The sequence below is a fragment of the Phyllobates terribilis genome, unplaced genomic scaffold, assembly GCF_046119375.1.
Source record: "Phyllobates terribilis strain yellow unplaced genomic scaffold, ASM4611937v1 Scaffold_11__3_contigs__length_659146591, whole genome shotgun sequence".
Lineage (NCBI taxonomy): Eukaryota > Metazoa > Chordata > Amphibia > Anura > Dendrobatidae > Phyllobates > Phyllobates terribilis.
The window spans coordinates 595,667,405-595,739,493 of NW_027362771.1; the positions used below are offsets into that span (position 1 = coordinate 595,667,405).

General features: G+C 47.6%; 1 protein-coding gene across 1 annotated transcript; it reads right to left on the reverse strand.

The window, feature by feature from the left end:
- Window positions 1-12,859: 12,859 nt before the first annotated feature.
- On the reverse strand, window positions 12,860-22,674 carry LOC141167075 (uncharacterized). The gene is made up of 2 exons (XM_073654415.1): window positions 22,521-22,674; window positions 12,860-16,245 (listed from the first exon to the last, which is right to left on the reverse strand). Exon 2 carries the CDS (start codon window positions 16,241-16,243, stop codon window positions 14,174-14,176), a length of 2,070 nt encoding a protein of 689 aa, XP_073510516.1. The 5' UTR covers window positions 16,244-16,245; window positions 22,521-22,674; the 3' UTR covers window positions 12,860-14,173.
- Between the last annotated feature and the right edge of the window lie 49,415 nt (window positions 22,675-72,089).

A 72,089-nucleotide genomic window follows, 5' to 3' on the forward strand; every position in this document is an offset into this window, starting at 1 on the left:
CAATAATTTTCTGGGAGGAAAGCTTCATTTTCTAGATCAATTTCAAGGGGGCCAACACTTTTTCCATGACTGTACCTGGGTTTTTTTCCAGATGCCCAAAAGAATGCTATCTTCCGGAAAGTATAGCGCCTACTGTAAAATCTGATGGAACCGGGATGTCTTTCAGGGTTTGGCCCCTTATTTCTATTGAATGTTTAATATTAATACTACAAAATAAAAGGAATTTTACATAATTATCTCTCTCAATTTTACGGTAACAGTTTGGGGAAAACACTATATCTTGTTCCAGCATGAGACAAAGTGAGCTCCATAAAGTCATGGTGCGATGAGTTTGGTCTTGAGGACCTCTGGGAGTTGCCCAGATGCCTTGACCTCAATGTCAGATCCAATATCAGCTTTTGACTCTCACAAATGCTGGCGCAAATTTCCACAGACACCCTCCAAAATATTGTGGAACGTCTTCCACATGAGGACGTCTAAATATTTAATAGCCCTCTAATCGGGAAAGGATCTAACAAACTAATAGTCAGGTGTCCACATATTTTGGCTTCATAGTGTGCGCATGCGCTAATAGGGAATATTCACAGGGTTTGTCTACTTGGGTCAATTCCTTAAAGATACCCACCTTCCTCTCGCAGGCTTGATCATGTGACCCAGCTCTGTTTAATATGCAGAAGCTTCTGGAACAAACAGTCGGCCAATGACTGCAGCTCTAACAGTCACATGGGAGTGGGAGGAGCTAAATCCTGTGAGGTAGTTAAGGATTGAAGTGACAGTTGGTGGTCAGACATTTTGAGAAGAGGAAGCCATTTTGTAGGTGAAGGAGTTACCTACCTTCCCCCCCTGACTGCTGCGCTTAAAAAAAAAAAAAGGGGACAGACACAATAAGGGGAACTGATAGTCTTCATATTAGGAAGAATTACCTCAGGGCAGAAGCAGAGCACAGCGCTGAGGAAGAAATATTCAGATTTGATGAAACCAGAGGTTACCAAGATCTGCCTGTGCCGGTACACAGCAGTCTTCAACCGGGCGTGTCATCCTGTTACCTCAGTTCCTTACCATTTGTGAATACGAATTTTCCCCATTATCCTCAGTAAAGAGACTTCTGTTTAAGTTCTTAATGCTTCTTTATAACTGGGGCTCGGGTGCACAGACTACTACCACCATCATCACCCTCTCCCTGGAGGCATTTACTGTAAAAACATTATATTGTGGAGTTTCATGTGAGAGTGTAATTTGAGAAGAGAGGACTCTTCTTCTGACAGAAAACTGGCCACAGCGAGGTACATTGTATACTGCGAGGAGTACAGCACCCTGCCATACACCACATTTGGATCTTCATACACAACAGTCCTGGAGTTGACAGAGAATGTTTGGTAAACATGAGCCCAAATTCCATCGGTGAAGACTAGACAACAGAAGTGATCATATGATAATGATCAGACATGCATTACAGCAGTGGGGGACAGGAGAGCAGCTGCAAGTATGTACCAAGGCAAAGAGGTGGATAAAGCAGCACAAAGTGCTCATGGACTGAGGCTACCACAGTTGGAATAATCCTAACCGAAGTTTTACCTCAACCAAGTAACCCTAACCGAATGTTAACCCTAACCGAGTAGCCCCAACTAAAGACTGACCCTAACCAAGTAACCATAACTGAAGATTGACCCTAACCAAGTAACCATAACCGAAGATTGACCCTAACCGAGTAACCACAACCGAAGATTGACCCTAACCGAATAACCACAACCGAAGATTGCCCTAACCAAGTTACCATAACCAAAAATTGCCCCTAACCGAATAACCACAACCGAAGATTGACCCTGAGTAACCACAACCGAAGATTGACCCTAACCGAATAACCACAACAGAAGATTGACCCTAACCGAGTAACCACAACAGAAGATTGACCCTAACCGAGTAACCACAACCGAAGATTGCCCTAAACGAGTAACCACAACCAAAGATTGCCCTAACCAAGTAACCACAACCGAAGATTGACCCTAACCGAGTAACCACAACTGAAGATTGCCCTAAACGAGTAACCACAACCGAAGATTGACCCTAACCGAGTAACCACAACCGAAGATTGCCCTAACCAAGTTACCATAACCAAAGATTGACCCTAACCGTAACCACAACCGAAGATTGACCCTAACCGAATAACCCTAAGCTAAGATTGCCTAGTTTAATGTATCTCAATCTTGGGTGCACCATATGTGTGTTCTGTTCAGAATCACACTTTCTGAAATACAGTTTTTTTTAGAATACTGTGGTTTGCAAGACCCTAATCTCTTGTGGTGTTTCTGAGCAGGAACTAGATCGCCATGTAACCCTATTTATTCCATATGGTTGTAAAATAGACATGTAAAACTGGCCATAGAGTTTACCCAAGACTTTGAGTATTTTTGGATTTTAGCATGTACCATCCTTCTTTTTAAATATATTGTCATCCATAATACTTAGAACGGTCACAAGACTTGAACCTCCTTTGGTTGTTTTGAACCAAACATATAACCCCAATTACATATAAGTTGGAGCTCTGTGTAAAATGTAATGGAAACAAGAATGCATTGATTTGGAAATCTCTTATAGCCATATATGATTCACACCAGAACATAGAACAAATAAGAAGATGGACGTTGGACATTTTTCCATTTCATTTGAAAAAATTAACTCATTTATAAATTGATGAGTGAAAAACATCTCAAAAACTTTGTGCCTGTAGACGTCACGAAAGTAAGAAGAGAATTGCTGGAGTTTTGGGTGAGAAATGTTGTCCCATTCTTGTCTGATGTAGGATTCTCGCTGCTCCAAATTTCGGGGTCTTTGCCGTATTTTCGTTTTATAACGCCCCAAATGTTTTCTGTCCTTGAAAAGTCTGGACTGCAGGCTGCCGATTCATCACCTGAACTTGTTATTTGGGAAACAATACTGCTATGGATGCAGTATGTGGTTTCGCATTGTCTTGCTGATATATACAAGGTCTTCCCTAAAATAAACAAGTCAGGATGGTTCACATGTTCTTCTAACACCTGTATTTAATGCTCAGCATTTTTAGTGCCTTTCATGTGTAAGCAGCCTCTGCCATAGACAGTAAAACAGCCTTGCACCATCAGAGATGCAGAACTATGTGTTGATAACAAGTTGGATGGTTCCTTTCCTCGATAACAAGCTGGAAGGTCCCTCTCCTCCTGATTCCACAGGACATTGCGTCTGTGGTTTCCATAAGGAATTTCACATTCTGATTCGTCCAACCTGTTTTCTATTTTTCCCCAGTCCATTATAAATGAGCTTTGGTCCAGAGAAGACTGGACTGGATTGTGTTGATATTTGGCTTCTTCTTTGCATGATAGATATTTAACTTTCATTTGTAAATTGCACAGTGAACTGTGATCATCCACATTGATTTCTGGAAGTTTTCCTGAGCTCATGTAGTGATTTGCGTGACAGAATAATGCCAGGTTTTATTGCAGTGCCACCTGAGGGCCTGTAGATCATGAGCATCCATTATTGACTGTCGGTCTTGTCCCTTGTCCCTCTGAATCTTCTGATTATAATATGTACTGTAAGTGATGGGATATTCAAAGTTTTTGCAATTTTACGTTGAGGAACATTCTTCTGAAATTGTTCCGCAACTTTTAAACTCAGTCACAGATTGGTGACATCTGACCATCTTTGCTTCTGAGAGACTCTGCCTCTCTAACATGCTCTTTTTAAATATAGTCATGTGACTTAGTTGAAACTTGACCCTCCAGTTATTTTTCATCAGAACCACTTTTCAGCCTTTTGCTCACCCAGTCCTAACTTATTTTGAGACCTGTTGCTGCCATCAATTTCTAAGTTAGTTCACTTTTTTTTAAATTAAATGGAAAAATGTCCAACGTTTAACTTCTGATCTTTGTCCTATGTTCTGCTGTGAATAAAATATGGTATCAAGAGATTTCAAAATCATTGCATTCTTTTTGTGTAATTGGGGTTGTGGATCACACACCATATTCTGCGTGTAATAAAAAATGTATAAAACCAACCAAACTTTTGGATAGTTTTATCTTTTAGCATGCTTAATGCTTCTTCCTGACACCGGCTAGAAGTTTTGTTAATGTTTTTGTGGAGGGCATGAGAGATTGCTGATCGCTATACAAGCATTTCCGGAATTCCAAAAAATTGCTAATAAAAGAGGACTTATGCCCGACCTCACTAACCTATATACTCATGTGACATAGAGAGATGTAGAAACATCAGCATCACCCATGAAGCATTACCCACACAAGTTTAGTATGGGATCGGTCTTTTGTTGCACCACTCACTGCCTAATTGCAAACCTGCTTTGGAAACCATGTTAGCACAAGGGTCTTACCTGGAAGTTTATAGAATGGGTTTCCATGGGAGTTGATTTAATCTTTTTGGATTGCCCTTCACCATAACACCCCCAAAAATTGACCGTTGGTTGGTGGACCTCTTACCTAAACATGAAGAGCCAACTGAGAGCTTGGTGATGGAGAAAGTACATTGGTTTGCTTTTCTTGATTTGGTCTTCTTAGCACAACTGAAGTGATATCTTAATAAAAAAATTTAATTTTTGAGAGAGCCCCTTTCTTTACATTATGACAGGACTAATGGAGAAGGTTTATAATGAAGAAGAAACCAAAAAGAAGATGAAGGATGAAAGGAAAATCTGAGAATGGCTTATATGTTATGATCCGCAACAAGTACTAAGGAAAGATAGGGGAAAGCTGTCCCTACAGTAAGACTAAGCTGAATTCCTATGATGTAGCGGGCTGCCTCTTCCTAGTGAACAGACCCGCCTTAGTCCTCGGCTAGTCTGAACGAAGACCTATAGCATAAGGGAAGGGGTCCCTAAAAGAGCTAAGGACTGGGACAAAAATGGGACACCTCCTAAACAGAGAAGTTGTTGCAGAACACAAAAAGACAAACTGACAAAAAGGTACTAGAGGTCCCAGAAGGACCAAGCGAACTGACAGAGAAAGGCACTGAAGCACCAGGCTAGAGAAACAGTCAAACACTGAAGTCCAGCACAGCCAAAAGGGCGGAGCTGGAATATAAAGGCAGATGGTCACGTGACCGCAAAACACAAGATGGAAAAAACAAACAGGAGGGTTCTAACACTTATTCCATACATAATGCCTAATTCAGGAAAGGACCATAAAAGTTTAAAGTTAGGTTATTTTTTTTTTATTTCCAATGTCATAAATCTTACAAATACTGTGTTTTACTCTTCCAGTTAAGCTTACACAATGTTTGCCTCCATGTGGTTCTTTTATCGGGGGATATTTACCTACTAATTTCACTAATCTTTGGCTCCATTAAGGCACTGCTCTGCTCAATGACTCTAGCTTAGCTGCATTGTTTGGTTTACATTTTCCCCCCAGGGGGCAAGAGACGATATATATTGTACAGCTGGAAGAACATAGATTTATTCACCAGTAAGAAAATGAATTATACAAACCTATACCGCAAAAAAACGATATTGACAGGTGTGAATAGGTTGTACGGAATTCTCTCACTATACATATAAAGTATGATCACAGAAATGTGGTAAAATATCACTGTACTGTTCGATGGGTTATGTAGTGAGCTGTCTTAAAATGTATGAATATGCCGGTCCTTGTAGGAGTAAGTGGTTCCCCACTTAGTGAAAGGAATACAGACAAAACACTGGCAACTGTTCAAGTGGAGCTTGAATCTTTTTTAGAGACTTGAACAGAGGTAGACAGTGGGGATGAGCAGACTTGTGGATGTTCGGGTTCATCTGGATCGACCGAACTTTACTGCAAAGTTCAGTTCTGGGACCAGAACTCTACCCAAATTTGAACCAGAACCCCAACCCCAGGAGTTAATGGGGACCTGAACTTCGAAGCTGTAAAATGGTTATAGTAAGGGCTAAGGGGCTGGCAGATGAAGCAGCGTGACTTTCTCTTCTCCCGGAACTCTGAACACTAAAATGGACTTCTGGAAGAAGTCCATGTTCAGAGTTCAGCATCGGACACCGTGTCCAGTCCTGAACTTTAAAGTTTGGGTTTGCTCATCTCTAGTAGACCGTATACATTAACTAAATTACACTGACAACACTTTGCTCATACTTCCGACAATCCGATGGCAAATACCTCAGCAGCACTTTCTTCATACTAAAACATAATCTATGTCTCCATCACAGTGTGGCGCATTCACAGTTCTGGTCATGGTCCCATCTCACATCACCTCTTTTGGTAGCAGTATACTGCAGTAGTTCTTGTGTGGCAACTTGCACAATCTTGAAGCTTTCACACTCAGTTACCACATTACAGTGACTCATACACAGATACTTTCTTCTGGCTGACTCTGATATGGTAAGCTTCTCCACGCTCAGATGTCAGCACCCAAGCATTTCTTGTGTGTCCATATTCAGAGGCAAGAATAAGCCTCTATGCTCCCCTCCATTGTGTCGTTGCTGTTATGGTGGCTAATCTTCGCCCTGTTGGTGTATTCACACTTCACTCACCGAAATAAACCTCCATGCTCCACTCTCTGGTGGCAATCCTCATCCTTGGTGTCTCACTCAGAAAGACTTATCTCTTGTAGCTGGGCAGAGTGCAGGCTGAAGCTTCTCTTTGGCCCTATCCAGTCCAGTCAGGTGGCCCACTAGTTGGCAAATGTTACTTTTCCCTATTTGCTAGCTTTTATTTTGCACCCCTCATTGTGCTACCCCCCACCCTTCCTGCCCCTGTCTATCAGCTCATCTGCAAGTCTCTCTCTAGAAAGATACATAGCAGAATCTAGCTCACTGTTCACACCCAGAGGCCATGAGCAAGCATGCCAGTGCTAACTCTACTCTCTCAGTGACTCAGCATATGACATAGCAGCTCAGTGTGTTAACTCTTTATGCCATGCATTTATCACTTCAGATTTCACTCCTGCTACTCGGTGGGAAGCTGTCTGAACAAGTTAGACCCCGGGCAATTCTCCGACACAATGTAATGATGCACACGACACCAATCCCTCACATCACACACGTGACACCTCACAGGATCTGTCACACAGTTGTTGCAGCATACATATAAGCATCTAGAATAGTATTAGTAACAGTCTTGTACAGTTCAGTATGTAGCAAGGGGGTTCATTTTCAAGAGGGTGGTGAACCCATTTTCTACCCTCTTACAAGCAGAAAAGCTTGAGGAAATATTTTTGTGTATCATCTTCCCTTCTTTTTTTTTCTTCTTTTCCTTCACTTACGCTTTCCATTTCCTCATCCCCCACCTGCTACTTTTTCCACACCCTTGTATTCTTGCTTTTTGCCATTCCGCTACTTTTCCTTTTCATCCTGTTTCTCATCAACTTTTTCTTCCTTTTACCTTTCCTGTTATTCCTTGTTGTCTTCTTTTTCTTCTTTCCATCATTCCTTTTTCTCTTATGTCTAGTCTTCCTGTCCTTTTCCTCCTCTTTCTTTTCATTTTCCCTTCTCTTCCTTTTCCTCTCCTTTTTCATTTTTTTCTTCCCCCTGCCTTTTTCTCTTCTATCCCTTTCTCATATCCTTTCATTTCCTTCTTCTAATACCTTCTCTTCTCTCTGCGTTCGATTCTCCATTCACCTCTTCTTTCTTCTCTTCGTTTCTTTCTTTTTCTTTTTACTCCCCTTCTTCCTTCTCTCTTTCTTCCTCTACCTTTAATTTTTCTTCCCTTCTTCTTTCTATTTTCCCTTCTTCTTCTTGTCCCCTTTTACCCTCTTATCTTCTTCTATTTTCTTCTCCCTTTCCTAATTTTTTTACTTTTTAAGTTTCCCTTTTCTCCAGCATCTCATCGTTCGGCTTGTTCTTCTTACCCCTTCTTCTATTTCTTATCCTTCGTATCTCTATTTTTCATGCTTTCTCCTTTTTTTTTTTTAGGACTGGACTTCTCCACAAATAAATGTTATTTTATCTTATATTACAATGTAATGACATAGCGGTCCCCCAGCATCTTCCCCTGAAGCTTTACCTAGATACAATGAATTGAATCATACTTACTATGAATTTCTTCGTATATCAAAAATGCTGTGGTGAAAAAATGAAGGTCAGGAACTCAATCTGACGGCCATAACCCGATCAACTGGAAATTGACCGGAGGCTTTGACAAAAGACAACAGATCATAGTGAACAATAGGTGTTATGGCCTTGTCGATCGAATCTATTCCCTCTTCTGAAAGAATAGGTATTTTTGTAAAGAATTTAGCATTGCTGTCAAGGTCTTTTGGACCCGATATGCAGTCTGCAAAATATCCACAAGACCGTATCCAGAAATTTGGTATAAACAGCTTATAATCTGTTGGACAGCAGCGCATAAGCGACATTTGCTTGGTATCAGTGCTGTGATTGAATAGATGTAGATAGAACTTTTATGAATTTGCACTTACTACAGTGCTATTAATATGATGACCGAAAGGACATGAAAGTGGCCGAGATGCATGTAGGGACCGAAATTGGTACCCATCCCTCATTAAAACTATTTTTTTTCCAGTATACACAGGCTTGGACTGGCCCACAGTATAACCGGAGAATCTTCTGGTAGGCCGCCCCTGTGAAGGAGTACTAATAAGTAGTGCTATTACACTTGATTCATAATTTGCAGAAAAATGTATAATCTAATCATTCATTACATTCATTAAACAAGCAAGCCAAATTAATATTACATAGATGGAAAAGTAAATTTCTGTATTGGGTCCAGGTTATTTTTGCATGTAACTGAAGAGTGGACCCCAAGAATCAATGACACTGGCAGGGCCTTTGCCAATCCAGGCCAACACTGTATATACGTGTATGTGGCACTTTGTTAGTCATTCTGTAAAGGGAATGACTGGGTAGCGGGTTTTGTCTCTAAGGATTTTGGACCACCCCGGACTGAAAAAGACTATACAGCTAAGTGAGAGCCACTCTTCATGTGGCATCTGCGCAGCTTCTGTTGAAATCTCTACTCTTGGGATATGCAGATTGCTTTGACTATGCACCTCAGCACTGAGAAATGTTACGGCATGAAAGGTTTTCAGGTTCTAGAAGTAAACAAGAATGTCCTGGTTTGACTCCATCTAGTGCCAAATCATCATCCTCCTTAAAGGGGTTGTCCACTACTTAGAAAACCTTATCTCGATCAACATAGGTCCCCCACAGCTGTAATCGCCTCCGGTGCGGGTCCCTTCGAGCAATGTTGGCACTGGCTCTCCTGGGGCTTTGCAGCCAATCAGCAGCCACTTACCTCTCACTTTCTTCTGACGAAACTGACAATCAGATGTGAGACCTGCTGCTTCTTTCTGAATTCCTACGGATGTCAGTTACGTCCGAAAGAGGTGGGAGTGATTGCCTGCAGGGCTTATGTAGCATAATAATGTCACACAAGCCCCGGGAGAGCAGGCACTAACATAGCTGGAACTTGTGCCATCACCAGAGGTGAGTATAGCTGCTTATATTTTAAATTGGAGAACTATGGTGATTGAGAAGGGGTTGTCTGAGTAATGGACATGTACATTTAACATGCTACCTAGTTTCAAGAGAATTATTTTTTTGTTGTTTTTTTTTGTTTTCAAAAGACAAATGTATAATTAATTAAGGTGTCATTAGTTTAAAGCAAATCTAGACTTGTAATTTATTAAGAAGTTCAGTCCTGGAAGGTTCAGATAGAGGTTTGGGTTGATCTAGGAGGGATGACTTGGTCTTGCTTTGTCTTCATTTCGTAGAGAACTCGAGACTAAGAAAAATCTTCCTTACGTGTGACATCCAAGGACAAATGCCATGTTTTTATTTTTTTCATCTGATTTGAACAAAACCTTCTAGAAAAAAGAAAACGTTGTGTAAACTTGGAGGTATAGGAAAGGCCCTATGCCTTTCTGGGTGCTGTTCATACCTTCGACAGCATGGAGTCATAATAATCCGTGTTCATGAGACCAATGGACCATTTCACATTTCCATATAAAGACTCTCTATCGCTAACCAACCTCTTCCTGGGCTGGTGGGAGGAGACCACGGTCTTCCAAGAGGACACCTGGTGGAGTTCCAACATTCTTGTATGCGCCAGGTTTATTGATGATGTGTTTTTGCTTTGGTCTGGGTTCGATCTTTTTTTTTTTTTTTTTTATTGAATGCCTTAATGACAATGGTATTGGTATGAGATTTATTTCAGAAATTAATGACAATGAATTAATGAATTACCATTTTTGGATCTCATCATCAGTAGAAATAAACAGGAATTTAATCACACGAACATACTGTAAACCCAGTGCCACTAATGGTCTCCTGAGGTGGGAAAGCCACCACCCAGGGACACTCCTGTCCCCCTAAAATCAATTATCTGTTATTTGAATGTGCCTATATAATTCATAGAATAGCTGTGTACTTCATGATCACAACAGTGTCCAGCAAGAACACTTTCTGCCTTTTCCCAAGAGGTGTCTTCGGACAGTCTCCCAAAGGTTTAAGAACCTAGCTAATATCTCTACGAGATCCTGGATTTCTACCAGACCCTGGATTTCAATAACTCAACCAGACGGATGCTATTTGTCTAACGTGAAATCAACCAGAACTGTGTTACTACCTTTTAGTCTGTTTCTCAGAAGATAAAAGTCCTTCGAAAGACTCTATGGTGTTACTTTTATGGTCCACATATTGGAGAAAAACGTTTTATGAGAAGGAATCCACAGGTGTTTATGTGTTAATGACTGTAGTAAGGAGATAGCAGTGTAAAACCAAAGGGAAGTTTGAGGATGACTACCTATTGTAAAAGAAAACTCAACTCGGAGGCCTTTTTGGAATGTTCCCAGTAGAAGCACATGTAGGCTGAAGTTTGTGTCTTCTTTTGGATCCATATGTGGTTCCGGCACTCTAAACAATGATAGAGAGTCAATGGATATTTCAAAAAGGTGGATGCTTTAATAGATTCTCCAAAACAAGGGTTGCTCATAGAGTTGCAACTTTTTGAAATATCCATTGACTCTCTATCATTGTTTAGAGTGCCGGAACCACAGTTGGTATCACATAGAGGAGTTGAGTTCCTGGCACCTTTCCTTTATTAGTTGAGCCTGGACTTTATATTTTTGTGCTTCTTTTGGATCCATTGAAGAAGATACGTACATAACTGGATCCAGTTATTACACTGACTCTATTAGGCACTTAAATTTTGCTACGAATCTGTGAATAATGATTATATTAATTAATCAGGTGTCTCTTAAGAGGCTCGTTGAGTATCTAAAGTGTCTGTAAAACCTATTATGGTCAAGGGGTCATTTAGCTTTTAGTATAGTCTCTGTACGGTATGTCATCGCATAAGGTCAAAACTCAAGTTATTACCCTTTTGTATCTGACTGAACTTTATCTTCTGAAGTGAGGCAAATGCATAGCTAAGTTATGCCCATGTCATGTGGTCCTTCTGTAGAAACAGGGGTATCTAAATAGCTCATTCTAACTGTAGAACTGTGCCAACTTCTTAGAGAAGGCGCCAGATCTTAGCACCCTTTACTGTGGCACCCCACACTTGTAAAGCCCTTTTATGTTACTGAACCTTTAATTTTTGTGTTATTTTGACCTCATCGCAACCCTTTTGTCTGTACCACTGTTACTCATAGGTAATCATGGGCATAAACATTGAAAATGAAAAAGTTTTAATCTATAATCCAAGTCTTTCCATAAAAATCGAAGATCCATAGAATCTAAAAAATGCAAATCCTTAAGACAATTCCATCCATTACAAACGTGATGAATACTAATCTATAATTTATTTATAGACTATCCATAGAAGAAAATTTAAGGCAACTCTATTGACTTCTATTTCAAAAACATGGATCACAGAAGTCAACAGAGTCTTAAACAAATGGGTTCTCAAGTGAATGCTATTGACGTCTGTGTGAAGAATACAGAACACAGCAATTAATGGAGTTTAAATATATGGGTCCTTAAGACGACTCTATTGACTTTTAGGTGAAGAATATAGTTCATGGAGGCCAATATGACTCCATTGATAGACTTGTCTACATTAGATTGAGGAGAAGAGATACGTAATATGGATGAATCTAAAGCTGGACACTTTATGGAAGCCAATATGACCCCACTGATAGACTTGTCTACATTAGATTGAGGAGAATAGAGATACGTAATATGGATGAATCCAAAGCTGGACACTTTATGGAAGCCAATATGACCCCACTGATAGACTTGTCTACATTAGATTGAGGAGAATAGAGATACGTAATATGGATGAATCTAAAGCTGGACACTTTACGGAAGCCAATATGACTGCATTGATAGACTTGTCTACATTAGATTGAGGAGAATAGAGATACGTAATATGGATGAATCCAAAGCTGGACACTTTATGGAAGCCAATATGACCCCACTGATAAACTTGTTTACATTAGATTGAGCAGAATAGAGATACGTAATATAGATGAATCTAAAGCTGGACACTTTATGGAAGCCAATATGACCTCACTGATAGACTTGTCTACATTAGATTGAGGAGAATAGAGATACGTAATATGGATGAATCCAAAGCTGGACACTTTACGGAAGCCAATATGACTCCATTGATAGACTTGTCTACATTAGATTGAGGAGACTAGAGATACGTAATATGGATGAATCCAAAGCTGGACACTTTACGGAAGCCAATATGACTCCATTGATAGACTTGTCTACATTAGATTGAGGAGGCTAGAGATACGTAATATGGATGAATCTAAAGCTGGACACTTTTTTTTTGTCTCATTTCTCATTATTTTTCATTGGAATAATTAGTTGTCTTACCGTAATAATACAGGAGCGTTTGCATGTAGAGGTCACCCCAAACTGTTTTCTGTATCACCAGGCCCACAACGTTTGCATGGGCCAAATAACAACCATAACTCATAATAAAATAGTTAGCTTTATTTCCTTAGCAAAAGTATTCATATGATATGTACAAAGTGGAGCAGAGAGAAAGCTCGTTTATTAGCAAGGAACACCAACAGCATCACAGAACAGGCTACAGCAGCCAAGACACTGGATGGAGAGGAGGAGAGGGGGCATGCAACCAGAGTTAGTCCAGGAGAAGAGGGGGCAACTCTGACGGGAGCGGAGGGGGAAGGGGCAATTTTCCCCATAAGTACAAGATCTAATTTTTTTTTTTACTTTTTTTTTCTGTATTGTGGGGTTAATGGGACTACAAACATTGTGCTCAATAACGAGAGACGAATTTTACCTCCCAATTTTTATGGTATGTTTTAACCCTTAGGTTGATAGCGGAACGTTGTCAGTGCATCTGTCACCTACGGACAGTGGAGACAGGTATATCCTGGGCTTAATTATCATCCCAGGTTTTGATATATTTACATAGGATTATTTTGGATCACATACCAACCTCTTAAACATCGGTATGTAACGGTGGGTAGAGTGGGACAACAGGCTGATAAATTATTTCAGCACCTGGGACAGCACCATTTGTCAAAACAGTCCTTACAATAACTGGCCTGTATCTTCTATGGAAATATGTGATGTTCACGAGGCAAAGCGAGCCTGAAGATAGCTGTCTCCACTGTGCGGAGATCACGGACCTTCTATATTTTACATATGTACCTCCTTTAGATCATCCTAAGGGTTAAACACTTCGAGTTACCTGTTCTTGGACATATTAATGAATACCAAGATTAGGAAACTTGTATAGTGCAATAGTTAACATTTTTTTTTGTTAAAATACAGATTCCATTGAACCTGGATTTGTAAGGCTGGGAAAATCCATGTTTTGACTTGGGATTGTGGAACTGACCAAAACACAAGCTCAAGTCCAGATCCTCAAGCATACCTAGATACTACCATACTACCCGATTTTAGGCATACTCGTAAGTTAATGTGTTGAGCATTGGACCAGTAAACTAGTTTGTGGGGTTATCTTTAGTAATCTAGTCTTCTAACAATACTGGAGAGCAAATGTGCTATTGCAGATTCAGTTATTACACTGACACTATTAGGCACTCAAATGGAGAGCTTGCTATATGTGGAAATAATTATTGTATGCTGAGTTGACTTAAGTTGGCCTAAATGGATCCAACTGAGATTAGTGATGGTGAATGAGTCGTACTTCCACTTATTTTCTCACTTGTATATATAATGGAACTGGACTGGATTTTCTTACTGGGTCAAATTGTTAAATTATATTTGACTGGGATTAGGTCTGGGATTATATCACTGGAACACCTCAGGATGGGTCAGCAGGATCCTTTCAATATAGTTCTCCATTTCCTCCTGCTTATCTTGGTCATCGTCAAAGTAATCGTTCGGCTGGGGGATAGGAGGTTTATAATAGTATCTCGGAGGGTTCTGGAAGGTTCTAGGCCGGATGTAGTTAGTGTAAGGGGCTGGTCGTGCACGATATCTACGTGTATATGGATCCATAGCTTTTATCCAGCTTGGTTGTGATGCCTTATTCCAGCTTGGTTCCTGCATCTTGTTCCACTTTGTGTCTGGCAGGTTGCTCCAGCTTGGCTCCGAAACTTTATTCCAATTAGCCTCTGACACCTTATTCCAGCTTGGATCTGATACCTTCCAGCTTGGCTCAGATACTTTATCCCAGCTTGGTTTTGACACTTCATTCCAACTTGACTCAGGTACCTTATTCCAGCCAGCCTTTGGATTCTCATTCCAGCTTGGTTCGGAAAACTTATTCCAGCTTGGCTCAGACACCTTATTCCAGCTTGACTCAGACACTTTATTCCAGCTTGGCTGGGACACTTTATTCCAGCTGGGCTGAGAAACTTTATTCCAGCTTGACTGGGACACCTTATTCCAGCTTGGTTCTGACACTTTATTCCAGCTTGGTGAGGATACCTTATTCCAGCTGGGCTCAGACAACTTATTCCAGTTCGGCTCCGACCCCTTATTCCAGCTTGGCTGAGATACCTTATTCCAGTTTGGCTCCGATACTCTGTTGAAGCTCGGATCAGAAATCTTATTCCAGTTGGATTTAGAAGGCTTAGTCCAAATTGGGTTTGACAACTTCTTCCAGGTAGACTCTGATAGTCTGTTCCTATTCCAGGATGGTGAAGAAGACTTTTTCCAATTCGTGTCTACTTTATTCCAACTAGACTGTTGGTCAAGCTTTCTTCTGGGGTAGTAAGCAGAGTCTGGCCATGATTGTGGGGGGTTCCTTATTCTTTCTCTTCGTCCCAGAAAATCATCTCTTGCTTTCTTCTTCTTCATCCTTCTCCTCTTCCTCTTTTCCACATCATTAATTATATCAACTACATCATCAGCTGGCAGATGTAAGCGACTAGAAAGCTCGATTAGTTTATCAATAGTTTGTGGATCTACTTCTTCTATATCATCATCATTTGACCTTTTACTTTGAGTGTTTCCCTCTTCTTCGTCCTCGAACAATGGTCGCTGACCACCAACAAAATCATCTACTGGATCATCTTGTTCATTCTCTTTTTCATCCTCCTCTTCTTCTTCATCATCATTTTCACTTCCATTTATTAAGTATTGAAGTAGAAGGTCTTGGGCAACATTTGCAAGTTTTTCATCTTCTTCCTCTTCCTGTTCTTCGGCCAACCGTTGAGAAGTGTGTGGAACAGAATTTAAAGGGCTTCTTTTTTCCTCCTCTGTTTGTTCTTCAAAGCCTAATAGTTCTCTTAGCTTTTGCAAGTCCTCCCTCTCAAGGCTGCTCTCTTGCAGGGGATCCTGTTCCTTTTTAGAAGGAGGCTCAAAAGCTTCAAGTTCCTGTAGCAATGACTTTACACTTTCCATATCTTCTCCATCATCCATCTTTTCACCTTCTTTAATTGCTTCTTCTTTGTCAGAGCTTCGTGTTCGACTCCTTACTCTTTCGGTCTGGCCTTCCTCATCCACCTTACTTATCTCTTCTTTTACAAGCTCCTGACCAGTAGGGGGTACTTTTTCGGCTACAGTAGAAGGAGTTTGCTCTCCATCATCTGGGTTCAGTGCCTTTAGGAGAACAGCGGCTAGTGCTTTGGGACTAATGTCCTTAAATAGCTCATCCTCATCATCAGAACTGGATGGAGACTTAACATCATTGGTTGATCTCTCTTGGGTGGTTTCACTTTTTACATATTGGCTTTGAACTGGTGGTTGGGCATCTTGATGGACCTCAAGTTCTGTAGGGTGTGCAACCTCACTGTGCAATGTTCGATGGGTGGTCTGGTGTCTCTGTTCTTCAGTCACAGGAATGGCATGAAAAAAGGGGGCATGCGTTAGGGTAAGGGTCAGGATGAGAAGGAAGGGGGATGCGGGGAACATTTCTGTATGAACAGAGGAAAGGCAAAGTAGGCAATGTGTTTAATTGGAAGACGGGTAACATAATTGACATAAGTATGAATATAATTAATAATTAAATCAGACAAAGGAGATGGAGCAAACGAAAAAAAAAGATGAGCATGGAAGATGGAGAGGAGGGAGAGAAAAAGAGATAGAGTGTTTATTGGTTAGTGAAGTCATCACAGAATTACACCATTTTAGCTTATTGTTGAGATCAACCTCTTCCTGGAATCATCAGTGCTGGTTTTGAAGGGAGGGAGCGTTAGAGAAGAGCAGACAGAAGAAGATGGAGGAAGACAGAATGTGTCTGCATGGGAGAGAGAGGGAGTGCGGGGGTGGGGAAAGAATAGGGAGTTCCATTGTGGAAATCCTTTAGGTCTTTCCCAAACCCCCCTTTCTAGAATCATGCAGGTGTCTCCTCCCGATACAAAATTCTGCAGGTCCCTCTCGCTCCCTCCCTTCAAGAAATACTGCAGGTCTCTGTAAGTTAACACCTTCCTCTCTCTCTATTGAAATACGTTTTACATTAGCTTCACATTAGGCTTATCATTCACCGTGCCATAGACTTGGGCTTACCTTGGAACTATGTTTTATATATACTGGCAAATTTTCTTTCTCTCGCTGTCCCTCTGTGGTCAATACATGGTTATATTTTAGCCCTATACTATACATCAGTGGTTTCTTCCGCTTATAGACATGGAGGAAGCCACCTACTCTAACATGTTCTTTCAGGGTTTCTTGTCCTTAAGAATTCAGGGAAACCCTTTTGGAACATATTGCTCTGGTATGCCTGGCTGATAGCTTGTCAGAGAATATTCGCATGTTTTTCCTTCTGGATCGGTGTCACGGACTGAGCGCTGTCTGACAATCTGGGATTCCCTGAAAGAACCTCTTCCTCCTCCCTTTCTTCCAATCCTTTTAACTGTTGATCTGACTCAACCTCTTGAGCTCCAGATTGTGCTCAGTGCCGATATAGACCTGCCATACCTTCTGTACATGTACGCCATTATAAAGCACATCTAGGGCTAATCTATTGGCCTTGGAGACAATTTATCTGCACTGTGTGCAGTTTCTATAGGAACCTTGGATGAAGATGCTGGCAGCCCGCCTCCCTTTTCTTTCCCCCATCCTCTGTACACACGGGGATGCTGCACCAGACACTGCGGAGGAATCATTATGTGTGTGAGTGGGAGGTTGTCCCCCATTCCCCAACCACCAATATCGAATCCTTGCCCACCTCTTGGAACGAAGGATTCCCCCTCTCCTACTACTCTCAATGGGGATGCCCTGCTGCCTTCAATATATGGAGGGGGAAGGAACACGTACAAACCCATTATCAGCGGGGGATTAACCATTTGCTGAGGACAGCTATGCAGATATATTTAAGGACCTAGTGAACCTTCTCTGAAATGATAACAATGTTACGCCTAATGCATGAAAATGAAATTTTTATTGACTACGTCTCACCTATTCTCCTTACTATATACAGTATATCAGTGGTGTCTTGCTGTGTGGTTGTCTTCTCGTGTCTCTTCTTACCTCATGTGGCCTTTCCTTCCTTCATACCTTGTCTGGTCTTAGATTTCCAACTACATATTTTATGTTCTGTCTTGTGAGGTCATAATCAAGTTATTTTTTTCTTTTTTGGCTGATCATATTTTCAAGTTCATACCACTCGTTGATTGCCTTATCTTTATCTCTATCTTTGTTGGCCATTTCCTGCCCATCTATGTAACTTCTCTCTCACTTCCGTCTACGTGCTCTCCGCATCCTTCCTGTCGACATCTTCTCTAGCACCTGCCACTGAACATTTTTTCCATCTTCTTCCCATTCTACATATTCCTCATCACTTGTCCATCTACGTATTCTGTATCTCCTCCATATCTGTGCGCTTCATCTTCTGTCTTTACGTCTGGTCTATTTTATCCCCGTCTACGTTTGCTCCATCTTCTGATCATCTACCTATATTACATGTTCTCCATCTTCTGCCTACTTAGATGTTCTCTAGATCTTACCCATCTATATGTTCTTTATATCATGTCCTTCTTTTTTTCTCAATCTCCAACAGATCTACATAATCTCCATCTCTTGCTCATCTATGTTCTTCATCTCCTTTTCATCTTATGTGTTCTCCATCTCCAGCCTATGTGTTCTCTAAGCCATCTACATGATTTACATCTCCTGCTCTTCTGCCTGTTCTCTGTATAATATCTATCTAGCCTACCTATATGTCCTCCATCTTGTCTATCTATATGTTTATCTCCTGTCCATCTATGTTTTCCACATCTTCAACCAATGAATGTGTTCTGCATATCTTAACTATGTAGGTATTCTCTATCATCTACCCATCTTATGTGTTCTCCTTTCTCCCATCCTACGTGTTCATCTTCTATAGCCTATGAGTTCTCTCTCTCTTGTCTATGTGATCTTCATCTCCTGACGACGTGTTCTACATTCCTTGCTTGTCTTCTTGCTTTTTATCCTATGCCCATCCTGTTTTTAATCCATTGTCCATCATACATGTTCCTAATCCCTTGCCCATCCTATGTGTTCCTCATCTACAACATTTTCCATTCCCTGCCAATTCTACCTGTTATGCATTCTCCATCCTAGATGTCCCTCAAAACCTACCCATCCTATGCATTCTTCATCCACAGCTCATCGTGGGTGTCCTCCATCTCCTACCTATCCTATACATTCTCCATCCATTGCCTATTTACATGTTCTTCATCATCTGCTTATCTTACGTGTTCTTCATCTCCTCTGTACTATGTCTTCTCCATCCCATGTCCATCCTATGTTCTCCATCCCATGTTCTCCATCTCTTGCTCATTCTATGTGTTGTTATTTTTCACTTGTTTGCTTTTACCCTGTTGCTATATGTCATCCACATTCTCCTGTGCTATAGCTACCTCTGTATTCTCCACCTCCAGTTGTGTTGGTGCCATCAACCTTTGATCCCAACATCATATTGACTTATGTGTAGGTAACCCATTACATGCTTTTCGTTTGATGCCACCACCCTATCCTTGCATTCTTCTCCATCCATTACATCTCTTTACCTTCTTCGTATTTCAGATAAATTTGCCACATTCATCATCTATTCATGGGATCTCTATCTCTTCTTTCTCTCTACACAGTGTTCACCATCAGTTGCATGTTCTATATTGATTCCTACTCTTCTCCTATCATTCTTGAATCCTTATTTTATCCATATTTGGCTACTCTATGTTCTGTGTTTCCAGCTCTTTCTGTATTCTACAGATCCAACTCTACAGCTACGTGTGCAGATATCACTGCTCTTCCCGTCCATGCACAGGAATGTAATCAACTACGAAAAACATAAGAGTCTATTAGTGTGGGTGGAAGATGTCCGCATACACCGGCTGTAGCAGTTTGCAGTCAGACGTAGTCATTATAAAACTGCACATGTCAATATTGTGTCAACAGCCTGAACCACCAAAAGCTTCACAAATGGTGCCCCCGGAATTAATCTTATACTTCTCAGAGAATATGTTTTGCTTTATTCCCTTTCCCCAATAATATATCAAACCCTTCTCCTACTCTACGTCTTTCTCCAAGTACTTCACTGCTAGGTCCATCCCTACATTCTCCATTATCTTCTCCACATTCTTTTCGTTCACCACCCTCTGTGATATCTTTTGCTATTTAACCCTTTAGCCTATCCACAGGTTTGTATAGGAATTCCACTAAGCAATTGTCATTTTCCACTGTATCGAACTCTCTCATTGCCATATTCCCCATCTCCTGGTCTCTGTGTTGTCATGTATCTTCACATCTACTCTACGTTCATCTTTTGCTCTTCGTCTATGTCCATCGTCATCTTTGAGTTACTATCTCTGATCATCTCTGTCCTTCTAGGTCCACTATAGACTCAAAGTCTGTATTGCCCTCCGAATCATTGAATCCTTTTCATCTTATGTTCTCCTCTTGTCCATGACTACTTCTCAGCTCCTCTCACTTCCGGCACTCTTTGTCGTATATTATCTTCAGCTCATCACAAGCTCACACAATCCCAGAGTTTTCTGTCCCTTTGTTTCTTCCCATATTTTCCTTCCACTCCCCAGGGTGTCCATCTTTTTTAACCTACGTCAATCTATTGTTGATATGTCTCTCTTAATTGGTTTCTACCTACTGCCCCCTTCCGAGTTGCTATTTTCTACCTGTTGCTATTCCATTTTCAGTCTTCCTTTACTTCTCTCTTGGTTTGATTAGTTGGCATCATCATTTTTTTCCCCCTAAATACAAGTGTTGAACCCATCTAATTACTTTTTATCATCTCAGATCCCATGTAATCACCTTTTATCATCTTCGATCCCATGTAATCACCTTTTATCATCTCCGATCCCATCTAATCACCTTTTATCATCTTCGATCCCATCTAATCACCTTTTATATCTCCGATCCCATCTAATCACCTTTTATCATCTCCGATCCCATCTAATCACCTTTTATCATCTCCGATCCCATCTAATCACCTTTTATCATCTTCGATCCCATCTAATCACCTTTTATCATCTTCGATCCCATGTAATCACCTTTTATGATCTCCGATCTCATGTAATCACCTTTTATCATCTCCGATCCCATCTAATCACCTTTTATCATCTCCAATCCCATCTAATCACCTTTTATCATCTTCGATCCCATGTAATCAACTTTTATCATTTCTGATCCCATCTAATCACCTTTTATCATCTCCGATCCCATCTAATCACCTTTTATCATCTCCGATCCCATCTAATCACCTTTTATCATCTTCGATCCCATGTAATCAACTTTTATCATTTCTGATCCCATCTAATCACCTTTTATCATCTCCGATCCCATCTAATCACCTTTTATCATCTTCGATCCCATCTAATCACCTTTTATCATCTCCGATCCCATGTAATCACCTTTTATCATCTTCGATCCCATGTAATCACCTTTTATCATCTTCGATCCCATCTAATCACCTTTTATCATCTCCGATCCCATCTAATCACCTTTTATCATTTCCGATGCCATCTAATCACATTTTATCATCTCCGATCCCATGTAATCACCTTTTATCATCTTCGATCCCATGTAATCACCTTTTATCATCTTCGATCCCATCTAATCACCTTTTATCATCTCCGATCCCATCTAATCACCTTTTATCATCTCCGATCCCATCTAATCACCTTTTATCATTTCCGATGCCATCTAATCACATTTTATCATCTCCGATCCCCTCGGTCTCTATTAAAAAGTCTAGACCTGATGTTCCTCTCCCCTTCGCAACGACAAATAAATCATATAATTTTTTTTACAGTTATCGACATAAGTCATGGTCGGCCGATACATTTTCACACTTGACATGCCGTGCATCAGGGAACTTTTCTAGCCCGATACTAGCACGGTTCATGCAGCTGGCAACATCTTTATCCATCAGTATGTGAATATCTCAAGAGCAAGGGGAGGCGAGGGGGTAATGTTCTCGCTATAATGAGATGTGTCAGTTCATGCGTCATTGGCCCCCTCATTCATTAGTTGCATTTAAGCCTCTCTGCTCTGATTAAAGATTTTGCGTCACTTCTATTAAACAAAAAAACAAAACTGATTTGATTTTGCTTTTCGACAACAATCACAAATAAAATCACTAAACATTAAAAGAAAATTCCTAAAAAAAATGTTACATGCACAATGTTTCCTAAAATTCTTAATAAAATTCATCTTTTTTTTCCCTGCACGTAAAACCCTCCTCTAACGGCTGGCTATCAATCAGAATTCCTTGGCAAGCTCGGCAAGCATTCGTTGCCACTGGGGAGGTCTAGTCTACACAGTACCAATTGGATATGACGAGGATTACTGTATTTTTTTTTGTGCTGTGCATCGTCTCCTCGTACTGTACACCGATCAAGATACGGAGCCGAGTTCTGGAAACTGATTCCCGGCAGGATTAACTGAGCGCAGTATAAACAAGGGGGGGGGGGGGATGCCCACGTGGGAGAGTTCGGGCAAGAGATGAAAAGTTGACTTAAGAAAAGAGGAGGCACAGCTATAGGCAAGCACATAAAAATCTACGTAGAGCCACCGATGAGGACTGTATGGCACAAGGGCTACCGGCTAGCTTTACGCTTAGTTGTTGTATGCATATATGTTTCTCTATAGCCTACGCACATATTCAGCGGGTTACGATTAAGTCACAACATGCTATACTGCCCCCCACCCCATCCACCCTGCCATTCTCATGCATTCATTTATGTCTCACTTGTTCTCGGCAGTCTCTTGTTTGGTCTCTCTCCCTCCCTCTCTGTCTCTTTGTAGTCTTCAGTGTGTTGTCTCTGTGCAGTTTCAGCACCGGGGACAGCGGCGGCCGCTTTAAATACCCACCCAGCCCCTCGTCACGTGTCCTACCCAAGCTCTAGTGGTTCTGCCCTCTCTGACGTCAATGTTCATTCATAAGAATCCTACCCTAGCCAGGGGTGAGGGGGGATCGGCACGGGGCATGCGCGGGGCTGGCAGACTGGCAAGTGAATGGATAAGGGTAGGGAGGAGGGGTGAATGAGCGAGGAAAACATGAATGAGTCAATGATGAGAGAAAGGGGAAAAAAAATCATGAATGAACGTTTCCAGATTTACTCCAGGCTGCAGGACAGCGCTGATTGGCTGGAGGAGATCCAGACACCTATGGGAGATGTACATGTATCCATTTGCTTCAATTACATCTGTTCGCCTATAGCCGCACTGAGATTCGGACAGACACACGGAGCGGGCTGTCATTTAGTGTTTAACTCTTCATCTTCCCAGCATGGACTGCTCAGGTTTTTTTTTCGTGAACGCTCTGAGCAGAGATTATGCGGTGAAATGTTTACCTGCAGTCCCATGTAAGAGCACACACGACAGACCAGCCACCAAACATATAATCTCACTGTCAGTCCTACGTCAGAGCACAGAGGACAGACGAGCCGCCGTACCAATGATCTCGCTGACCGTCCGTGCATCACCTCTGCAACGTCTCCGCAATGTGATCATCTGGCTCCGGAAAATCTCCAGACCCCAATATTATTATTCTGAATGTTCCATAGCACGAAGGAGACGGAGAGCGAGGAGACATGTCTGTGCCCCTCCCCAGCATTGAAGGCACACGCCGACCGTTCACACAGACAGAGAGATGAGAGAGATCATTAATAGATAGATAGATAGATAATAGATAGATGATAGATAATAGATGATAGATAATAGATAGATAGATAATAGATAGATAATAGATAGATGATAGATAGATAATAGATGATAGATAATAGATAGATAATAGATATATGATAGATAATAGATAGATGATAGATAGATAATAGATAGATGATAGATAATAGATATATAATAGATAATAGATAGATGATAGATAATAGATGATAGATAATAGATAGATAGATAATAGATAGATAGATAATAGATAGATAATAGATAGATAATAGATAGATGATAGATGATAGATAGATGATAGATAGATAATAGATAGATAATAGATAGATGATAGATAGATAGATGATAGATAATAGATAGATAATAGATAGATTATAGATAGATGATAGATAGATGATAGATAATAGATATATGATAGATAATAGATAGATGATACATAGATAATAGATAGATGATAGATAATAGATATATAATAGATAATAGATAGATGATAGATAATAGATAGATAGATGATAGATAATAGATAGATAGATAATAGATAGATAATAGATAGATGATAGATAATAGATAGATGATAGATAGATAATAGATAGATGATAGATAATAGATAGATGATAGATAGATGATAGATAATAGATAGATGATAGATAGATGATAGATAGATGATAGATAATAGATAGATGATAGATAGATGATAGATAATAGATAGATGATAGATAGATGATAGATAATAGATAGATGATAGATAGATGATAGATAATAGATAGATGATAGATAGATGATAGCTAATAGATAGATGATAGATAGATGATAGATAGATGATAGATAGATGATAGATACTATATCGATAGATGTGAGAATGATACATACAAAGGTTGAAAGAAGACACAAGTCCTGGAGTTCTCATAGATACATAGGATAGATAACAGCTGGATGGAGTTGTTGGTCGGATGCACCAGTGGAGTGACAGCTGTATAACCTGTAATCACACACACATATATATATATATATATATATATATATATATATATATATATATATATACAGTATATACACATGTATATGAATCACTGATCTCTTTCTCCCTCATTGTCATGAAAGGATGAGGGCCATAACGTCATCATTGCGTTTGTCTCCATTGTACGACAGCCATGAGTGAGGGCACATATACACCTGCTCACTACTGTTATACACAGGTGAGGGCACATATACACCTGCTCAGTACTGTGTTATACACAGGTGAGGGCACATATACACCTGCTCAGTACTGTGTTATACACAGGTGAGGGCACATATACACCTGCTCAGTACTATGTTATACACAGGTGAGGGCACATACACCTGCTCAGTACTGTGTTATACACAGGTGAGGGCACATATACACCTACACAGTACTGTTATACACAGGTGAGGGCACATACACCTGCTCAGTACTGTGTTATACACAGGTGAGGGCACATATACACCTGCTCAGTACTCTGTTATACACAGGTGAGGGCACATATACACCTGCACAGTACTCTGTTATACACAGGTGAGGGCACATATACACCTGCTCAGTACTCTGTTATACACAGGTGAGGGCACATATACACCTGCTCAGTACTCTGTTATACACAGGTAAGGGCACATATACACCTGCTCAGTACTCTGTTATACACAGGTGAGGGCACATACACCTGCTCAGTACTCTGTTATACACAGGTGAGGGCACATACACCAGCTCAGTACTGTTATACACAGGTGAGGGCACATATACACCTGCTCAGTACTCTGTTATACACAGGTGAGGGCACATACACCTGCTCAGTACTCTGTTATACACAGGTGAGGGCACATACACCAGCTCAGTACTGTTATACACAGGTGAGGGCACATATACACCTGCACAGTACTCTGTTATACACAGGTGAGGGCACATACACCTGCTCAGTACTGTGTTATACACAGGTGAGGGCACATACACCTGCTCAGTACTCTGTTATACACAGGTGAGGGCACATACACACCTGCTCAGTACTCTGTTATACACAGGTGAGGACACATACACCTGCTCAGTACTCTGTTATACACAGGTGAGGGCACATACACCTGCTCAGTACTCTGATATACACAGGTGAGGGCACATACACCTGCTCAGTACTGTGTTATACACAGGTGAGGGCACATACACTTGCTCAGTACTCTGTTATACACAGGTGAGGGCACATACACCTGCACAGTACTCTGTTATACACAGGTGAGGGCACATACACCTGCTCAGTACTGTTATACACAGGTGAGGGCACATATACACCTGCTCAGTACTCTGTTATACACAGGTGAGGGCACATACACCTGCTCAGTACTCGGTTATACACAGGTGAGGGCACATATACCTGCTCAGTACTCTGTTATACACAGGTGAGGGCACATATACACCTGCACAGTACTCTGTCATACACAGGTGGGGGCACATACACCTGCTCAGTCACTACTATGTTATACATAGGTGAGGGCACATATACACCTGCACAGTACTCTGTTATACACAGGTGAGGGCACATACACCTGCACAGTACTCTGTTATGCACAGGTGAGGGCACATACACCTGCTCAGTACTCTGTTATGCACAGGTGAGGGCACATACACCTGCTCAGTACTCTGTTATACACAGGTGAGGGCACATATACACCTGCTCAGTACTCTGTTATACACAGGTGAGGGCACATACACCTGCTCAGTACTCTGTTATACACGGGTGAGGGCACATACACCTGCTCAGTACTGTTATACACAGGTGAGGGCACATACACCTGCTCAGTACTCTGATATACACAGGTGAGGGCACATATACACCTGCACAGTACTCTGTTATACACAGGTGAGGGCACATACACCTGCTCAGTACTGTGTTATACACAGGTGAGGGCACATACACCTGCTCAGTACTCTGTTATACACAGGTGAGGGCACATACACACCTGCTCAGTACTCTGTTATACACAGGTGAGGACACATACACCTGCTCAGTACTCTGTTATACACAGGTGAGGGCACATACACCTGCTCAGTACTCTGTTATACACAGGTGAGGGCACATATACACCTGCACAGTACTCTGTCATACACAGGTGGGGGCACATACACCTGCTCAGTCACTACTATGTTATACATAGGTGAGGGCACATATACACCTGCACAGTACTCTGTTATACACAGGTGAGGGCACATACACCTGCACAGTACTCTGTTATGCACAGGTGAGGGCACATACACCTGCTCAGTACTCTGTTATACACAGGTGAGGGCACATATACACCTGCTCAGTACTCTGTTATACACAGGTGAGGGCACATACACCTGCTCAGTACTCTGTTATACACAGGTGAGGGCACATACACCTGCTCAGTACTGTTATACACAGGTGAGGACACATACACCTGCTCAGTACTCTGTTATACACAGGTGAGGGCACATACACCTGCTCAGTACTCTGTTATACACAGGTGAGGGCACATACACCTGCACAGTACTCTGTTATACACAGGTGAGGGCACATACACCTGCTCAGTACTGTTATACACAGGTGAGGGCACATATACACCTGCTCAGTACTCTGTTATACACAGGTGAGGGCACATACACCTGCTCAGTACTCTGTTATACACAGGTGAGGGCACATACACCTGCTCAGTACTCTGTTATACACAGGTGAGGGCACATACACCTGCTCAGTACTCTGATATACACAGGTGAGGGCACATACACCTGCTCAGTACTCTGTTATACACAGGTGAGGGCACATATACACCTGCACAGTACTCTGTCATACACAGGTGGGGGCACATACACCTGCTCAGTCACTACTATGTTATACATAGGTGAGGGCACATATACACCTGCACAGTACTCTGTTATACACAGGTGAGGGCACATACACCTGCACAGTACTCTGTTATGCACAGGTGAGGGCACATACACCTGCTCAGTACTCTGTTATACACAGGTGAGGGCACATATACACCTGCTCAGTACTCTGTTATACACAGGTGAGGGCACATACACCTGCTCAGTACTCTGTTATACACAGGTGAGGGCACATACACCTGCTCAGTACTGTTATACACAGGTGAGGGCACATACACCTGCTCAGTACTCTGATATACACAGGTGAGGGCACATACACCTGCTCAGTACTGTGTTATACACAGGTGAGGGCACATACACCTGCTCAGTACTCTGTTATACACAGGGGAGGGCACATACACCTGCACAGTACTCTGTTATACACAGGTGAGGGCACATATACACCTGCTTAGTACTCTGTTATACACAGGTGAGGGCACATACACCTGCTCAGTACTCTGTTATACACAGGTGAGGGCACATACACCTGCTCAGTACTCTGTTATACACAGGTGAGGACACATACACCTGCTCAGTACTCTGTTATACACAGGTGAGGACACATACACCTGCTCAGTACTCTGATATACACAGGTGAGGGCACATACACCTGCTCAGTACTGTTATACACAGGTGAGGGCACATACACCTGCTCAGTACTCTGTTATACACACGTGAGGGCACATACACCTGCTCAGTACTCTGTTATACACAGGTGAGGGCACATACACCTGCTCAGTACTCTGATATACACAGGTGAGGGCACATACACCTGCTCAGTACTAGGTTCCTACAGTGAGTAGGGGCAGCCATGCTGTCGCTGCCCCCGGTGTCTGTGAGTCAGGATGAGTCACTTCTGTACACTCTCCGTTCTCTCTCCCTCCTGCGCCATTCCTCCTCATCCTCCCTATCACCGGCACAATCTCCAGCTTCTTCCCCACAACTTTCTGACTTTTGCCGCCTCCTGCCCTGCGCTCTTCTCCTGCCGCAGCTCCCGGCTGTGCGGTAAGTCTGCGTCTTCTCTGTCTTCCTTCTCTCCTCCGTCTCCCACGTCTCGTGTGTCGGACACCTGTGGAGCCTCAGTCCTGCGCCGGCGGGACGTGGAGATGTGTCCGCGCGGAGTGACGGCGGCGCCGCCGCGGGCACCGAGCCCAGAGCAGGACGAGGCTCCCGGCCACACTGCCCGACCTCCCCGCTGTCCGCACGGTGCCTGCCCCGCTGCTCTGCCCCCTGCAGGTCACACAGCGCCCTGCACCCACCGTGCACCCGGCACATCTGCAGAGCATCGTCACTGGATCAGCACTGACACCATCCTGGGATGACCCCTGCAGAGCATTGCAACTACACCTAGGATTACCCCTGCAGAGCATTGCAACCACACCTAGGATTACCCCTGCAGAGCATTGCAACCACACCTAGATTTACCCATGCAGAGCATTGCAACCACACCTAGGATTACCCCTGCAGAGCATTGCAACCACACCTAGATTTACCCATGCAGAACATTGCAACCACACCTAGGATTTACCCCTGCAGAGCATTGCAACCACACCTAGATTTACCCCTGCAGAGCATTGCAACTTCACCTAGGATTACCCCTGCAAAGCATTGCAACAACACCTATACCCCTGCAGAGCATTGCAACCACACCTAGATTTACCCCTGCAGAGCATTGCAACCACACCTAGGATTACCCCTGCAGAGCATTGCAACTACACCTAGGATTACCCCTGCAGAGCATTGCAACTGCACCTAGAATTACCCCCTGCAGAGCATTGCAACTACACCTAGGATTACCCCTGCAAAGCATTCCAACCACACCTAGATTACCCTTGCAGAGCATTGTAACCACACCTAGTATTACCCCTGCAGAGCATTGCAACCACACCTAGATTTACCCATGCAGAACATTGCAACCACACCTAGGATTTACCCCTGCAGAGCATTGCAACCACACCTAGATTTACCCCTGCAGAGCATTGCAACTTCACCTAGGATTACCCCTGCAAAGCATTGCAACAACACCTATACCCCTGCAGAGCATTGCAACCACACCTAGATTTACCCCTGCAGAGCATTGCAACCACACCTAGGATTACCCCTGCAGAGCATTGCAACTACACCTAGGATTACCCCTGCAGAGCATTGCAACTGCACCTAGAATTACCCCCTGCAGAGCATTGCAACTACACCTAGGATTACCCCTGCAAAGCATTCCAACCACACCTAGATTACCCTTGCAGAGCATTGTAACCACACCTAGTATTACCCCTGCAGAGCATTGCAACTGCACCTAGGATTACCCCTGCAGAGCATTGCAACTACACCTAGGATTACCTCTGCAGAGCATTGCAACTACACCTAGAATTACCCCTGCAGAGCATTGCAACTACACCTAGGATTACCCCTGCATAGCATTGTAACTACACCTAGAATTGCCCCTGCAGAGCATTGCTACCACACCTAGGATTACCCCTGCAGAGCATTGCAACAACACCTAGGATTACCACTGCAGAGCATTGCAACCACACCTAGATTTACCCCTGCAGAGCATTGCAACAACACCTAGGATTACCCCTGCAGAGCATTGCAACTACACCTAGGATTACCCCTGCAAAGCATTGCAACCACACCTAGGATTACCCCTGCAGAGCATTGCAACCACACCTAGGATTACCCCTGCAGAGCATTGCAACCACACCTAGATTTACCCCTGCTGAGCATCACCACACTTCTATAATTATCCCTGTACTGCAGAGCATCACTACACTCCTATAATTACCTCTGCAGAGCATCATCACTACAGTCCTATAATTACCCCTGCAGAGCATCGTCACTACAGTCCTATAATTACCCCTGCAGAGCATTGCAACTACACCTACAATTACCCCTGCAGAGCATTGCAACTACACCTAGGATTACCCCTGCACAGCATCACTATAGTACTATAATTACCCCTGCAGAGCATTGTCACTACAGTCCTATAATTATCCCTGCAGAGCATCACTATAGTCCTATAATTACCCCTGCAGAGCATCGTCAGTACACTCATATAATTACCCCTGCAGAGCATCACTATAGTACTATAATTACCCCTGCAGAGCATCGTCACTACAGTCCTATAATTATCCCTGCAGAGCATCACTATAGTCCTATAATTACCCCTGCAGAGCATCGTCAGTACACTCATATAATTACCCCTGCAGAGCATCACTGCAGTTCTATAATTACCCCTGCAGAGCATCGTCACTGCAGTTCTATAATTACCCCTGCAGAGCATCGTCACTATAGTCCTATAATTACCCCTGCAGAGCATCGTCACTGCAGTCCTATAATTATCCCTGCAGAGCATCGCTATAGTCCTATAATTACCCCTGCAGAGCATCGTCACTACAGTCCAATAATGACCCCTGCAGAGCCTCACTGCTCTCCTATTATTACCCCTGCAGAGCATCGTCCCTAGTCATATAATTACCCCTGCAGAGCATCGTCACTACAGTCCTATAATTACCCCTGCAGAGCATCGTCACTACAGTCTTATAATTACCCCTGCAGAGCATCGTCAGTTCAGTCCTATAATTACCTCTGCAGAGCATCGTCACTACAGTCCTATAATTATCTCTGCAGAGCATCACTATAGTCCTATAATTACCCCTGCAGAGCATCGTCACCACAGTCATATAATAACGCCTGCAGAGCGTCACCCCTACCCTTTCACTCCTTGGCACCTGCCGTGTTCTGCAGAGCATTACTCCCCTCATGTTGTGCCTGCAACCCATAACATGCACCATTACCCTGGAGCAATCCTGCGCTCACCCATGCAGAAGATCGCTCCCTTCCTGCCCATTTACAAATCTGCAGAGCCTCTTTTCTATGACTCCATTCAGGTTTTGGCACAGTCTAATTCCACCCAGACCCACATAACCTCTGCAGATCATCACCCCTGTAGAATGCGTCCTTGGCTCTGCAGAGCATCGCACCCCGTTAGCCCTCTGTTGACTTTGGCGTGTCCTACAGACGCAGTCTCTTTGGCGATAAGAGCAAAATTGCCTCCTTTGTTTCCTCGTAACCTTGAGAGCCGCACCGCGTGCCAGCTGCAGAGCATCGGAGGTCTGCAGAGCATCGGACACGTTTAACCCCTTGCAGCCACTGCTATCTTGATATTACAGCCTTAATATGGGCGACGTCCCCGGGGGGCATTATCTCCATTCTGGGGGGCATTATCTCCATCCCGGGGGGCATTATTCCCATCCACGGGGGGCATTATTCCCATCCACGGGGGGCATTATCTCCATCCCGGGGGGCATTATTCCCATCCACGGGGGGCATTATCCCCATCCCCAGGGGGCATTATCTCCATCCCGGGGGGCATTATCCCCATCCCCAGGGGGCATTATCTCCATCCCGGGGGCCATTATCTCCATCCCGGGGGCATTATCTTCATCCCAGGGGGCATTATCTCCATCCACGGGGGCATTATCTCCATCCCGGGGGGCATTATCTCCATCCCGGGGGCATTATCTTCATCCCAGGGGGCATTATCTCCATCCCGGGGTGCATTATCCCCATCCCCAGGGGGCATTATCTCCATCCACGGGGGCATTATCTCCATCCCGGGGGGCATTATCCCCATCCACGGGGGGCATTATCTTCATCCCAGGGGGCATTATCTCCATCCACGGGGGCATTATCTCCATCCCGGGGGGCATTATCCCCATCCCCAGGGGGCATTATCTCCATCCACGGGGGCATTATCTCCATCCCGGGGGGCATTATCCCCATCCCCAGGGGGCATTATCTCCATCCACGGGGGCATTATCTCCATCCCGGGGGGCATTATCTCCATCCCGGGGGGCATTATCCCCATCCCCAGGGGGCATTATCTCCATCCACGGGGGCATTATCTCCATCCCGGGGGGCATTATCTCCATCCCGGGGGGCATTATCTCCATCCCGGGGGCATTATCTCCATCCCCTATGCAGGGTCCGTCCTGGGGATGATAATTGGGAATATTTCATTTCCAGATTTCATCATTCTCTCTCTCGCAGCGCTGCAGACCATCAATTAACCCCTAATTTCCAGCCCCAGCCAGCATCTTAAGCGGCCATGTTTTATTGCCTCCTAGCAGAGCATTTCGCCTTCAGTCCCTTTTCCTGCATCGCCACTTCTCTTCTATAATTACCCCTGCAGAGCATCATCACTACAGTCCTATAATTACCTCTGCAGAGCATCGTCACTACAGTCCTATAATTACCCCTGCAGAGCATCGTAACTACAATCCTATAATTACCTCTGCAGAGCATCATCACTACAGTCCTATAATTACCCCTGCAGAGCATCATCACTACAGTCCTATAATTACCCCTGCAGAGCATCATCACTACAGTCCTATAATTACCCCTGCAGAGCATCATCACTACAGTCCTATAATTACCTCTGCAGAGCATCGTCACTACAGTCCTATAATTACCCCTGCAGAGCATCGTCACTACAATCTTATAATTACCTCTGCAGAGCATCATCACTACAGTCCTATAATTACCTCTGCAGAGCATCGTCACTACAGTCCTATAATTACCCCTGCAGAGCATCGTCACTACAGTCCTATAATTACCTCTGCAGAGCATCGTCACTACAGTCCTATAATTACCTCTGCAGAGCATCGTCACTACAGTCCTATAATTACCCCTGCAGAGCATCGTCACTACAATCCTATAATTACCTCTGCAGAGCATCGTCACTACAGTCCTAAAATTACCTCTGCAGAGCATCATCACTACAGTCCTATAATTACCTCTGCAGAGCATCGTCACTACAGTCCTATAATTACCTCTGCAGAGCATCATCACTACAGTCCTATAATTACCCCTGCAGAGCATCATCACTACAGTCCTATAATTACCCCTGCAGAGCATCATCACTACAGTCCTATAATTACCTCTGCAGAGCATCGTCACTACAGTCCTATAATTACCTCTGCAGAGCATCGTCACTACAGTCCTATAATTACCATTGCAGAGCATCGTCACTACAATCTTATAATTACCTCTGCAGAGCATCATCACTACAGTCCTATAATTACCTCTGCAGAGCATCGTCACTACAGTCCTATAATTACCTCTGCAGAGCATCGTCACTACAGTCCTATAATTACCCCTGCAGAGCATCGTCACTACAATCCTATAATTACCTCTGCAGAGCATCGTCACTACAGTCCTAAAATTACCTCTGCAGAGCATCGTCACTACAGTCCTATAATTACCTCTGCAGAGCATCATCACTACAGTCCTATAATTACCCCTGCAGAGCATCATCACTACAGTCCTATAATTACCCCTGCAGAGCATCATCACTACAGTCCTATAATTACCTCTGCAGAGCATCGTCACTACAGTCCTATAATTACCCCTGCAGAGCATCGTCACTACAATCTTATAATTACCTCTGCAGAGCATCATCACTACAGTCCTATAATTACCTCTGCAGAGCATCGTCACTACAGTCCTATAATTAACTCTGCAGAGCATCGTCACTACAGTCCTATAATTACCTCTGCAGAGCATCGTCACTACAGTCCTATAATTACCTCTGCAGAGCATTGTCACTACAGTACTATAATTACCCCTGCAGAGCATCGTCACTACAGTCCTATAATTACCTCTGCAGAGCATCGTCACTACAGTCCTATAATTACCTCTGCAGAGCATCATCACTACAGTCCTATAATTACCCCTGCAGAGCATCATCACTACAGTCCTATAATTACCCCTGCAGAGCATCATCACTACAGTCCTATAATTACCTCTGCAGAGCATCGTCACTACAGTCCTATAATTACCTTTGCAGAGCATCGTCACTACAGTCCTATAATTACCCCTGCAGAGCATCACTACACTCCTATAATTACCCCTGCAGAGCATCACTACACTCCTATAATTACCCCTGCAGAGCATCGTCACTACAGTCCTATAATTACCTCTGCAGAGCATCGTCACTACAGTCCTATAATTACCCCTGCAGAGCATCACTACAGTCCTATAATTACCCCTGCAGAGCATCGTCACTACAGTACTATAATTACCCCTGCAGAGCATCGTCACTACAGTCCTATAATTACCCCTGCAGAGCATCGTCACTACAGTCCTATAATTACCCCTGCAGAGCATCACTACAGTCCTATAATTACCCCTGCAGAGCATCGTCACTACAGTACTATAATTACCCCTGCAGAGCATCGTCACTACAGTCCTATAATTACCTCTGCAGAGCATCGTCACTACAGTCCTATAATTACCTCTGCAGAGCATCGTCACTACAGTCCTATAATTACCTCTGCAGAGCATCATCACTACAGTCCTATAATTACCTCTGCAGAGCATCGTCACTACACTCCTATAATTACCCCTGCAGAGCATCGTCACTACAGTCCTATAATTACCCCTGCAGAGCATCGTCACTACAGTCCTATAATTACCTTTGCAGAGCATCACTACACTCCTATAATTACCCCTGCAGAGCATCGTCACTACAGTCCTATAATTACCTCTGCAGAGCATCGTCACTACAGTCCTATAATTACCCCTGCAGAGCATCACCACTAGAGTCCTATAATTACTCCTGCAGAGCATCGTCACTACAGTCCTATAATTACCTCTGCAGAGCATCGTCACTACAGTCCTATAATTACCTCTGCAGAGCATCGTCACTACAGTCCTATAATTACCTTTGCAGAGCATCGTCACTACTGTCCTATAATTACCCCTGCAGAGCATCACTGCACTCCTATAATTACCCCTGCAGAGCATCACTACACTCCTATAATTACCCCTGCAGAGCATCGTCACTACAGTCCTATAATTACCTCTGCAGAGCATCGTCACTACAGTCCTATAATTACCCCTGCAGAGCATCGTCACTACAGTCCTATAATTACCCCTGCAGAGCATCATCACTACAGTCCTATAATTACCACTGCAGAGCATCGTCACTAGAGTCCTATAATTACCCCTGCAGAGCATCGTCACTACAGTCCTATAATTACCCCTGCAGAGCATCGTCACTACAGTCCTATAATTACCTCTGCAGAGCATCATCACTACAGTCCTATAATTACCTCTGCAGAGCATCGTCACTAGAGTCCTATAATTACCCCTGCAGAGCATCGTCACTAGAGTCCTATAATTACCCCTGCAGAGCATCGTCACTACAGTCCTATAATTACCCCTGCAGAGCATCGTCACTAGAGTCCTATAATTACCCCTGCAGAGCATCATTACACTCCTATAATTACCCCTGCAGAGCATCGTCTCTACAGTCCTATAATTACTCCTGCAGAGCATCGTCACTACTGTCCTATAATTACCCCTGCAGAGCATCGTCACTACAGTCCTATAATTACTCCTGCAGAGCATCGTCACTACTGTCCTATAATAACCCCTGCTGAGCATCGTCACTACAGTCCTATAATTACCCCTGCAGAGCATCGTCACTACAGTCCTATAATTACCCCTGCAGATTATCGTCACTACTGTCCTATAATTACCCCTGCAGAGCATCGTCTCTAGAGTCCTATAATTACCCCTGCAGAGCATCGTCACTAGAGTCCTATAATTACCCCTGCAGAGCATCGCCACTAAAGTCTTATAATTACCCCTGCAGAGCATCGTCACTAAAGTCCTATAATTACTCCTGCAGAGCATCATCACTACTGTCCTATAATTACCCCTGCAGAGCATCGTCACTACAGTCCTATAATTACCCCCGCAGAGCATCATTACACTCCTATAATTACCCCTGCAGAGCATCGTCACTACAGTCCTATAATTACTCCTGCAGAGCATCGTCACTACTGTCCTATAATTACCCCTGCAGAGCATCGTCACTACAGTCCTATAATTACCCCTGCAGAGCATCGTCACTACAGTCCTATAATTACCCCTGCAGATTATCGTCACTACAGTCCTATAATTACCCCTGCAGAGCATCGCCACTAACGTCTCATAATTACCCCTGCAGAGCATCATCACTACACTCCTATAATTACCCCTGCAGAGCATCGTCACTAGAGTCCTATAATTACCCCTGCAGAGCATCGTCACTAGAGTCCTATAATTACCCCTGCAGAGCATCGTCACTACAGTCCTATAATTACCCCTGCAGAGCATCGCCACTAACGTCTCATAATTACCCCTGCAGAGCATCGTCACTACACTCCTATAATTACCCCTGCAGAGCATCGTCACTACAGTCCTATAATTACCCCTGCAGAGCATCATCACTGCACTTCTATAATTACCCCTGCAGAGCATCGTCACTACAGTCCTATAATTACCCCTGCAGAGCATCGTCACTACAGTCCTATAATTACCCCTGCAGAGCATCATCACTGCACTTCTATAATTACCTCTGCAGAGCATCGTCACTACAGTCCTATAATTACCCCTGCAGAGCATCGTCACTACAGTCCTATAATTACCCCTGCAGAGCATCGTTAGGCCATCACTTAACCCATCGTTTCCAGCCCCGGCCACCATCTTGTTTTATTGACTCCTGGCAGAGCATTTCGCCTTCGTTCCCTTTTCCTGCAGATCATCGCACATTTCTCCTTATTTTTGTGAGTTTTGCAGACTATCAGCGTCTGTGGGGTGTGGGCTCGCTGTGACTCGCACATACGTGTCGGTGTTTGCCGCAGTGCGGTGGCCGTGCCGCAGCGAGCGTGGGTTGTGTGTGGGAGGCTGCGGGTAACTTTACACGTGTGTCCACGCCGGCTTTTGACACTTTACCCCCTTGTAGTCATCATCCGGACATGTGGTGCGGATGTAGCAGAGCTGAGCCGATCGTTTGCTCAGATTGGATTGCGCAGCGCGCACACCCGGCTCTGCTAAGTCATGGGTCGGCAGCGTCGCTTGCAGGCTGGCGGTTACGGCGTCGCTCGTGCCGGGACCCGAGTGAATGTGGTGCAATTAGCATTGTATAATCCCGGGGTAACAAGCGTGTAATGAGCAGATAATGGGTGTCATGATTACGCACCGGGGCGCTGCGCTGTGAAATGATGTGCGCTATCTGCGGGAAACAGACGCCACACAGCCACCATCTTCTGCTGGGCGATTAGGGCGACTTCACAGGGCGTGTGCGCCCCAGCGTGGACCGAGAGGGCGACACTGACATCACAGGACCCTCCAAGAACAGAGGAGGAGAAGATGGGATATAAAATCCATTCATGGCTAATGATCCCGTCCTCCTCCTCCTCCTCCATCGCAGGACCCCATCCTAATAAATACAGGGACGTGCGTCATACGTGGATGTGGACCCATCTCGCCGGAGCACAGCCCTCCTCATCCTCCCTTCTGCATGAGCAGGAAAGACGCTGAGAGTCCTCTAGACATAAAATGCTGGTGGTGTAAAAAGACGGGGGTCCTCCGAATCATGACGGAGACAGCAGGGATATGGGGATGAGATTGTTGGCGAGGGTGGGACAGTAAGGGGTTCCCAGTCCTGATATAGAAGACATCATTGTAGAGTCCTCTTCAATCATGTCTGATCCACGAAGAAGATGGCACAGAGGGGGCCTAGTGAAACCATGGGGGGCATGGATAGAAGTGGGCATGGAAGAGTCCTCCTTAATCATCTCCGATCCGTGAAGAAGATGGCACAGAGGGGGTGCAGGGAAAACATGGGGGGCATGGACAGATATGGGCATGGTAGAGTCCTCCTCAATCATCTCCGATCCTTGAAGAAGATGGCACAGAGGGGGCGCAGTGAAAACATGGGGGGTAGGGACAGATATGGGCACGGTACAGTCCTCCTCAATCATCTCCGATCCATGAAGAAGATGGCACAGAGGGGGCGTAGTGAAAACATGGCAGGCATGGATAGATATGGGCATGGTAGAGTCCGCCTCAATCATCTCCGATCCTTGAAGAAGATGGCACAGAGGGGGCGCAGTGAAAACATGGGGGGTAGGGACAGATATGGGCACGGTACAGTCCTCCTCAATCATCTCCGATCCATGAAGAAGATGGCACAGAGGGGGCGTAGTGAAAACATGGCAGGCATGGATAGATATGGGCATGGTAGAGTCCGCCTCAATCATCTCCAATCCGTGAAGAAGATGGCACAAAGGGGGTGCAGGAAAAACATGGAGGGCTTGGACAGAAGTGGGTATGGTAGAGTCCTCCTCAATCATCTCCGATCCGTGAAGAAGATGGCACAGAAGGGGCGCAGGGAAAACATGGAGGGCTTGGACAGAAGAGGGCATGGTAGAGTCCTCCTCAATCATCTCCGATCTGTGAAGAAGATGGCACAGAAGGGGCGCAGGGAAAACATGGTGGGCATGGACAGAAGAGGGCATGGTAGAGTCCTCCTCAATCATCTCCGATCCGTGAAGAAGATGGCACAGAAGGGGCGCAGGGAAAACATGGAGGGTTTGGACAGAAGTGGGCATGGTGTCCATACAGAGGAGCGCCCACTATGTACCGGCACATACTCATACACGGCACATACCAACACAGAGGCAAAGACAGTAGAGAATAGTTGAAGACCCCCAAAAAATGGATGAGCGAAGGGGGCAGTGTGATAAGAAAGCTGTGCATAATTAGAGCAGGGATGGAGGCACTTGAGGGGGTACGGTGCCAATCCAGAGCAACATTGTGAGATAAGCAAACTGCTGCAGAGACGCATTCACAAATACGTGCACTAAGGTGGGCACAGAGGATAGCGGAATAGCGACAGGGCGCAGTGACAGCACACATAAGGCAGTGTGACAGGAAAGAGATATGATAAGTGGGCATGATGGCCGAAGAGCATCGCGCACTGGGAGAACCAAGGTGGGCACAGAAACAAGGCAGCCGAATGCAAAACAAAGGGACACTCTGGGGTGGGCATAGTGACAGACTGGCATACTAAAGGGGGCACATTGGCAGCAGAGAAGCACATACTAGTAGGAAAAAAGGAGGGTGGGAACAGAGATGAGAGAGCTGCCGACACAAGCAGGGCAACGATGTGGGCACAGAGACAGGAAAGAATCACAAAGGCATAACAAGATGGGCACAGATCGCATGAAATGGGGCATGATAACAGGATGGTATCCAAAGCTCGAAGGGCACAGTGACTGGAGAGCGGGTCAGGCTGGCAGGGTCTTAATGTTGGTACAGTGGCAAGAAAACTGCACAAATCCATGGGGTACGGTGCCAGGGCAGCGTCAGTGATGCGATGACTGGAGGACAACCTTAAACCGAGATGGGCATATTGCCATGAGGGCAGCACATACCGGCAGAACAATGACATGCAGTAGGGCGGGCGCGGACACACGAGAGCTGCCCAGACTGGTGGCAAAAAAGAAGCAGAGACATACGGGCACGCAGCAGGCACAGGGAGGCTTGTTACTGGGGGGCATTCATAGGAGACAAGTAGTAACACAGGTACAGATGGTTTCACAATCATTATAGATGAAGGTTCTTTACGGTAAAAGCAGTGAAAATATGGAGCTTTCCGCCACAGGGTGTAGTTATGGCCAGTCAACCAATGTCTTACATTTGTACAAATGGATCCTATCACCTGTGCTAGATTCTGGAGATGGGTAAAGGGAAAATGGCAGCCTAGGGGTAAATGTGTCGTTGTGAAATCCGGTGCCAGATACCCCATCTATAAAACCAATTTCTACATCTACCACGACTCATTTTGACACAGGGTAAGCAAAAGGCTTAATGGTTAATACCTAGTATCCCTGGTGGTCTAGAGTTTCTCAACATAAGTACTCTCTAAAGTTGTGCCTATTAAAAGCGCACCATGAGGACAGTGTGATAGCCCGTAGACCTATGACACGTACCCCCTGAGGTGAACACTTCATTGGTTCATAGGTTGAAAACATAAGGGTCATAATAGTCATCCTTGGTGGTCTATAGTGGGCTTGGGTTAGTATTAAATATCCCTGGTGGTATAGGGTGGTTATTGGTTAAAAGTTTCTAAAATTTGCCTCTCCGCGTGTCCCCTCCGGTAGTCCCTTTCTGGTAGTCGCCTACGGTAGTCCTCTCTGGTACTTCCCTCCAGTAGTCCCCTTTGGTAGTCCTCTCCATTAGTCCTCAATGGTAGTCCCCTCCGGTAGTCCCTTCTGGTAGTTGCCTAGAGTAGTCCGCTCTGGTACTTCCCTCCAGTAGTCCTCTCCGGTAGTCCCCTCTGGTAGTCCTCTCCATTAGTCCTCAATGGTAGTCTCCTCCGGTAGTCCCCTCTGGTAGTTCTCTCCGGTAGTACTCTCTGGTAGTTTCCTCCGTTAGTTCCTTATAGTAGTCCCTTCTGGTAGTCGCCTCCAATAGTCCTCTCTGGTAGTTCCCTCCAGTAGTCATTTCCGGTAGTCCCCAATGGTGGTCGCCTCCGGTAGTCCCCTCTGGTAGTCCTCTCCGGTAGTCCCCAATGGTAGTTGCCTCTGGTAGTTCCCTCCGGTGATCCTCTCTGATAATCCCCTGTGGTAGTCCTCTCCGGAGTCCCCACTGGTTGTCCTCTCCGGTAGTCCTAAATGGTAGTCACCTCCAGCAGTCCCCTCCGGTATTCCCACCTGGTAGTAGTAGTACTCTCCGGTAGTTCCCTCCGGTAGTCCCCTCCAGTAGTCACTTCTGGTTGTCACCTCCAATAGTCCTCTCTGGTAGTTCCCACCGGTAATCCCCTCCTGTAGTTCCCTCAGGTAGTCCCTTCTGGTAGTCCTCTCCGGTAGTCCTCTCTGGTATCTCCCTCCGGTAGTCCCCTCCAGTAGTCCCTTCTACTAGTCGCCTCCGGTAGTCCTCTCTGGTAGCTCCCTCCAGTAGTCCTCTCCGGTAGTTCCTTTTGGTAGTCATCTCCGGTAGTCCCCTCCAGTAGTCCCTTCTGGTAGTCACCTCCGGTAGTCCTCACTGGTAGTCCCCTCTGGTAGTCCTCTCAAGTAGTCCTCAATGGCCGTCACCTCCGATAGTCCCCTCCAGCAGTGCCTTCTACTAGTCACGTCCAGTAGTCCTCTCTGGTAGTTGCCTCCAGTAGTCCTTTCCAGTAGTCCTCAATGGTAGTCACCTCCGGTAGTCCCCTCTGGTAGTCCTCTCTGGTAGTCCTCAATGGTAGTTGCCTCCGGTAGGCCCCTCCAGTAGTCCTCTCCGATAGTCCCCTGCCGTAGTCCTCTCCGGAGTCCCCTCTGGTAGTCCTCTCCGGTAGTCCTCAATGGTAGTCACCTCCGGTAGTCCCCTCCAGTAGTCCCGTCTGGTAGTACTCTCTGGTAGTCCTCTCTGGTAGTTCCTTCTGGTAGTCCCCTCCAGTAGTCCCTTCTGGTAGTCACCTCCGGTAGTCCTCTCCAGTAGTCCTGAGTGGTAGTTGCTTCCAGTAGTCTCCTCTGGTAGTCCTCTCCAGTAGTCCTCAATGGTAGTAACCTCCGATAGTCCCCTCCAGTAGTCCTCTCTGGTAGTCCTCTCCGGTAGTCCTCAATGGCATTCAACTCCGGTAGTCCACTTCAGTAGTGCCTTCTACTTGTCACCTCTGGTAGTCCTCTCTGGTAGTTCCCTCCAGTAGTGCTCTCCGATAATCCCTTCTGGTAGTCCTCTCCGGTAGTCCTCTCCAGTAGTTCCCTTCGGTAGTCCCCTCCAGTAGTCCTCTTCGATAGTCCCCAATGGTAGTCACCTCCGGTAGTCCCCTCTGGTAATTCTCAATGGTAGTCACCTCCAGTAGTTCTCTCCGGTAGTCCCGTTTGGTAGTACTCTTCGATAGTCCTCTCTGGTAGTTCCCTCCGGTAGTCCCCTCCAGTAGTGCCTTCTGGTAGTCACCTCCAATAGTCCTCTCTGGTTGTTCCCTCCGGTAATATCCTCCGGTAGTCCCTTCTGGTAGTCCTCTCCAGTAGTCCTCTCTGGTTGTTCCCTCCAGTAGTCCTCTCTGGTTGTTCCCTCCAGTAGTCCTCTTCGGTAGTCCCCAATGGTAGTCGCATCCGGTAGTCCCCTCTAGTAGTCCTCTCCAGTAGTCCCCAATGGTATTTGCCTCTGGTAGTCCCCTCTGGTAGTCCTATCCAATAGTCCCCTGCGGTAGTCACCTCCATTAGTCCCCTCTGGTTGTCCTCTCTGGTAGTCACCAATGGTAGTGTCCTCCGGTAGTCCCGTCTGGTAGTACACTCCAGTAGTCCTCTCTGATAGTTCCCTCCAGTAATCCCCTCCGGTAGTTCCTTAAAGTAGCCCTCTCCGGTAGATCCCTCCTGTAGTCCCCTCCAGTAGTCCCTTCTGGTAGTCACCTCTGGTAGTCCTCTCCGGTAGTCCCCAATGGTAGTCGCCTCTGGTAGTTTTCTCTGGTAGTCCTCAATGGTAGTAACATCCGGTAGTCCCCTCCAGTAGTCCACTCTGGAAGTCCCCTCTGGTAGTCCTCTCTGGTAGTTCCCTCGAGTAGTCATCTCTGGTAGTCCTTTCTGGTAGTTCCCTCCAGTAGTCCCCTCCAGTAGTCCCTTCTGGTAGTCACCTCCGGTAGTCCTCTATGGTAGTTCCCTCCAGTAGTCCTCTCCGATACTACCCAATGGTAGTTGGCTCCGGTTGTCCCCTCTGGTATTCCTCTGTGGTAGTGCTCAATGGTAGTAACCTCCGATAGTCCCCTCCGGTAGTCCTCTCTAGTAATCCCCTCTGGTAGTCCTCTCTGGTAATCCTCAATGGCAGTCACCTCCGGTAGTCCCCTCTGGTAGTGCCTTTCACTAGTCACCTCCGGTAGTCCTCTTTCCCTCCAGTAGTCTTCTCAGGTAGTCCCTTCTGGTAGTCCTCTCTGGTAGTCCTCTCCTGGTAGTTCCCTCTGGTAGTCCCCTCCAGTAGTCCCCAATGGTAGTCGCCTCTGGTAGTCCCCTCTGGTAGTCCTCTCTGGTAGTCCTCAATGGTAGTCACTTCTGGTAGTCCCCTCTGGTAGTGCCATCTGGTAGTACTCTCCGATAGTCCTCTCTGGTAGTTCCCTCCGGTAGTCCCTTCTGGTAGTCACCTCCAATAGTCCTCTCTGGTAGTTCCCTCCGGTAATATCCTCTGGTAGGCCCTTCTGGTAGTCCTCTTCGGTAGTCCTCTCTGGTAGTTCCCTCCAGTAGTCATCTTTGGTAGTCCACAATGGTAGTCGCCTCCAGTAGTCCCCACTGGTAGTACTCTCCAGTAGTCCTCAATGGTAGTAAACTCCAGTAGTCCTCTTTGGTAGTCCTCTCCGGTAGTCCTCAATGGCATTCACCTCCGGTAGTCCCCTTCGGTAGCGCCTTCTACTAGTCACCTCCGGTAGTCCTCTCTGTTAGTTCCCTCCAGTAGTCCTCTCCGATAGTCCCTTCTGGTAGTCCTCTCCGGTAGTCCTCTCCAGTAGTCCCCTCCAGTAGTCCCTTCTGGCAGTCCTCTCCAGTAGTCCTCAATCGTAGTAAACTCCAGTAGTCCTCTTTGGTAGTCCTTTCCGGTAGTCCTCAATGGCATTCACCTCCGGTAGTCCCTCTCTGGTAGTTCCCTCCAGTAGTCCTCTCCGATAGTCCCTTCTGGTAGTCCTCTCCGGTAGTTCCCTCTCGTAGTCCCCTCCAGTAGTCCCTTCTGGTTGTCCTCTCCAGTAGTCCTCAATGGTAGTAAACTTCGGTAGTCCTCTCCAGTAGTTGCCTCCGGTAGTCGCCTCCAGTAGTCCCCTCTGGTAGTCCTCTCCAGTAGTCCTCAATGGTAGTCACCTCCAGTAGTTCCCTCCGGTAGTCCCCTCCAGTAGTCCCATCTGGTAGTCCTCTCCAGTAGTCCTTTCTGGTAGTTCCCTCCAGTAGTCATCTTCGGTAGTCCACAATGGTAGTTGCCTCCAGTAGTCCCCTCTGGTAGTCCTCTCCAGTAGAACTCAATGGTAGTAAACTCCAGTAGTCCTCTTTGGTAGTCCTCTCCTGTAGTCCTCAATGGCATTCACCTCCGGTAGTCCTCTCTGGTAGTTCCCTCTGGTAGTCCCCTCCAGTAGTCCTCTTCGATAGTCCCCAGTGGTAGTCGCCTCCGGTAGTCCCCTCTGGTAGTCCTCTCTGGTAGTCCTCAATGGTAGTCACCTCCAGCAGTTCCCTCCGGTAGTCCCCTCCAGTAGTCCATTCTGGTAGTCCTCACCGGTAGTCCTTTCTGGTAGTTCCCTCCAGTAGTCATCTTCGGTAGTCCACAATGGTAGTCGCCTCCAGTAGTCCCCTCTGGTAGTCCTCTCCAGTAGTCCTCAATGGTAGTAAACTCCAGTAGTCCTCTTTGGTAGTCCTCGCCGGTAGTCCTCAATGGCATTCACCTCCGGTAGTCCCCTTCGGTAGCGCCTTCTACTAGTCACCTCCGGTAGTCCTCTCTGGTAGTTCCCTCCAGTAGTCCTCTCCAATAGTCCCTTCTGCTAGTCCTCTCCGGTAGTCCTCTCCAGTAGTTCCCTCCGGTAGTCCCCTCCAGTAGTCCTCTTCGATAGTCCCCAATGGTAGTCGCCTCCGGTTGTCCCCTCTGGTAGTTCTCAATGGAAGTCACCTCCGGTAGTTCTCTCCAGTAGTCCCATCTGGTAGTACTCTCCGATAGTCCTCTCTGGTAGTTCCCTTCGGTACTCCCCTCTAGTAGTGCCTTCTGGTAGTCGCCTCCAATAGTCTTCTCTGGTTGTTCCCTCCGGTAATATCCTCCAGTAGTCCCTTCTGGTAGTCCTCTCCGGTAGTCCTCAATGGTAATAAACTCCGGTAGTCCTCTCCAGTAGTCCTCAATGGCATTCACCTCCAGTAGTCCCCTTCGGTAACATCTTCTACTAGTCACCTCCGGTAGTCCTCTCTGGTAGTTCCCTCCAGTAGTCCTCTCCGATAGTCCCTTCTGGTAGTCCTCTCTGGTAGTCCTCTCCAGTAGTCCCTTCTGGTAGTCCTCTCCGGTAGATCCATCTGGTGGTCCCCTCCAGTAGTCCCTTCTACTAGTCACCTCTTGTAGTCCTCTCTGGTAGTTCAATCCAGTAATCCTCTCCGGTAGTCCTCTCTGGTAGTTTCCTCTGGTAGTCCCCTCCAGTAGTCCCTTCTACTAGTCACCTCTGGAAGTCCTCTCTGGTAGTTCCCTCCAGTAGTCCTCTCTGGTAGTCCTCAATGGTAGTCGCCTTTGGTAGTTTCCTATGGTAGTCCTCTCCAGTAGTCCCCTCCGGTAGTCCCCTCTGGTAGTCCTCTCTGGTAGTCCTCTCCAGTAGTCCTCTCCAGTAGTCCTCTCCGGTAATCCCCAATGGTAGTCCCCTCTGGTAGTCCTTGCAGTTGCCGTACATCAATCACACACCCATTGTTCTTCACCTTAGATTGTGAGTTTGGCCACAAGCTTACGTAAGACAAGGCTGAGAGACTTCCATGTTCCCTCACGGACTATGATACTGTGTTGGGGCAATTACCTAACTAGACAGGACCTGGAGACATTGATGTCTTGGCACATGTGTTGGGGAGCTTCTGTTGACTTACTGACACGCTTATAGCAGCACCCTACGTTATCACTGGAGAAACGACCTTGAATCTTGTGTTACACATTAGCGAGATGAAAACAATTGAGAGACTCCAGAGCGGAACATGATCTAAATATCAAAACCCATCAGGAAACCTCTCCAGGCTGCTCTACATTCAGGCTCCGTGGAGGATGAAAGCGTCAGGACAAAACATCTAGATAATGAGGGACTACGAATGTAGAATAGTCATTGCGTCACCTCGACCTGTGCAGGACAAAACTCTCCTTGGTCTCAGTTATCCAGAGATGGGGGGGTTAGAGAAGTGGTCTCCATCCTGCAGCTCTCCAGCTGTGGTGACACTACAACTCCAAGCATGCTCCATATGAAACCTTTCATCATATGTAAATATACTACATCATTTATCTTGTATCAATGAGTTATATCCTGTAGATCTTTTTATTATAAAAATGAAAAACATAAAAATAATAATAACAGAAAAATAACAAAAATATCAACCAGAAAATAATCAATGTAATGAAACTGGTCCAGCCGCTCTCTCTCTCCTCACACACATATAATACATATATACAGAATAATAACTACCTACTTCTGGTCCGGTTACCAAACAAAATAATAACAATAATAAATAAAATAAACAATAGCTGGCAAAAAATATTTGCATAAACATTTTTTTTTTATTAATATTAAATAGACTCTAACTATACAAATATATGCAAAACTAAACTAAGCACCCCACACTCAAGCCCACCATTCCCAACCCCGACACTGATCTGAGAGCTGGTCCTGTGTCTTATGCCTCAGTCCATGTCTCACCCAAGTCTCAGTTTCACCCAAGTCTCCTAATGCTCCATAGGCCCATTCCGCATAAGAAAGACCGGCCAGCCGGGGCCAGCCAATGGAGGCGCCCACCCTGTTGTACACCTCTGTGCTAAAGGGACAACGAAGCAGGAAGTGGTCCATGCTTTCAAGCATGGTACCACAATGCTCCCGAGGACAGTTCCTGTCTTCAGAGCTCCTACACTTCAGATTGTCCTTCAAACACAGTTTTGAATGGAAGCAGCGCCAAGCCAAGTCCCAAAACTTCGAGGGGATCCTGATAGAATTAAAAAGATGCAGACCTATCCCAAGATCCCGACTTGGGCAATCTCTGAGCGCCAAAGGCTTGTAAAAACGGGTCAACAGAACCCTTTTGTCAAGGAGCTTCCTTGGCAGGGTCCTTGTCTGCCACATTCCCAGACCCCACCGGCACCCCTCCTTGGTGCCCCTGTGATTCCCTTTTAGTATTGTTCTTCTTCCAGCTGGAGTTACATTATCGCCATCTGGATATTTTTTAAAAATTCAAAATAAAAGACATTTGTTTTTACTATTGGAGTCTGTGGAGCTGGATCATTGTCTTTCCTATTACCTGTAAAAATTGTACTATTCACTGACATCTTGCAGTTTCTGTAAGGGTCAGGCGAGCGGTACTTCCCATAATCCCTCTCAAAAACCAAAGATGCGTGTCTATCATACTGACACCTCATTAGCAAAGATTTCACTCTGGAGATCTCCTCGCGGCTACCTCCAGTTGAGACAAGATGCTCGAGTTTCCTCCTCAGGCCCTGATACAGGCGGTACCTGTCCAGGCTCCTGAGGCTCGAGAGCTGGCGGAAGAATCTCGCCACCTTTTCTTGAACATCTCCCACCACTCTGACTTACTACTACAAAGATCCAGTAAGGGTACCTGGCTCTGAAGAAAATCCTCAAAGGACTGTCTTATCTCTGCTTCTTCCAAGAGAGATGAATTGAGCCTCCAAAAGCTTCTTCCCATCCGGGGGGGTCTCTGTAACATTCAGAGAAAACAAAATCAAACAGTGATCGGAGAACTCCACCTCAACAACAGATACTGCTGAAGAGACGGCTTCCTCCTTTAAATAAAACCTGTCTATCCTGGACCTACAGTTACCTCTATGATAGGTGAACCCCTCGTGGCATGGGGTGTGCCGGATGTGGACATCCACCAGGCGAGCCTCACTAGCTATACTATTAAGGGCGACGCTATCATAAGTCAGCTTGTCTCTGGAACCTCCTCTATCCTGGGGCCTCGTGACAGTGTTGAAGTCCCCTCCAAAAATGACCTGCCGACTCGTAAAAAGGTAGGGCTTGATCCTCATAAAGAGACACTTCCGGTCCCACTTAGATTGGGGACCATAGATGTTAATGAGCCGAAGCTCCTGTCCCTTCATGAGGACATCTAATATCAGGCACCTCCCCATTTCTAACTCAATAACCCGTCGGCATTCTACCGGTGCGGTAAAAAGGACCGCCACTCCGCTATACGGCTCGGCCGCAAGAGACCAATAGGAGGGCCCGAGTCTCCACTCCCTCTTTGCTTTAAACACCTCTGCCATATTTGGCAGCCTGGTCTCTTGCAAAAAGAAAATGTCAGCTTCAACCCGGCTGAGAAAATCAAAGGCCGCAAATCTAGCCGTATTTGACTTAATGCTGGCGACATTAATGGACGCCAGTGTCAACGGAGTGGGTACCGCCATCATTGGTGATTGAGTTAGATGGCTTTCTTCTTCCGACTCCCCTTATCCTTTGCCTCAGACGAGGAATCCTTCCCCCTTTTTAATGACACAGAGGTGTCCATTCCAGCATTTTTCCTTCTTTTCTCGTCCTCGTCTCCGGACTCTGGGCCAGTCCCTCCCCCCAAGGACCTTGCATCCCCAGGAGAAGGAGACTCGGCGCCCCCTGTAAGCTCCGCTGAAGCCGGAACCTCACCCTCAGCCTCCTCCTCAGAGGAAGAGATGTTATCAAGGGCTTGGAACCGGTTAGAAAGACCAACCAGAGGGGAGTCAGTTTTACCTTCCTTAGGTACCTTGGTCAGAGCGGGAGAAGATGTTTTATCTCCCTTCTTTCTCTTCTTTTTGGTGCCGAGCTTACACTTGTCCTCTAGCCACCGCTTATTATGCTCATCCATACTTTCATAATGGGAGGATTCTGAGGCAGAGGCGGTTTCCTCCCTGTGGATCCTCCTGACCTCCTCATCCAACTCATCATCCCTCGGGGCCTCAGCAGCAAGACTGGCATCCAGGATAGGGGCCGCCCCGGTAGTCTGGGGCTCGCCCCGCTCCCTCTCCTGTCTGCGCTTGTCTAGACGCCTCAGCTGGGTAGGCGTCTTTTTATTGCTTTTCTTCCCTGGCCCCTCAGCTCCACTTCCCTGGCCCCTCAGCTCCCCCACCCCTGCTAGTCCCCTCCCCAGCAGAATCGGCCTCATGGCTTTCTCCCACCGGGGTCTTGACTGCATTAGCGAAGGAGCGAGGACAACGGCTGAATGGGTGACCTAACTCACCACACAGGTGGCAACTAATCTCCACACAAGAGGCAGCAAGATGGCCGACACCCCCACACAACGCACATTTCTGCACAGTGCAGTTTGCACTGAAGTGTGTGGGGTCGCCGCACCTGTGACAGAGCTTCGGTTGCCCCTGGTAGAAGACCAGGATACGATCCCTACACAGGAAGGCAGATGATGGAATGTGGGCAACTGTACCACCTGAACGTTTAAGTTTTACCATAAATGTCCAGGCCCCTGACCAGATACCAAACTCGTCGCGGTTTTTCTTTGGCATCTCCACCACCTCTCCATACCGACCAAGCCACGTCATGATGTCATAACAAGAAAGCGACTCGTTACGAGTCATCACGGTCACTTTCTTGATCTGGTTTTGGTGAGACACTGCCTGAACGGCAAAGTCTCGCCAGCCGGGCTCATTTTTTGCCAACTCATAATTCGTCCAGAAGAGCTCAAGCCCCTCCGGCCGAACAAAGCTGACATCAAACTCAGGCGTGGAATAGGGATGTATCAAGGCGTAGATGTCAATAGCCTTGAAGCCCATCCTCAGCAGGAGCTCCACAACTTTAGACCTTGGAGGACATGCATCACTGCCCCTCCATCGAAGATGGACCACATTCCTATGCACACTGCCTGGCCCGGCTGTTGGGAGGGACCACACTGTATCCCCCCTTTTTGCTCTCGGAAGGCCCCGAGGCCGTGCCTCTCTATCCAGAAGGATAGATCAACCTCTCGACCCTCTACCATTAGTGATCTCTCCCCCTTCTTTAGAGCCTCCAGAAGGCGCCGATGCAACATGCCGTCCCCAAAGGCCGGAGACGACGAGGAGGATGCTCTATTTCCCCCGGAGGTGACACTGGCATAACTCTGGACAGGCGTTGCCTCCACCGGGGGGGCAACCGGACCAGTGACCACATTAGCCCCAACAGCATCACCATTACCCACCTCCATCTCACCCTCCACCAAACCAGCAACCACACCACTAGACAATGAATTGGCCTCATTCACACCCACCACCACATTCACTCCTGCTGGACCAGTAACAATGGTGGATGACATTTTGACCTCAGCATCAGGCACAAGGGGCTCAGTCACCTCCATAGAACTGGAGGCGACCTCACCCCTGGTCTTGTGTGTGCCCTCCACATCATCAGTCTGTAATTTCTGTTTGGCATTCAGTATAATGCGCCGCTGATCTTTAGCTGTTGTGAGGCGTTGCTGATCTTTAGCATCAGGATCTTCCGGACCAGCGACGCCAACACAAAATAGCACTTTTGTGGGAGGACCGGAACGCTCAGCCCCGACAGCCCCCTCACACTGCCGCCACTTCTCAACTAAGTGATCAGCGGCAACAGCATTCAGAGGCGGCGAGGCTACCGGAGCTGCCCCCGACACTGGGCCGCTCCCCCCTCCAACTGAGGAGCGCACTACAGCATCGTGGCCTGACGGAACGCCCGCCGGGCCGCCCTCACTGTCCACCCTCTTGGCTGATGCACCTCCTGCTGCGTCCCCGCTACTACAAGCAAAGACGGAGCTCTGCGCCTCACTACCACGCTCTGTAATCTCCCCGCGCCTTTGCACCGGATCCACAGCAGAACCCGGGCTGGGGTGGGCAACGGGGCTTATACAGCGAGCTGAGCCTGCCGCCGACTCAGGGGGTACAGGGAGGGGGGCATAGACATAGCTTACCCTCAGTGAGGTCGGCCTCACCTCCGTGAGCACTCAGCTTTTCTCCGGGAGGAGCGCCATCTTGCACGCCGCTGTCAGGCTTCACCTCCATGCTGGAAGCCTTGCGGCTTCTAGGGGTCTCCACAATCCCGGGGGGAGTAGGAGCCACATTGCTGCGACTCCTGGTGGAGCGTCTCACCCCCGAGTCCTCCGATGTGCAGGCCGGTTGCTGGTTTCTCCTGCCCCCCGCCGACCTGGTTCGGGAAGCAGAAGCCTGGGACTTGGCTCCATCACTCATCCCAGAAACCCACTACCTCCCTGGGTAGGAGAGAGAGCAGGTCCCCAGGTGGAGAGGTGTTGGTTCTCAGAGAGATCAGGAGCTCACAGCAGGATCTGCAGCCACCACACCCGTAATCAGCACACTGACCAGCAGCTGATCCAGAGCTGCACTCACTATTCTCCTGGTGCAGTCACTGTGTACATACATTACATTACTGATCCTGAGTTACCTCCTGTATTATACTCCAGAGCTGCGCTCACTATTCTGCTGGTGCAGTCACTGTGTACATACATTACATTACTTATCCTGTACTGATCCTGTGTTACATCCTGTATTATACTCCAGAGCTGCACTCACTATTCTGCTGGTGCAGTCACTGTGTACATACATTACATTACTGATCCTGAGTTACATCCTGTATCATACTCCAGAGCTGCACTCACTATTCTGCTGGTACAGTCACTGTGTACACACATTACATTACTGATCCTGAGTTACCTCCTGTATTATACCCCAGGGCTGCACTCACTATTCTGCTGGTGCAGTCACAGTGTACGTACATTACATTACTGATCCTGAGTTACATCCTGTATTATACTCCAGAGCTGCACTCACTATTCTGCAGTCACTGTGTACATACATTACATTACTGATCCTGAGTTACATCCTGTATTATACTCCAGAGCTGCACTCAGTATTCTGCTGGTGCAGTCACTGTGTACATACATTACATTACTGATCCTGAGTTACCTCCTGTATTATACTCCAGAGCTGCACTCACTATTCTGCTGTTGCAGTCACTGTGTACATACATTACATTACTGATCCTGAGTTATATCCTGTACTATACTCCAGAGCTGCACTCACTATTCTGCTGGTGCAGTCACTGTGTTCCTACATTACATTACTGATCCTGAGTTACATCCTGTATTATACTCCAGAGCTGCACTCACTATTCTGCTGGTGCAGTCACTGTGTACATACATTACATTACTGATCCTGAGTTACATCCTGTAGATCTTTTATTATAAAAATGAAAAACATAACAATAATAATAACAGAAACATAACAAAATTAATAACCATAAAATAAACAATGTAATGAACTGGTCCAGCCGCTCCCTCTCTCCTCACACACATATTATACATATATACACAATAATAACTACCTACACCATGACATCTGGTCCGGTTACCAAACAAATAATTACAATATAATAAACAATAACCGACAAATTATATACAAACTAATATATACATTCTTTTTTTTTTTAAATAAATAAAATAAAATAAATACTAACTATACAAATATATACAAGACAAAACAAAACCCCCCACACTCGAGCCCACCAGTCCCTCCCCGGCACTGACCTGAGAGCTGGTCCTGCGCCTCATGCCTCAGTCCAACGTCCATAGGCCAGATCAGGCAGTGCCAGTTTTTCACCCAAATAACCAGTGTCCCACAAGATGAACCCACCTCCCCCCTTTTCCCACCACCCAACCTAACACCTACACCCAAACCCATATATACAATATATACAGAAACAAACAATACAATAACCACAACTGACAAAGCCCAAGTTCGGCGCCTGCAGCCCTACATCACTGTCTACTGATCAATAAAACAAAAATCTATGGTGTCAGCAGCAGCCCACCACCAGGAGAGGAGATGACCAGACTAGGGCACACTAAAAGAAAAGCCCCTCCAGAGGAGAGCGGCCCTCCGTGTACCCAGTCTCTCATACTCCAGAGAACGCACCTTCACCAGGTCACCGAGTATGGTCCTAAACACATCGTCCACTGGGAGGATTTTCCGCTGCGTCGATACTAAGCATCGTGCGTTCCACGTGTGATACCTAACCACTGCGCTAACTAGAAATAAGGTGCAGCGGTCCCGACCACCCAGGTCCCCGAATGCTCCATAGGCCCATTCCGCATAAGAGAGACCGGCCAGCCGGGGCCAGGCAATGGAGGCGCCCACCCTGTTGTACACCTCTGTGTTAAAGGGACAACGAAGCAGGAAGTGGTCCATGCTTTCAAGCATGGTACCACAATGCTCCCGAGGACAGTTCCTGTCCTCAGAGCTCCTACACTTCAGATTGTCCCTCACACACAGTTTCCCATGGAAGCAGCGCCAAGCAAAGTCCCAAACCTTCGAGGGGATCCTGATAGAATTCAAAAGATGCAGACCCACCCCAAGATCCTGACTTGGGCAATCCCTGAGCGCCAGAGGCCTCTGAAAATGGGTCAACAGAACCCTTTTGTCAAGGAGCTTCCTTGGCAGAGTCCTGACCTCCCACCTTCCCAGACCCCACCGGCGAATTACCTTCAGAACCATGGTAGCGTAAGCCGGGAGATGTCCATGCGGTGTGCGGAGATCCTTCACTGGCCCTCCTGTCTCCCATTCCTGGAAGAAAGGCTGAAACCATCCCTTACAGGAGAATACCCACGGAGGAGCCCTCTCTTTCCAGAGGTTTGCAATATTGATCTTAATGAAGGTATTCACAAGGAATACCACAGGGTTGACCATACCCAACCCTCCTAGTCTCCTCGTACGGTAAGTAACCTCCCTCTTGACCAGGTTCAGTCTATTCCCCCATAACAGTTGAAAGAACAAACTGTAGACCCGAGTCCAGAGAGGCTCTGGCAAGATGCACACACTGCCCAGATAGATCAGCAAAGGGAGCAGGTAAGTTTTGATCAGGTTTACCCTTTCCCTTAGGGTCAAAGACCAACCCTTCTATTGGTTCACCTTCTGAGTGGCGATCTCTAGCCTGCTGTCCCAATTTTGTTTGGGGTAATCCCCCTGGCCAAATTCGATGCCAAGAACTTTTGCAGAGACTTTGGGTTCTGGAAGGGTGTCCGGGAGATCAAAACCAGGATCTCCTCCTCCCAGCCAGAGACTCTCACACTTATCCCGGTTGATCTTAGACCCGGATGCCTCCGAGTAGCGATTTACCTCTGACATCAGCCATTCTGCCTCCCCATCAGAGGAAACAAAAACGGTAACGTCATCGGCATACGCCACCACTCTCAGAGTGGCTTCCGGTGCTGCCCGGTCCATCCCGATCCCAGCCAACGGTCCACGCTCCACCCTCCTAAGAAGTGGGTCAATCGCAAACACGTACAGTAGCGGGCTCAAGGGACAACCCTGGCGAACACCACACCCAACCTCAAAAGAGCTGCCAATCCAACCGTTCACAAACGGGAAAATCTCTGCCCCAGAGTACAAGGTCTTAAGCCAATCAACAAACCCCCCCGGCAGGCCATACCTCAGAAGGACAGACCAGAGGTACTCATGATTAACCCGATCAAACGCTTTTGCCTAGTCCAATGACAGCATGTACCCTTTCCAGTGGCCAGCCATACCCTGCTCCACCGCCTCTCGGACACAGAGTACAGCACTAATTGTACTGCGGCCCGGAACAGAGCAATGCTGGGCCCCCGAAAGGAGCTGGGGTGCAAATTTCACCAGCCGATTAAACAGCACCTTTGCCAAAACCTTCCTGTCTGCATTGAGAAGCGCTATGGGACGCCAATTCTCAATGCAAGATGGGTCCTTACCCTTTGACAAGATGATCAGGGCAGACCTCCTCATTGACTTTGGCAGAGTGCCCGAGGAAAGACACTCATTGAATACCTCAGTCAAGAGGGGAACCAAGGCGTCCTTAAAGGTCTTATAGAATTCAGATGTTAAGCCATCCGGACCGTGAGATTTCTTCAGGGCAAGCCCTTCAATCGCCAACTTAACTTCCTCTTCCCTGATCATCTCTGTCAAAACGCCAAGAGAGGGGTCTACCCCTGGTTCGGGGACGGCTTCAGCCAGAAAAGCCGACATCTCATCCCAATCCAGATCCCTCTTCCCCAAGAGGTGCGAGTAGAAGGATCTGACGACCTCCAGGATCCTTGATCTGGATCTTTTCAGGGACCCCGCAGCGTCAACCAGTCCTGTAACAACTTTACTATTCACTGACATCTTGCAGTTTCTATAAGGGTCGGGCTAGCGGTACTTCCCATAATCCCTCTCAAAAACCAAAGATGCGTGTCTATCATACTGACACCTCATTAGCAAAGATTTCACTCTGGAGATCTCCTCACGGCTACCTCCAGTTGAGACAAGATGCTCGAGTTTCCTCCTCAGGCCCTGATACAGGCCGTACCTGTCCAGGCTCCTGAGGCTCGAGAGCTGGCGGAAGAATCTCGCCACCCTTTTCTTAAATATCTCCCACCACTCTGACTTACTACTACAAAGATCCAGTAAGGGTACCTGGCTCTGAAGAAAATCCTCAAAGGACTGTCTTATCTCCGCTTCTTCCAAGAGAGACGAATTGAGCCTCCAAAAGCCTCTTCCCATCCGGGGGGTCTCTGTAACATTCAGGGAAAACAAAATCAAACAGTGATCGGAGAATTCCACCTCAACAACAGATACTGCTGAAGAGACGGCTTCCTCCTTTAAATAAAACCTGTCTATCCTGGACCTACAGTTACCTCTATGATAGGTGAACCCCTCGTGGCCTGCGGTGTGCCGGATGTGGACATCCACCAGGCGAGCCTCACTAGCTATACTATTAAGGGCGACGCTATCATAAGTCAGCTTGTCGCTGGAACCTCCTCTATCCTGGGGCCTCGTGACAGTGTTGAAGTCCCCTCCAAAGACGACCTGCCGACTCGTAAAAAGGTAGGGCTTGATCCTCATAAAGAGACACTTCCGGTCCCATTTAGATTGGGGACCATAGATGTTAATGAGCCGAAGCTCTTGTCCCTTCATGAGGACATCTAATATCAGGCACCTCCCCATTTCTAACTCAATAACCCGTCGGCATTCTACCGGTGCGGTAAAAAGGACCGCCACTCCGCTATACGGCTCGGCCGCAAGAGACCAATAGGAGGGCCCGAGTCTCCACTCCCTCTTAGCTATAAACACCTCTGCCATATTTGGCAGCCTGGTCTCTTGCAAAAAGAAAATGTCAGCTTCAACCCGGCTGAGAAAATCAAAGGCCGCAAATCTAGCCATGTTTGACTTAATGCTGGCGACATTAATGGACGCCAGCGTCAACGGAGTGGTTACCGCCATCATTGGTGATTGAGTTAGATGGCTTTCTTCTTCCCACTCCCCTTATCCTCTGCCTCAGAGGAGGAATCCTTCCCCCTCTTTAATGACACAGAGGTGTCCATTCCCACATTTTTCCTTCTTTTTTCGTCCTCGTCTCCGGACTCTGGGCCAGTCCCTCCCCCCAAGGACCTTGCATCCCCAGGAGAAGGAGACTCGGCGCCCCCTGTAAGCTCCGCTGAAGCCGGAACCTCACCCTCAGCCTCCTCCTCAGAGGAAGAGATGTTATCAAGGGCTTGGAACCAGTTAGAAAGACCAACTAGAGGGGAGTCGGTTTTACCTTCCTTAGGTACCTTGGTCAGAGCGGGAGAAGATGTTTTATCTCCCTTCTTTCTCTTCTTTTTGGTGCCGAGCTTACGCTTGTGCTCTAGCCACCGCTTATTATGCTCATCCATACTTTCATAATGGGAGGATTCTGAAGCAGAGGCAGTTTCCTCCCTGTGGATCCTCCTGACCTCCTCATCCAACTCATCATCCCTCGGGCCTCAGCAGCAACACTGGCATCCAGGACAGGGGCTGCCCCGGTAGTCTGGGGCTCGCCCTGCTCCCTCTCCTGTCTGCGCTTGTCTAGACGCCTCAGCTGGGCAGGCGTCTTTTTATTGCTTGTCTTCCCTGGCCCCTCAGCTCCCCCACCCCTGCTAGTCCCCTCTCCAGCAGAATCGGCCTCACGGCTTACTCCCACCAGGGTCTCGACTGCATTAGCAAAGGGGCGAGGACAACGGCTGAATGGGTGGCCTAACTCACCACACAGGTGGCACCTAATCTCCACACAAGAGGCGGCAAGATGGCCGACACCCCCACACAACGCGCATTTCTGCACGGTGCAGTTTGCACTGAAGTGTGTGGGGTCGCCGCACCTGTGACAGAGCTTCGGTTGCCCCTGGTAGAAGACCAGGATACGATCCCTACTGTAGCGCTGGCGTCCCTGCCCTCTGCTAGGCAGGGACGCTGCTCCCCTCACCGCTCTGCTCCGTGCCCGGCGTCCTCTCTCCGCTCTGCTGTCAGCGCGCGCTCCTGCCCGGCGTCCTCTCCCCGCTCTGCTGTCAGCGCGCGCTCCGTCCCGGCGTCCTCCTCCTGCTCTGCTCTCGGCGCGCGCTCCTTCCCGGTCCCTGTGCTTAGGGCGCGCGCGCGCGCGCTCCCCTCCTCTTAAAGGGGCCGCGCGCGCCGCCCTAAAGAGTCCCCGGCCAATGGCCGGAGGACTTCATCATATAAAAGGCACCTCCTCCAAAATGGAGGTGCCCGAGCAATGTTGTTTGCACCTGTGTCTCACCTGTGCTTCAGCCCTCAGGTCCCGTTGCCAGTTACCTGCCAGTTACCTGCCAGTTACCTGCCAGTTTCCTGCCAGTTTCCTGCTAGTTACCTGCCTGATTCCTGCCTGAATACTTGTTACCTGCCTGCCTGCCTGAGGTCCGACGGTCTGCCTTACAACTCCGGTCAGTCTGTCTAAGGACCAACTTGTCCGCTCACCTGGGAGCGCACATCAGCTACCTGTCTGCTTGCCTGAGGTCCGACGGTCTGCCTTACAACTCCGGTCAGTCTGTCTATGGACCAGCTTGCCCGCTCACCTGGGAGCGCTTCTCCGCTACCTGCCTGCTTGCCAGCCCGGAGGCTCCGTTGTCACGTGCTGTGACCACCAGCTATCTCAGAGACTCTTGCCCGCTCACCTGGGAGCGCATCTCCGTTACCTGCCTGCTTGCCAGCCCGGAGGTCCCGTTGTCACGTGCGGTGACCACCAGCTATTCCAGAGACTCTTGCCCGCTCACCTGGGAGCGCTTCTCCGTTACCTACCTGCCTGCCAGCCCGGAGGTTCCGCCGTCACGTGCCGTGACCACCTGCTATTCCAGAGACTCTCGCTTGCTCACCTGGGAGCACACATCTACCATCTGCCTGCTAGCCTACCCGGAGGCTCTGCCATCACAGGTCGTACCTACCCCTTACCCAGAGACTGCCCTGATCACTTGCCGTAACTCCCTGTCCGTTCACCCAGAGACTGCCACCCGCTCCCTTACAAGGGCCGCCCCCTTGTATAGTAGCTCAGAGGTTCCGCCTCCCGGACCCGTTACAGTTTGCTCGGGCCATGGAACCCGGTGGCACCCAAGCTCCCTCGCTCTCGGACCTCTGTCTTGAACTGTCCCGTCAGAGGTCCCAACAGGAGACCATCCTGGGTCACCTGCGGAATGTTAATACTCGCCTGAACACTCTGTCTGATCCACCAACAACCTCCGCCAGTACCATGGTATCCTTTTCCGGACCCCGGCTCTCTGCACCTCCTCGCTTCGGAGGCGACTCCGTCCTGGCTCGGGGCTTCATAAATCAGTGCACCCTGCATTTTGAACTATTATCCCACCAGTTTAACTCCGACCGAGCCAAAATTGCCTTTATCATGTCCCATCTCACCGGGGAGGCCCTGGCCTGGCTAAATCCTCTATGGGAGAGAGGAGATCCCCTGGTGTCCGACTTGCCTGCCTTTCTCATGGCTTTCCGGAAAGCCTTCGACGAACCCGGACGGAGGACCTCATCCGCATCTTCTCTGCTTCGCCTCCGTCAGGGAAGCCTCACCGTGGGCCAATATGCCATACGGTTCCGTACCCTTGCCTCGGAGCTGGCCTGGGATAACGAAGCCCTGGTATCCGTCTTCTGGGAGGGTCTGTCCGGCCGTATTAAAGATGAACTTGCTGGTCGGGACATTCCTACCACTCTCGATGATCTAATAACCCTTGCCACCCGGATTGACCTACGGTTCCAGGAGCGTGCCAAAGAGGTCACCCGTGAGAGAAGGATTCCACGTCTAGCTCCTACTTTCCAGGAACCCGTCATTCCTTCCGTTTCTCCACAGGTACACTCTCCTGAGCCTATGCAGGTCGACCAGACCAAGATGGTCAAATCCCGTCAGGATTTCCGCCGTGCCGAGGGGAGCTGCTTCTACTGTGGCAGTAAGGAGCATCTGATCCGTGCCTGCCCGGAGAGGTCGGGAGAACGCCTGTATCTAGGTTCACTCAGAGGGGTCGATCTAGACAAAAATAAATCCTCTCCATCCCTGCTGTTGTCAGTCTCAATCATCTGCGGGGAGAATCGTTATTCCGAACTAGCCCAACTTGACTCTGGAGCAGCCGGAAATCTTATTTCACAGTCCCTGGTGGAGAAATTCCGCATCCCCACCAAACCTCTGGCTGTACCCTTGTCTGTTGTTGCCGTGGATGGGGGCCTCTTACCTCGCCCCATCCAATTCATCACCGAATCCATTACTCTGCAGGTGGGAATGCTGCATTCAGAGAGTATCTCCTTTCACGTTCTGCCTGGTCTCCCTCACGCCCTCTTGCTAGGTCTGCCTTGGCTCCAGAGACATGCACCCGTGCTTGACTGGCAAACCGGAGAAGTCCTTCACTGGGGACAGGCCTGTCATAAAACCTGCCTGGTTCCCGTCCATTCCGTCCGTCCCTCTCCTATCCCAGCTAATCTACCTGGACTTCCGATTCCTTATTGGTCTAGTGCTGATGTCTTTGTTAAGGAGGAGGCAGAGACATCACCACCTCATAGACCATGTGACTGCCCCATCGATCCCGCCAGAGTAATGCAGGTGGCTCCCGTGAGTCTAAATTGTCTCCCTCCTGGTAAGACGTTCGTATCGGTACCTGATCGGGAGAGAATCCTACACTGGGGTCATTCGTCTAAACTAGCTGACCACGCCGGTCGGAAAAAGACCCTCCAGCTTATTACCCGACACTACTGGTGGCCTAACCTGCACAAGGATGTTATGGACTTTGTTTCTGCCTGTGTGTCCTGCGCCCGCAACAAAGTTCCGAGACACCTGTCGGCCGGCCGCCTTCTTCCTCTGCCAGTACCTGCTGCCCCCTGGCAGCATTTAGCGATGGACCCTCCTCAATTCCGTCCTGGGGATAAAGTCTGGCTCTCGTCCAAATATGTCCGACTCAAGATCCCTTCCTATAAGTTAGGGTCTCGGTTCATCGGCCCACTGGTGGTCATCGGTCAGATCAACCCGGTAGCCTATAAATTGAAACTCCCGGCCAACTTACGGATCCCTAACTCCTTCCATGTATCTCTCCTCAAACCTGTGGTACTTAACTCTTTTTCTAAGTCTACAGGTACGCCTCCTGCTCTGGTTTCTGCTGAGGACAAGTTTGAGGTAGAGAACATTCTTGCCAGCAAAAGGGTAAGAGGAAAGACCTTTTTTCTGGTAGATTGGAGGGGGTTTGGTCCTGAGGAGAGAACGTAGGAGCCCCGGGAGAACATCCATGCCCCTCTCATCCTAGCTAAATTTCTGTCTGGCCTAAAAAAGGGGGGGCCTAAAGGGGGGGGTACTGTAGCGCTGGCGTCCCTGCCCTCTGCTAGGCAGGGACGCTGCTCCCCTCACCGCTCTGCTCCGTGCCCGGCGTCCTCTCTCCGCTCTGCTGTCAGCGCGCGCTCCTGCCCGGCGTCCTCTCCCCGCTCTGCTGTCAGCGCGCGCTCCGTCCCGGCGTCCTCCTCCTGCTCTGCTCTCGGCGCGCGCTCCTTCCCGGTCCCTGTGCTTAGGGCGCGCGCGCGCGCGCTCCCCTCCTCTTAAAGGGGCCGCGCGCGCCGCCCTAAAGAGTCCCCGGCCAATGGCCGGAGGACTTCATCATATAAAAGGCACCTCCTCCAAAATGGAGGTGCCCGAGCAATGTTGTTTGCACCTGTGTCTCACCTGTGCTTCAGCCCTCAGGTCCCGTTGCCAGTTACCTGCCAGTTACCTGCCAGTTACCTGCCAGTTTCCTGCCAGTTTCCTGCTAGTTACCTGCCTGATTCCTGCCTGAATACTTGTTACCTGCCTGCCTGCCTGAGGTCCGACGGTCTGCCTTACAACTCCGGTCAGTCTGTCTAAGGACCAACTTGTCCGCTCACCTGGGAGCGCACATCAGCTACCTGTCTGCTTGCCTGAGGTCCGACGGTCTGCCTTACAACTCCGGTCAGTCTGTCTATGGACCAGCTTGCCCGCTCACCTGGGAGCGCTTCTCCGCTACCTGCCTGCTTGCCAGCCCGGAGGCTCCGTTGTCACGTGCTGTGACCACCAGCTATCTCAGAGACTCTTGCCCGCTCACCTGGGAGCGCATCTCCGTTACCTGCCTGCTTGCCAGCCCGGAGGTCCCGTTGTCACGTGCGGTGACCACCAGCTATTCCAGAGACTCTTGCCCGCTCACCTGGGAGCGCTTCTCCGTTACCTACCTGCCTGCCAGCCCGGAGGTTCCGCCGTCACGTGCCGTGACCACCTGCTATTCCAGAGACTCTCGCTTGCTCACCTGGGAGCACACATCTACCATCTGCCTGCTAGCCTACCCGGAGGCTCTGCCATCACAGGTCGTACCTACCCCTTACCCAGAGACTGCCCTGATCACTTGCCGTAACTCCCTGTCCGTTCACCCAGAGACTGCCACCCGCTCCCTTACAAGGGCCGCCCCCTTGTATAGTAGCTCAGAGGTTCCGCCTCCCGGACCCGTTACACCTACCCAGGAAGGCAGACGATGGAATGTGGGCAACCGTACCACCTGAACGCTTAAGTTTTACCATAAACGTCCAGGCCCCTGACCAGATACCAAACTCGTCGCGGTTTTTCTTTGGCATCTCCATACCTCTCCATACCGACCAAGCCACGTCATGATGTCATAGCAAGAAAGCGACTCGTTACGAGTCATCACGGTCACTTTCTTGATCTGGTTTTGGCGAGACACTGCCTGAACGGCAAAGTCTCGCCAGCCAGGCTCATTTTTTGTCAACTCATAATTCGCCCAGAAGAGCTCAAGCCCCTCCGGCCGAACAAAGCTGACATCAAACTCAGGCGTGGAATAGGGATGTATCAAGGCGTAGATGTCAATCGCCTTGAAGCCCATCCTCAGCAGGAGCTCCACAACTTTAGACCTTGGCGGACATGCATCACTGCCCCTCCACCGAAGACGGACCACATTCCTACGCACACTGCCTGGACCACACTGTATCGCCCCCTTTTTGCTCTCGGAAGGCCCCGAGGCCATGCCTCTCTATCCAGAAGGATAGATCAACCTCTCGACCCTCTACCATTAGTGATCTCTCCCCCTTCTTTAGAGCCTCCAGAAGGCGCCGTTGCAACATGCCGTCCCCAAAGCCCGGAGACGAGGAGGATGCCCTATTTGCCCCGGAGGTGACACTGGCATAACTCTGGACAGGTGTTGCCACCCCCGGGGGGGCAACCGGACCAGTGACCACATCAGCCCCAACAGTATCACCATTACCCACCTCCATCTCACCCTCCACCAAACCAGCAACCACACCACTAGACAATGAATTATCCTCATTCACCTCCACCACCACATTCATTCCTGCTGGACCAGTAACAATGGTGGTGTGACCTCCGCATCAGGCACAAGGGGCTCAGTCACCTCCATAGAACTGGAGGCGACCTCACCCCTGGTCTTATGTGTGCCCTCCACATCATCGGTCGGTAATTTCCGCTGTTTGGCATTTGGTATAATGTGCCGCTGATCTCTAGCTGCAGTTAGGCGCCGCTGATCTTTAGCATCAGGATCTTCCGGACCAGCGACGCCAACACAAAATAGCACTTTCGTGGGAGGACCGGAACGTTCAGCCCCAACTGCCCCCTCACACTGCCGCCGCTTCTCAACTAAGTGATCAGCGGCAACAGCATTCAGATGCGCCGAGGCTACCGGAGCTGCCTCCAACACCGGGCTGCTCCCCCCTCCCACTGAGGAGCGCACCACAGCATCGTGGCCTGACGGAACGCCCGCCACCGGGCCGCCCTCACTGTCCAGCCTCTCGGCTGATGCACCTCCTGCTACGTCCCCACTACTACAAGCAGAGACGGAGCTCTGCGCCTCACTACCGCGCTCTGTAATCTCCCCGCGCCTTTGCACCGGATCCACAGCAGAACCCGGACTGGGCTGGGCAACGGGGCTTATACAGCAAGCTGAGCCTGCCGCCGACTCAGGGGGTACAGGGAGGGGGGCATATACGTATCTTACCGCTTCCTGCAGCTTTGGCTTGGTCTTCTTTGCCTTTTTGTGGCCCCCAGGTGCCTCTTCTGGTAGATCGTCACCAAGATGGAAGTTTTGGAGACACCGCTGCTGTCACTGTCCTCCCCAGAGCCGGCAGAACTGCGACCGGATGTCACTGTCGCCTGTCCTGCAGGGAGCTCGCAGCACGTGGCCTGCGGGTGACTTTGCAGGCTGCCAGGTGGGGCTTGCTGCTGGTTATCATCACTCTCATCATCCACCTGGCTCTCAGGCTGCAGCCCTATCTGCCTTTGCTCTCTGGTATCAGCCATTTCTCTAAAGCGGTCTTCATTTATAAGTTTTTCTTTGAAAGGACCACTCTGCTCTCTGATGGTGGCTTTCCTAAGTTCCAGGCGTTGAATTTCACTGCTCAGTCTTTTTACCTCGGCTTGGAGTTTTGCCTTCCTTGGTTTGGAGGCCCCCGCAGCTTTGGCGCTTGTGCAGCGCAGCTCCTCCCGGAGCCTCCTGATGAGCTTACTGGCATCTTCATACTCACGGAGGCGGATCATGACCCGGGAGGCATAGGTGGACACAGACTCCCGGGGTCCCTGCAGCGCCCATTCCCCCTCAGGGAGGTCGGCCTCACCTCCGTGAGCACTCAGCTTTCCTCCGGAAGGAGCGCCATCTTGCACGCCGCTGTCAGGCTTTTCCTCCATGCTGGAAGCCTTGCGGCTTCTGGGGGTCTCCACAATCCCGGGGGGAGTAGGAGCCACATTGCTGCGACTCCTGGTGCAGCGTCTCACCCCCGAGTCCTCTGATGTGCAGGCCGGTTGCTGGTTTCTTCTGCCCCCCGCCGGCCTGGTTCGGGAAGCAGAAGCCTGGGACTTGGCTCCATCACTCATCCCAGAAACCCGCTCTCTCCCTGGGAAAGAGAGAGAGCAGGTCCCCAGGTGGAGAGGTGTTGGTTTCTCAGAGATCAGGAGCTCACAGCAGGATCTGCAGCCACCACACCCGTAATCAGCACACTGACAAGCAGCTGATCAGAGCTGCACTCACTCCGTAATCAGCACACTGACAAGCAGCTGATCAGAGCTGCACTCACTATTCTGCTGGTGCAGTCACTGTGTACATACAGTACATTACTGATCCTGAGTTACCTCCTGTATTATACTCCAGAGCTGCACTCACTATTCTGCTGGTGCAGTCACTGTGTACATACATTACATTACTGATCCTGAGTTACATCCTGTATTATACCCCAGAGCTGCACTCACTATTCTGCTGGTGCAGTCACTGTGTACATAAATTACATTACTGATCCTGAGTTATATCCTGTATTATACTCCAGAGCTGCACTCACTATTCTGCTGGTGCAGTCACAGTGTACATACATTACATTACTGATCCTGAGTTACATCCTCTATTACACTAAAGAGCATATGTGTTACAAATTTGCTTCAGAGCTAAAATCCCTCAAATTCTTGTCTTTTTGCCCAGAGGAACCTTTATTCCCTTTTTTTATTATTTGTTATATATTAATTTTGGATTTATTTTTATAATATTTGTTATGTATCATTGAAATGTTTTTGAACCATTGCATATAGGTTTCATTATTTTTTATTTTCTTTGTTTTTCTATATTATTTTCATTTTGTAAAACTATTTATAATTTATGCTTTTATTACTTTATTTATTACCCTCAAACTTCATTTTCGTAATTGTAAACATTCTGAGAAGTGAAATATTTGATTCCTAAAAGGGAGAATATTCAATTATTGTATTTGCTATAAGTAAATATTTGAGGCAATTTTGAATACTATATTATCTTTTTTTTTTTTTTTTAGTGGGAATGGTAGTCATTATTCTTATTTTTTGGCCAAGAGAATCCTAATGTTATTTATTTATATATATATATATATATATATATATATATATATATATATATATGACCCAAAACTTCAAAATCAATTAGTAAAAAATGTTTAAAAAAAAAAAATCTACAAAATCTTTTATCCTTCTGGTACCACTAGTGGAGAAAATAAACACGATAAAAATTATCATTTGTCTGTCAACAATAGAAAATTATAATAATGCAGCGCACTTATATAATGTTGAAAATAAATAAGTAAAATCACTTTTTTTCATTTGCCACTGTACAAAGAAATTAATTGTGAAAAAAAAAAAAAAAATAGCAAAAAAATATACACGAACATTAAGATTTATTTCCCTACTATTGTTAAAAGTACATGATGCAGTGGGACAAAAAAATAATAATAAAAAAAAGTATTGTATAAAAAGAAGTAATGCAGTAAATGCAGAAATACATATTTTTTTAATAAATTAATTACATTTATAAATTACTTGAACGCTTGCAAATAAGCGACTTCGTAATATATCTTAGCAATGAAATTTGCTTTTCCTCCTGGACGGATCAGATACTCTCAGTTCAGAGGTAGAACCTGTAAAACCTGTATTCACTGAAAACAGATTTTCCCATTACTGAGATGGGAGATAGCAGTTGGTGCTTTTAAAATTCTATGGAGAGGTGGGAGGAGACAGACATAGAGAAAGGAGCTAGAGACAGAGACAGACACAGAGAGAAAGGAGCTAGAGGCAGAGACAGACACAGAGAGAAAGGAGCCAGAGGCTGAGACAGACATAGAGAGAAAGGAGCTAGAGGCAGAGACAGACACAGAAAGGAGCTAGAGGCAGACACAGACATAGAGAGAAAGGAGCTAGAGACAGAGACAGACATAGAGAGAAAGGAGCTAGAGGCAGAGACAGACATAGAGAGAAAGGAGCTAGAGGCAGAGACAGACATAGAGAGAAACAATCTAGAGACAGAGACAGACACAGAGAAAGGAGCTAGAGGCAGAGACTGACACAGAGAGAAAAGAGCTAAAGGCAGAGACAGACACAGAGAGAAAAGAGCTAGAGGCAGAGACAGACACAGAGAGAAAGGAGCTAGAGGCAGAGACAGACACAGAGAGAAAGGAGCTAGAGGCAGAGAGAAAGGAGCTAGAGGCAGAGACAGACACAGAGAGAAAGGAGCTAGAGGTAGAGACAGACACAGAGAGAAAGGAGCTAGAGGCAGAGACAGACAGAGAGAAAGGAGCTAGAGGCAGAGACAGACACAGAGAGAAAGGAGCTAGAGGCAGAGACAGACACAGAGAGAAAGGAGCTAGAGACAGACACAGAGAGAAAGGAGCTAGAGGCAGAGACAGACACAGAGAGAAAGGAGCTAGAGGCAGAGACAGACACAGAGAGAAAGGAGCTAGAGGTAGTGACAGACACAGAGAGAAAGGAGCTAGAGGCAGAGACAGACACAGAGAGAAAGGAGCTAGAGGCAGAGACAGACACAGAGAGAAAGGAGCTAGAGGCGGAGACAGACACAGAGAGAAAGGAGCTAGATGTAGAGACAGACACAGAGAGAAAGGAGCTAGAGGCAGAGACAGACACAGAGAGAAAGGAGCTAGAGGCAGAGACAGACAGAGAGAAAGGAGCTAGAGGCAGAGACAGACACAGAGAGAAAGGAGCTAGAGGCAGAGACAGACACAGAGAGAAAGGAGCTAGAGGTAGTGACAGACACAGAGAGAAAGGAGCTAGAGGCAGAGACAGACACAGAGAGAAAGGAGCTAGAGGCAGAGACAGACACAGAGAGAAAGGAGCTAGAGGCAGAGACAGACACAGAGAGAAATGAGCTAGAGGCAGAGACAGACACAGAGAGAAAGGAGCTAGAGGCAGAGACAGACACAGAGAGAAAGGAGCTAGAGGCAGAGACGGACACAGAGAGAAAGGAGCTAGAGGCAGAGACGGACACAGAGAGAAAGGAGCTAGAGGCAGAGACGGACACAGAGAGAAAGGAGCTAGAGGCAGAGACGGACACAGAGAGAAAGGAGCTAGAGGCAGAGACGGACACAGAGAGAAAGGAGCTAGAGGCAGAGACGGACACAGAGTGAAAGGAGCTAGAGGCAGAGAAGGACACAGAGAGAAAGGAGCTAGAGGCAGAGATGGACACAGAGAGAAAGGAGCTAGCGGCAGAGACGGACACAGAAAGGAGCTAGAGGCAGAGACAGACACAGAAAGGAGCTAGAGGCAGAGACAGACACAGAGAGAAAGGAGCTAGAGGCAGAGACAGACACAGAGAGAAAGGAGCTAGAGGCAGAGACAGACACAGAGAGAAAGGAGCTAGAGGCAGAGAAGGACACAGAGAGAAAGGAGCTAGAGGCAGAGACAGACACAGAGAGAAAGGAGCTAGAGGCAGAGACAGACACAGAGAGAAAGGAGCTAGAGGCAGAGACAGACACAGAGAGAAAGGAGCTAGAGGCAGCGACGGACATAGAGAGAAAGGAGCTAGAGGCAGAGACAGACATAGAGAGAAAGGAGCTAGAGGTAGAGACAGACACAGAGAGAAAGGAGCTAGAGGCAGAGACTGACACAGAGAGAAAAGAGCTAAAGGCAGAGACAGACACAGAGAGAAAAGAGCTAGAGGCAGAGACAGACACAGAGAGAAAGGAGCTAGAGGCAAAGACAGACACAGAGAGAAAGGAGCTAGAGGCAGAGACAGACATAGAGAGAAAGGAGCTAGAGGCAGAGACAGACATAGAGAGAAAGGAGCTAGAGGTAGAGACAGACACAGAGAGAAAGGAGCTAGAGGCAGAGACAGACACAGAGAGAAAGGAGCTAGAGGCAGAGACAGACATAGAGAGAAAGGAGCTAGAGGCAGATACAGACATAGAGAGAAAGGAGCTAGAGGGAGAGACAGACACAGAGAGAAAGGAGTTAGAGGCAGAGACAGACACAGAGAGAAAGGAGCTAGAGGCAGAGACAGACACAGAGAGAAATGAGCTAGAGGCAGAGACAGACACAGAGAGAAAGGAGCTAGAGGCGGAGACAGACACAGAGAGAAAGGAGCTAGAGGCAGAGACAGACACAGAGAGAAAGGAGCTAGAGGTAGAGACAGACACAGAGAGAAAGGAGCTAGAGGCAGAGACAGACACAGAGAGAAAGGAGCTAGAGGCAGAGACAGACACAGAGAGAAATGAGCTAGAGGCAGAGACAGACACAGAGAGAAAGGAGCTAGAGGCAGAGACAGACACAGAGAGAAAGGAGCTAGAGGCAGAGACAGACACAGAGAGAAAGGAGCTAGAGGCGGAGACAGACACAGAGAGAAAGGAGCTAGAGGCAGAGACAGACACAGAGAGAAAGGAGCTAGAGGTAGAGACAGACACAGAGAGAAAGGAGCTAGAGGCAGAGACAGACACAGAGAGAAAGGAGCTAGAGGCAGAGACAGACACAGAGAGAAAGGAGCTAGAGGCAGAGACAGACACAGAGAGAAAGGAGCTAGAGGCAGAGACAGACACAGAGAGAAAGGAGCTAGAGGCAGAGACGGACACAGAGAGAAAGGAGCTAGAGGCAGAGACGGACACAGAGAGAAAGGAGCTAGAGGCAGAGACAGACACAGAGAGAAAGGAGCTAGAGGCAGAGACAGACACAGAGAGAAAGGAGCTAGAGGCAGAGACGGACACAGAGAGAAAGGAGCTAGAGGCAGAGATGGACACAGAGAGAAAGGAGCTAGAGGCAGAGACGGACACAGAGAGAAAGGAGCTAGAGGCAGAGACGGACACAGAGTGAAAGGAGCTAGAGGCAGAGAAGGACACAGAGAGAAAGGAGCTAGAGGCAGAGACGGACACAGAGAGAAAGGAGCTAGAGGCAGAGACGGACACAGAGAGAAAGGAGCTAGAGGCAGAGACAGACACAGAAAGGAGCTAGAGGCAGAGACAGACATTGAGAGAAAGGAGCTAGAGGCAGAGACAGACACAGAGAGAAAGGAGCTAGAGGCAGAGACAGACACAGAGAGAAAGGAGCTAGAGGCAGAGACAGACACAGAGAGAAAGGAGCTAGAGGCAGAGACGGACACAGAGAGAAAGGAGCTAGAGGCAGAGACGGACACAGAGAGAAAGGAGCTAGAGGCAGAGACGGACACAGAGAGAAAGGAGCTAGAGGCAGAGACGGACACAGAGAGAAAGGAGCTAGAGGCAGAGACGGACACAGAGAGAAAGGAGCTAGAGGCAGAGACGGACACAGAGTGAAAGGAGCTAGAGGCAGAGAAGGACACAGAGAGAAAGGAGCTAGAGGCAGAGATGGACACAGAGAGAAAGGAGCTAGCGGCAGAGACGGACACAGAAAGGAGCTAGAGGCAGAGACAGACACAGAAAGGAGCTAGAGGCAGAGACAGACACAGAGAGAAAGGAGCTAGAGGCAGAGACAGACACAGAGAGAAAGGAGCTAGAGGCAGAGACAGACACAGAGAGAAAGGAGCTAGAGGCAGAGAAGGACACAGAGAGAAAGGAGCTAGAGGCAGAGACAGACACAGAGAGAAAGGAGCTAGAGGCAGAGACAGACACAGAGAGAAAGGAGCTAGAGGCAGAGACAGACACAGAGAGAAAGGAGCTAGAGGCAGCGACGGACATAGAGAGAAAGGAGCTAGAGGCAGAGACAGACATAGAGAGAAAGGAGCTAGAGGTAGAGACAGACACAGAGAGAAAGGAGCTAGAGGCAGAGACTGACACAGAGAGAAAAGAGCTAAAGGCAGAGACAGACACAGAGAGAAAAGAGCTAGAGGCAGAGACAGACACAGAGAGAAAGGAGCTAGAGGCAAAGACAGACACAGAGAGAAAGGAGCTAGAGGCAGAGACAGACATAGAGAGAAAGGAGCTAGAGGCAGAGACAGACATAGAGAGAAAGGAGCTAGAGGTAGAGACAGACACAGAGAGAAAGGAGCTAGAGGCAGAGACAGACACAGAGAGAAAGGAGCTAGAGGCAGAGACAGACATAGAGAGAAAGGAGCTAGAGGCAGATACAGACATAGAGAGAAAGGAGCTAGAGGGAGAGACAGACACAGAGAGAAAGGAGTTAGAGGCAGAGACAGACACAGAGAGAAAGGAGCTAGAGGCAGAGACAGACACAGAGAGAAATGAGCTAGAGGCAGAGACAGACACAGAGAGAAAGGAGCTAGAGGCGGAGACAGACACAGAGAGAAAGGAGCTAGAGGCAGAGACAGACACAGAGAGAAAGGAGCTAGAGGTAGAGACAGACACAGAGAGAAAGGAGCTAGAGGCAGAGACAGACACAGAGAGAAAGGAGCTAGAGGCAGAGACAGACACAGAGAGAAATGAGCTAGAGGCAGAGACAGACACAGAGAGAAAGGAGCTAGAGGCAGAGACAGACACAGAGAGAAAGGAGCTAGAGGCAGAGACGGACACAGAGAGAAAGGAGCTAGAGGCAGAGACGGACACAGAGAGAAAGGAGCTAGAGGCAGAGACAGACACAGAGAGAAAGGAGCTAGAGGCAGAGACAGACACAGAGAGAAAGGAGCTAGAGGCAGAGACGGACACAGAGAGAAAGGAGCTAGAGGCAGAGATGGACACAGAGAGAAAGGAGCTAGAGGCAGAGACGGACACAGAGAGAAAGGAGCTAGAGGCAGAGACGGACACAGAGTGAAAGGAGCTAGAGGCAGAGAAGGACACAGAGAGAAAGGAGCTAGAGGCAGAGACGGACACAGAGAGAAAGGAGCTAGAGGCAGAGACGGACACAGAGAGAAAGGAGCTAGAGGCAGAGACGGACACAGAAAGGAGCTAGAGGCAGAGACAGACACAGAAAGGAGCTAGAGGCAGAGACAGACATTGAGAGAAAGGAGCTAGAGGCAGAGACAGACACAGAGAGAAAGGAGCTAGAGGCAGAGACAGACACAGAGAGAAAGGAGCTAGAGGCAGAGACAGACACAGAGAGAAAGGAGCTAGAGGCAGAGACGGACACAGAGAGAAAGGAGCTAGAGGCAGAGACGGACACAGAGAGAAAGGAGCTAGAGGCAGAGACGGACACAGAGAGAAAGGAGCTAGAGGCAGAGACGGACACAGAGAGAAAGGAGCTAGAGGCAGAGACGGACACAGAGAGAAAGGAGCTAGAGGCAGAGACGGACACAGAGAGAAAGGAGCTAGAGGCAGAGACGGACACAGAGAGAAAGGAGCTAGAGGCAGAGACGGACACAGAGAGAAAGGAGCTAGAGGCGGAGACGGACACAGAGAGAAAGGAGCTAGAGGCGGAGACGGACACAGAGAGAAAGGAGCTAGAGGCGGACGCAGTGAGAAAGGAGCTAGAGGCGGAGACGGACGCAGAGAGAAAGGAGCTAGAGGCGGAGACGGACGCAGAGAGAAAGGAGCTAGAGGCGGAGACGGACGCAGAGAGAAAGGAGCTAGAGGCGGAGACGGACGCAGAGGGAAAGGAGCTAGAGGCGGAGACGGACGCAGAGAGAAAGGAGCTAGAGGCGGAGACGGACGCAGAGAGAAAGGAGCTAGAGGCGGAGACGGACGCAGAGAGAAAGGAGCTAGAGGCGGAGACGGACGCAGAGAGAAAGGAGCTAGAGGCGGAGACGGACGCAGAGAGAAAGGAGCTAGAGGCGGAGACGGACGCAGAGAGAAAGGAGCTAGAGGCGGAGACGGACGCAGAGAGAAAGGAGCTAGAGGCGGAGACGGACGCAGAGAGAAAGGAGCTAGAGGCGGAGACGGACGCAGAGAGAAAGGAGCTAGAGGCGGAGATGGACGCAGAGAGAAAGGAGCTAGAGGCGGAGACGGACGCAGAGAGAAAGGAGCTAGAGGCGGAGACGGACGCAGTGAGAAAGGAGCTAGAGGCAGAGACGGACGCAGAGAGAAAGGAGCTAGAGGCAGAGACGGACGCAGAGAGAAAGGAGCTAGAGGCAGAGACGGACGCAGAGAGAAAGGAGCTAGAGGCAGAGACGGACAAAGAGAGAAAGGATCTAGAGGCAGAGACAGACAGAGAGAAAGGAGCTAGAGGCAGACACAGACACAGTGAGAAAGGAGCTAGAGGCAGAGACAGACACAGAGAAAGGAGCTAGAGGCAGAGACAGACACAGTGAGAAAGGAGCTAGAGGCAGAGACAGACACAGAGAGAAAGGAGCTAGAGGCAGAGACAGACACAGAGAG

Excerpts from the sequence above, each read along its gene's own strand:
- LOC141167075 (XM_073654415.1), bottom strand. The coding sequence starts at position 16,243 with ATGTTCCCCGCATCCCCCTTCCTTCTCATCCTGACCCTTACCCTAACG.